At 43.7% G+C, this 72089-nt stretch overlaps 2 protein-coding genes and 1 pseudogene across 2 annotated transcripts; all 3 read left to right on the top strand.

The window, feature by feature from the left end:
- Positions 1-54553: 54553 nt before the first annotated feature.
- Positions 54554-59074, top strand: LOC125508630 (uncharacterized). The gene is made up of 2 exons (XM_048673386.2): positions 54554-54920; positions 58086-59074. The coding sequence occupies exons 1-2, from the start codon at positions 54839-54841 to the stop codon at positions 58901-58903; spliced, it is 900 nt and encodes a 299-aa protein (XP_048529343.1). The 5' UTR covers positions 54554-54838; the 3' UTR covers positions 58904-59074.
- A 155-nt stretch (positions 59075-59229) lies between these two features.
- On the top strand, positions 59230-60909 carry LOC147971142 (uncharacterized; annotated as a pseudogene).
- Positions 60910-63932: 3023 nt separating this feature from the next.
- TAP46 (2A phosphatase associated protein of 46 kD) lies at positions 63933-68737 on the top strand. The gene is made up of 9 exons (XM_048673384.2): positions 63933-64244; positions 64319-64441; positions 64549-64635; positions 64760-64864; positions 65040-65201; positions 66449-66484; positions 66581-66652; positions 67304-67581; positions 68350-68737. The coding sequence occupies exons 1-9, from the start codon at positions 64098-64100 to the stop codon at positions 68582-68584; spliced, it is 1245 nt and encodes a 414-aa protein (XP_048529341.1). The 5' UTR covers positions 63933-64097; the 3' UTR covers positions 68585-68737.
- The last annotated feature ends 3352 nt before the right edge of the window (positions 68738-72089 follow it).

Below are 72089 nucleotides of genomic sequence, written 5' to 3'. Positions count from 1 at the left end.
TCTAGGTTAATAGGTTAGTCCCCAGAATAACATAAAAGTGTTTAATAAAGCCCATAAACATCCAAAACAGATAATATAATAGCATGGAACAATCAAAAATTATAGATACGTTGGAGACGTATCAGCATCCCCAAGCTTAATTCCTGCTCGTCCTCGAGTAGGTATATGATAAAAACAGAATTTTTGATGTGGAATGCTACCTAACATATTTCTCTAAGTAATTCTCTTCATTTTGGCATGAATGTTCAGATCCATAAGATTCAAGACAAAAGTTTAATATTGACATGAAAATAATAATACTTCAAGCATACTAACTAAGCAACCATGTCTTCTCAAAATAACATGGCCAAAGAAAGTTCATCCCTACAGAATCATATAGTTTAGTCATGCTCCATTTTTGTCACACAAGAATGCTCTCATCATGCACAACCCCGATGACAAGCCAAGCAATTGTTTCATACTTTAGTAATCTTAAACCTATAAACTTTCACGCAATATATGAGCGCGAGCCATGGACATAGCACTATGGGTGGAATAGAATATGATGATGGGGGTCATGTGGAGAAGACAAAAAAGGAGAAACTCTCACATCAACGAGGCTAATCAATGGGCTATGGAGATGCCCATCGATTAATGTTAATGCAAGGAGTAGGGATTGCCATGCAACGGATGCGCTAGAGCTATAAATGTATGAAAGCTCAACAAAAGAAACTAAGTGGGTGTGCATCCAACTTGCTTGCTCACGAAGACCTAGGGCACTTGAGGAGGCCCATTGTTGGAATATACAAGCCAAGTTCTATAATGAAAAATTCCCACTAGTATATGAAAGTGACAAAACAAAAAACTCTCTATCATGAAGATTATGGTGCTACTTTGAAGCACAAGTGTGGCAAAGGATAGTAGCATTGTCCCTTCTCTCTTTTTCCCTCCTTTTTTTGGGCCTTCTCTTCTTCTTCTTTTTAATTCCTCACTTGGGACAATGCTCTAGAAAATGATGATCATCACACTTCTATTTATTTACAACTCAATGATTACAACTCGATGCTACAACAAAAGATGACTCTATATGAATGCCTCTGGCGGTGTACCGGGATATGCAATGAATCAAGAGCGACATGTATGAAAAATTATGAATGGTGGCTTTGCCACAAATACAATGTCAACTACATGATCATGCAAAGCAATATGACAATGATGATGCGTGTCATAATAAACGGAACGGTGGAAAGTTGCATGGCAATATATCTCGGAATGGCTATGGAAATGCCACAATAGGTAGGTATGGTGGCTGTTTTGAGGAAGATATAAGGAGGTTTATGTGTGACATAGCGTATCATATCATGGGGTTTGGATGCACCGGCGAAGTTTGCACCAACTCTCAATGTGAGAAAGGGCAATGCACGGTACCGAAGAGGCTAGCAATGAAGGAAGGTTAAGAGTGCATATAATCCCTGGACTCAACATTAGTCATAAAGAACTCACATACTTATTGCAAAAATCTACAAGTCATCAAAAACCAAGCATTACGCGCATGCTCCTAGGGGGGTAGATTGGTAGGAAAAGACCATCGCTCGTCCCCGACTGCCACTCATAAGGAAGACAATCAAATAACACCGCATGATTCAAATTTGTTACACAACGTTTACCATACGTGCATGCTATGGGACTTGCAAACTTCAACACAAGTATTCTTAAAATTCACAACTACCCAACTAGCACAACTTTGATATCACTATCTCCATATCTCAAAACAATCATCAAGTATGAAACTTCTCTTAGTATTCAATGCACTTATATGAAAGTTTTTATTATATCCCTCTTGGATGCCCATCATATTAGGACTAATTTCATAACCAAAGCAAATTACCATGCTGTTCTCAAGACTCTAAAAATAATATAATTGAAGCATGAGAGTTCACCTATTTCTACAAAATAAAACCACCACCGTGCTCTAAAAAGATATAAGTGAAGCACTAGAGCAAATGACAAACTACTCCGAAAGATATAAGTGAAGATCAATGAGTAGTCGAACAATTATGAAACTATATGAAGACTCTCTAACATTTAATAATTTCAGATCTTGGTATTTTATTCAAACAGCAAGCAAAACAAAAGAAAATAAAATGACGCTCCAAGCAAAACACATATCATGTGGCGAATAAAAATATAGCTCCAAGTAAAGTTACCGATGAGCGAAGACGAAAGAGGGGATGCCTTCCGGGGCATCCCCAAGCTTAGGCTCTTGGTTGTCCTTGAATATTACCTTGGGGTGCCTTGGGCATCCCCAAGCTTAGGCTCTTGCCACTCCTTATTCCATAATCCATCAAATCTTTACCCAAAACTTGAAAACTTCACAACACAAAACTTAAAGTAGAAAATCTTGTGAGCTCCGTTAGCGAAAGAAAACAAAACACCACTTCAAGGTACTGTAATGAACTCATTCTTTATTTATATTGGTGTTAAACCTACTGTATTCCAACTTCTCTATGGTTTATAAACTATTTTACTAGCCATAGATTCATCAAAATAAGCAAACAACACACGGAAAACAGAATCTGTCAAAAACAGAATAGTCTGTAGTAATCTGTAGCTAACGCAAGATCTGGAACCCCAAAAATTCTAAAATAAATTTATGGACGTGAGGAATTTATCTATTAATCATCTTCAAAAATAATTAACTAAATATCACTCTCCAATAAAAAATGTCAGCAATTCTCGTGAGCGCTAAAGTTTATGTTTTTTACAGCAAGATCAACAAGACTTTCCCCAAGTCTTCCCGAAGGTTCTACTTGGCACAAACACTAATTAAAAGCATAAAACCACATATAAACATAGGCTAGATGAATTATTTATTACTAAACAGAAACAAAAAGCAAGGAATAAAAATAAAGTTGGGTTTCCTCCCAACAAGCGCTATCGTTTAACACCCCTAGCTAGACATGATGATTTCAATGATGCTCACATAAAATATAAGAATTGAAACATAAATAGAGCATCATAAAGAATATGACTAGCACATTTAATCCTAACCCACTTCCTATGCATAGGCATTTTGTGAGCAAACAACTTGTGGGAACAATAATCAACTAGCATAGGAAGGTAAAACAAGCATAACTTCAAAACTTTAAGCACATAGAGAGGAAACTTGATATTATTGCAATTCCTAAAAGCATTTATTCCTCCCTCATAATAATTTTCAGTAGCATCATGAATGAATTCAACAATATAACCAGCACCTAAAGCGTTCTTTTCATGATCTACAAGCATAGAGATTTTATTACTCTCAACACAAGCAAAATTCTTCTCATGAATAATAGTGGGAGTATCATAAGCAACTCGAATACTATAAATTGTTTCAAGATCATAAGAAGTATCATTATCTTCCACAATTATATTTTCATGAGGCACAATAGTAATAGGAGCAGCATTATTTGGGGGAGATATCTTTTTACCTCTCTTCCTTTTTCTTTTCTTCTTCTTCACCACATCATGTGTGGGTTCAATCCTCTTTTTGGAGCTCCTTATTAATGAGATTGGTTGAATAGGAGGATCTTCCTCGTTACCTGATTCATCATAAGAAATAATAGGAGGGTATTGGGAAGTCTCTTCCCTTTCATTAGTATTCTCTTCATCATCTATTTGTTTTCTTTTCTTTATGTAGTTGGCAATATAAGGATTTTCAATACAATTCACCGCACAATACATATAAATTTCCTCTAGATCAAAGCCAAGAAGTTTATCATGGGCAAATACTGGAAGATAGTTAGTTATACGTTTCATTTTTTCGCAACCCATAAGCAAACTAAGTTCATTATGATGTGCAAGACAAATCAAGTCATCACAATTTTCATAAATGATTAGATCATGAAACAATCTGCATCGGATGGTTAAATGACCATGTTCATTGCAAAGCTCACAAGTATGGCCAAGAAAATTTAAATTTTCAGCACAAACATCTAGCCTTTTTGCAACAATTTAGTTTCTAAGTACTTATGCCTCTTGCACAACCTATCTTCCCTAATTGGTGTGTACTTGCAAACCCAATGCACTCCACAAAATTTGACATGTTTATAGGAGACATTTTCATCATAACTAGTGCAATCATCATTAGTACTATGGATATTCAAGGAGTTCGTACTAACAACATTGCAACCATGCTCATTATTCAAATATTTAGTGCCAAACATTCTAATGCATTCTTCTTCGAACACTTTGGCACAATTTTCCTTTCCATCATACTCACGAAAGATATTAAAAAGATGAAGCGTATGAGGCAAACTCAATTCCATATTTTTTTGTAGTTTTCTTTTATAAACTAAACTAGTGCTAAAACAAGAAACAAAAAGGTTCGATTGCAAGATCTAAAGATATACCTTCAAGCACTCACCTCTCCGGCAATGGCGCCAGAAAAGAGCTTGATGTCTACTACACAACCTTCTTCTTGTAGACGTTGTTGGGCCTCCAAGTACAGAGGTTTGTAGGACAGTAGCAAATTTCCCTCAAGTGGATGACCTAAGGTTTATCAATCCGTAGGAGGCATAGGATGAATATGGTCTCTCTCAAGCAACCCTGTAACCAAATAACAAAGAGTCTCTTGTGTCCCCAACACACCCAATACAATGGTAAATTGTATAGGTGCACTAGTTCGGCGAAGAGATGGTGATACAACTGGTATATGGATGGTAGATAAAGGTTTTTGTAATCTGAAAATATAAAAACAGCAAGGTAACTAATGATAAAAGTGAGCACAAACGGTATTGGAATGCATTGAAACAAGGCCTAGGATTCATACTTTCACTAGTGCAAGTTCTCTCAACAATAATAACATAATTGGATCATATAACTATCCCTCAACATGCAACAAAGAGTCACTCCAAAGTCACTAATAGCGGAGAACAAACGAAGAGATTATGGTAGGGTACGAAACCACCTCAAAGTTATTCTTTCCAATCAATCTGTTGGGCTATTCCAATAAGTGTCACAAACAGCCCTAGAGTTCGTACTAGAATAACACCTTAAGACACAAATCAACCAAAACCCTAATGTCACCTAGATACTCCAATGTCACCTCAAGTATCCGTGGGTATGATTATACGATATGCATCACACAATCTCAGATTCATCTATTCAAACCAACACAAAGTACTTCAAAGAGTGCCCCAAAGTTTCTACCAGAGAGTCAAGACGAAAACGTGTGCCAACCCCTATGCATAGATTCCCAAGGTCACGGAACCCGCAAGTTGATCACCAAAACATACATCAAGTGGATCAATAGAATACCCCATTGTCACCACGGATATCCCACGCAAGACATACATCAAGTGTTCTCAAATCCTTAAAGACTCAATCCGATAAGATAACTTCAAAGGGAAAACTCAATCCATTACAAGAGAGTAGAGGGGGAGAAACATCACAAGATCCAACTATAATAGCAAAGCTCGTGATACATCAAGATCGTACCACCTCAAGAACACGAGAGAGAGAGAGAGAGAGAGATCAAACACATAGCTACTGGTACATACCCTCAGCCCCGAGGGAGAACTACTCCCTCCTCGTCATGGAGAGCACCGGGATGATGAAGATGGCCACCGGAGAGGGATTCCGTCCCCCCCCCCCTCCGGCAGGGTGCCGGAACGTGTCTAGATTGGTTTTCGGTGGCTACGGAGGCTTTTGGCGGCGGAACTCCCGATCTATTTGTGCGCCTCGAAGTTTTTAGGGTATATGGGTATATATGGGAGGAAGAAGTACGTCGGTGGACCTGCGGGCTGTCCACGAGGCAGGGGGGGGCGCCCAGGGGGGTGGGCGCGCCCCCCACCCTCGTGGGCGGCCCGGGACTCTCCTGGTCCAACTCCGATACTCCATGGGCTTCTTCTGGTCCAAAAATAAGTTCCGTGAAGTTTCAGGTCAATTGGACTCCGTTTGATTTCCCTTTTCTGTGATACTCTAAAACAAGGAAAAAAACAAAAACTAGCACTGGGCTCTGGGTTAATAGGTTAGTCCCAAAAATAATATAAAAGTGTTTAATAAAGCCCATAAACATCCAAAACGGATAATATAATAGCATGGAACAATAAAAAATTATAGATACGTTGGATACGTATCAAGTAGTCATCAACTTTGCTCTGCCAGACGTTCATAACATCTGGCGTTGCTCATGCAGCGGGTTTGGCACCTAGCGGTGCTTCCAAGACGTAATTATTCTATGCAGCAATGAGGATAATCCTCAAGTTATGGACCCAGTCCGTGTAATTGCTACCATCATCTTTCAACTTTGCTTTCTCAATGAACGCATTAAAATTCAATGGAATAACAGCACGGGCCATCTATCTACAACAACATAGACAAGCAAAATACTATCAGGTACTAAGTTCATGATAAATTAAAGTTCAATTAATCATATTTAAGAACTCCCACTTAGATAGACATCCCTCTAATCATCTAAGTGATCACGTGATCCAAATCAACTAAACCATGACCGATCATCACGTGAAATGGAGTAGTTTTCAATGGTGAACATCACTATGTTGATCATATCTACTATATGATTCATGCTCGACCTTTCAGTCTTAGTGTTCCAAGGCCATATCTGCATATGCTAGGCTCGTCAAGTTTAACCCGAGTATTTCTGCGTGTGCAAAACTAGCTTGCACCCGTTGTATGTGAATGTAGAGCTTATCACACCCGATCATCACGTGGTGTCTCGACACGACGAACTTTGGCAACGGTGCATACTTAGGGAGAACACTTGTACCTTGAAATTTAGTGAGAGATCTGTTGGGGAACGTAGTAATTTCAAAAAAATTCCTACGCACACACAGGATCATGGTGATGCATAGCAACGAGAGGGAAGAGTATGCCCACATACCCTCATAGACCGAATGCGGAAGTGATGAGGAGCGTACCTCGAGGTGAGGGTCGATCCGTTGTTGGCCCGATCTTTCAGGGCACAAAACTCCATCGCAGCAAGAACTAGATGCGGGTTTATGAAGATGTTCACAAACCTCGCAAAAACAACACGCCAACCCCTCGATCCGAAAGAATAACGTGGATGAACCGTATAGGCTTAGCTTGTAATCTCCTACGCAATGCGTCGCAGAAACTCACACGCCAATAGAGATTTTGACAAGATTTCTCTAAACTCGGTAATGGCCGACAACCGAAACACGCGACGGTGTCTAATTCATCATAACATAACCTAACCCTCTACAAAGAACTCAACTGGCTTTATATAATAGCCCCACAACTTAACTAACTTGGAAAGCAAGCCTTGATATGTACTAGGTAACACGTATATGCTAAACCGACTTATATCTATCCAAGGAAGAAAATCTACTAGTTCTAGTGCATGCGTCCGCTCGATCTCTTCTTTTGCTGGTGGGCCCCATCCAACATCCTTCAAACTCGATATCTCCCAAATAATTGGAATCCTTAAACTGGTATTTTCCTTGTTGGGTAGGAAAAGAAATATAAATAATATTCTTGGTTTGACCTTGACGTAACAAATCGGCCATGTCTCCTCCTAAACGTGGCTTGCTAAAGTAATTAAAATATTCTTTTCCTTGGTGTCGTACTGATCCATGCACATATAGTCCAGGTCTAGGTATCTCAAGGACACATTTTTCTTCCTCGGCTATGCACATCATCTGCAACGTATCAACGCGCATGCACGTGACATTTACTACTAGCTGATCATCTTTGTAACTTAACATGATGTAGCATGGCACGTACACATCCATAGTCCTTAGTCTGTTGACCCCCGACAAAGTCTTTTGAACATCAACAACACTAACATTAGACATGGCAATATCAAGAGGGACCTTGGTCATATCATCCTCTCCCCCTTGAAACAATACCGTCCTCGGTTTCGAGTCGATCTCTTTAGCAACAACTTGTTCTGTCGGCTGTGCGTACACAGAAAAAAATTCTGTAGCTTTACCCACCTTATTTGCTTTTTCTTGCTCCTTCATCTTCTCCATTTTTTCTTTCCGCCAAGTCTAGAACTTCTTCTTTTCCATGGTCATCAGAACATATTTTGCATCCCGTTCGACGGTGTAGGTGTTGACGAGATAGTCATGTGTAGCATTGTTTTTCTTGTACCATGGCTCTCCCAGCAGCATATGGCACGAAATCATTGGTGTCGGAGTTACATCGCACAAAACCTCACTAGTAAATTGGCCAACTGAAAATGGCACCGTAGTTTGGTGCGTGATGTCGAGCTTGTCATAGCACCCCCTCAGTGAGTACGGTCGTGGATGTGGTTTCTACTAGTAGAAAAAGGGTCAAACGTGAAGCACATTAGTGACGGTTGTATTTGAGACGGCACTAATGTATACATTAGTGCCGGTTCCAACGGCTAGCCGGGCCGCTTTCATTAGTACCGGTTCATGGTGAACCTTTAGCACCGGTTCGTGCCACGAACCGGTACTAATGAGAGTGGTGGCAGGTGCTTTATATAGTTAGCAACTTGGTCCTTTCATCTCTCATTGCTAGATTAGCTCTTGCAATGCTTTATATAGTGATTAATTTGGGAGTTTAGTAATTTGGGAGGATATATATATGTGTGTGTGCTAGTATTTGATTTATATGCAATTTGAGGTCAAAAATAAGACTTAGTTTGCATATGTAGGTGTGGTTTACTTAGTGCCTTCTAAATCTCCGTCGTAACCACCGTCGATCGCCCGCACCGTCCCGTCGCCGGCACCACCTTGTGGTGAGCCTCTTGTTCATGAAATTTTATATAAAAATTGATGTTTGTGTGATTTGAATATATAGTTACTCGTATAATTATCTTACCCGTACATTGTTTGTTATACATATAGTGCCATGGTTTTGATATCCATCCCTGTCGGCCCTCGTCCTTGTTATGATTCGGATGTGGTATATATATTCTCTTTTAAAACTAGTTGCATTTCGTGTTTATGACAAATTATGCCCATCAAGTTGACATAGAAATTTTTTCTAGGAGGTATGTGAACCGGAAATTCCAACCGACCCTATTGTCGAGAGGTTAAATTTAGTTGAAAGAGAAAACGAGTACTTGAAAGAAAAATTGAAAAGAATTGAGGGGGAGAAGATGGAATTGGAGTTGCATGTTGCCGATGTCGTCGATGATCACAAGATCAAGATGGAGAAAATGCGCTTGAAGATTAGAAAGATTAGAAAATATGCCATCGATAGTGAGGCTTGGTATCATTATGCTGTTGGATCCATTGTTACCTTAGTTGCGATCTTGATCGTATTTGTTGTTGCATTTAAATGCTTTAGCTAGAGAGTTATTTGTTTGTTGCATTTAAGTGTTGTATGAACTTTATGTATGAACTTGTATTAATTTGGTCTATTCGGTGTTGTGTAATGAAGATGAGCCGGCAATGGATGTACGATGACCGATGCTCTCCCCAGTTCATTGAGGGCGTGCATACTTTTATGCTTGCGGCTGAGGCAAACAAGCGGGCGGATGGTTTTATGCCTTGTCCATGTGCTCGCTGTAAGAATGGTCACAATTACTCTACGTCAAGAACCATTCACGTCCACCTGTTTAAGTCTGGTTTCATGCCCCACTATAATGTTTGGACCAAGTACAGAGAAAGAGGGGTTATGATGGAAGACAATGAAGAAGAAGAGGACGACGGCAGCTATCCTGGTCATGGGTTCCCTGAATACGATGATACAACAATGGGGGAAGAAGCTGAGCCGGTAATGCGGGAAGAAGCTGAGCCGGCAATGCGGGAAGAAGCTGAAGAAGAGGCATCAGATGAGCCCGTTGATGATCTAGGTCGGGCCATTGCCGATGCAAAGAGAAACTGCGCAAGTGATTTGGAGAAGAAGAAGTTGCAGCGCATGTTAGAGGATCACAAAAAATTGTTGTACCCGAATTGCGTAGGTGACAAGAAAAAGCTGGGCACCACACTGGAATTGCTGCAATGGAAGGCAGAGAATGGTGTATCTGACAAGGGATTTGGAAAGTTGTTGGTAATGATAAAGGATATGCTTCCAAAGGACAACGAATTGCCCGAGAGTACGTACGAAGCAAAGAAGGCTGTCTGCCCTCTAGGGTTAGAGGTGCAGAAGATACATGCATGCCCTAATGATTGCATCCTCTACCGCGGTGAGTACGAGGATTTGAACGCTTGCCCGGTATGTGGTGCATTGCGCTATAAGATCAGCCGCGATGACCCTGGTGATGTCGAGGGCGAGCGCCCCAGGAAGAAGATTCCTGCCAAGGTGATGTGGTATGCTCCTATAATACCACGGTTGAAACGTTTGTTCCAAAAAAAAGAGCATGCCAAGGCGATGCGATGGCACAGAGAAGACCGTAAGAAAGACGGAAAGTTGAGAGTACCCGCTGACGGGTCGCAGTGGAGAAAAATCGAAAGAAAGTACGGGAAGGAGTTTGCAGATGACGCAAGGAGCGTATGGTTTGGTCTAAGCGCAGATGGCATTAATCCTTTTGGGGAGCAGAGCAGCAACCATAGCACCTGGCCTGTGACTCTATGTTTGTATAACCTTCCTCCTTGGTTGTGCATGAAGCGGAAGTTCATTATGATGACAGTGCTCATCCAAGGCCCTAAGCAACCCGGCAACGACATTGATGTGTACCTAAGGCCATTAGTTGAAGAACTCTTACAACTATGGAATGGAACAAGTGTACGTGCGTGGGATGAGCACATGGGGGAAGAATTTGACCTAAAGGCGTTGCTGTTCATGACCATCAATGATTGGCCTGCTCTCAGTAACCTTTCAGGACAGACAAACAAGGGATACCGCGCATGCACGCACTGTTTGGACGATACCGACAGTATATATTTGGCTAATTGTAAGAAGAATGTGTACCTGGGACATCGTCGATTTCTTCCGAGCAGGCATCCCGTAAGAAAGAAAGGCAAGCATTTCAAAGGTGAGGCGGATCACTGGATGAAGCCTCGCCACCATACTGCTGCTGATGTACATGATATGGTCAAGGATTTGAAGGTGGTCTTTGGAAAGGGTCCTGGTGGACAACCTGTTCCGAATGACGCTGACGGACGCGCACCCATGTGGAAGAACAAATCTATATTTTGGGACCTGCCCTATTGGAAAGACCTAGAGGTCCGCTCCGCAATCGACGTGATGCACGTGATGAAGAATCTTTGTGTGACCCTGCTTGGCTTCTTGGGCGTGTATGGGAAGACAAAAGATACACCTGAGGCACGAGAGGACCAGCAACGTATGCACGGAAAAGACGGCATACATCAGGGTCATGCAAGCTACGCTCTTACCAAAGAAGAGAAGGAAATCTTCTTTGAATGCCTGCTCAGTATTAAGGTACCGTCTGGCTTCTCGTCGAATATAAAGGGAATAATAAACATGGCAGAGAAAAAATTCCAGAACCTAAAGTCTCATGACTGCCACGTGATTATGACGCAACTGCTTCCGGTTGCATTGAGGGGGCTTCTACCGGAAAACGTTCGATTAGCCATTGTGAAGCTATGTGCATTTCTCAATGCAATCTCTCAGAAGGTAATCGATCCAGAAATCATACCAAGGTTAGAGAATGATTTGGTGCAATGTCTTGTCAGTTTCAAGTTGGTGTTCCCACCATCCTTCTTCAACATCATGACCCACGTCCTAGTTCACCTATGCGAAGAGATTAACGTTTTGGGTCCTGTATTTCTACACAATATGTTCCCCTTTGAGAGGTTCATGGGAGTCTTAAAGAAATATGTTCATAGCCGTGCTAGGCCAGAAGGAAGCATCTCCAAGGGCCATCAAAATGAGGAGGTCATTGAGTTTTGTATTGACTTTATTCCTGACCTTAAGCCGATTGGTGTTCCTGAATTGCGGCATAAGGGTAGACTGGATGGAAAAGGCACACTAGGAGAGGAACAAATAATATGTATGGACGGACATTCTCTCACTGAAGCACACTACACAGTTCTACAGAATTCCGCCTTGGTGGCTCCGTATATGGATGAACACAAGAATTTGCTACGCTCCAAACACCCGGAGCGGTCTGATGACTAGATTACACGTGAACAAACCAGGAGTTTCGCCAGCTGGTTGCAGACACGTACCATGCATGACACCTCTATTGAAGATGACCTGTACTTGCTGTCCCAGTTACCATCTTCTAATATAATGACTTTCAAAGGGTACGAGATAAATGGTAATACATTTTACACGATCGCCCAAGATAAGAAGAGCACCAACCAAAACAGCGGTGTCCGCTTTGATGCAGAAACCAAGACGGGAAAGGAAACATATTATGGTTATATACAGGACGTATGGGAACTTGACTATCGACGTGGTTTGAAGGTCCCTTTTTTCGGTGCAAATGGGTCAATATGACACGAGGCGGGGTAACGGAAGACCCGCGGTACGAAATGACAACAGTGGATCTCAACAATCTTGTGTATGCAGACGAACCATTCATCCTAGCCAATGATGTGGCACAGGTTTTCTATGCGAAGGACATGTCTACCAAGCCAAGAAAAAGAAAAGATAAGGAAGTAAATGCATCGTACGATGAGCCAAAGCGGCACATAGTTCTTTCTGGGAAGAGAAACATCGTGGGAGTGGATGACAAGACAGACAAGTCAGAAGATTATGAAAAGTTTGATGAAATTGCTCCATTCACAGTGAATATTGACCCGAGCATCCCGTTAAATGATGAAGATTTTCCATGGTTACGGCGCAAAGGGACACACGCGAAGAAAAAGTTTCACACCCAAAGATCTGGGATGTGATCGGCTTCATTATCATCACTTTCTTCTGTGTTTCACACCCAGAAGGGAATCTCTGTAATAGTTAGGGTAGTTAATTATGTGTTTTGGCATTTGAAACGCGAAGAAATTTTATGTGCAAACAAATTCTTTCATGCCTTTACTGATTTTTAAAGTTAAGTTATTCACAAACTAGTGATTCACACTAATTTCAAATAATTCAAAATTTAAACTATTCAAATTTTAAAACTACGGGCACTAACAGAAAGTTTGTAATTTTTTGTACCTAAAGCAAAAATATTCACAAAGAAACTCTAAATACACAAAAAAAACAACTCAAAAATAAATAAAGCAAAAAAAATAAAAACCCGCCTACTAGGCCAAAGCGGCCGGCATATGACTAAAAACCCAACCTGTTGTTGGGCCAGGATGCAGGCCCGCAAAGGCCCAGTAGGCCAACAGGGCAGCACAGAACATGTAGGCCCAGTAGGCCTACTTTGGAGAGGAGCTCGAGAGAGCTACCGCACGGGGGTTTATAAACCAGTGCGGTCGCCCCTCGGCTAGCGAGGTGGGACTAAACTTGCCGCACCGCACCTGCGCCAGCGCACGACCTTTAGTACCGGGTCGTGGCACCAACCGGTACTAAAGGGGGGCCTTTAGTACCGGTTGGAGCCACCACCCGGTACTAAAGGGGGTCACTTCCCGCCGCTTGGCCTGGCCAAAACAGGCCTTTAGTACCGGTTGGTGGCTCCAACCGGTACTAAAGGCCCCTCCTATATAAACAACACTTACGAAAATTTCAGTTTATCATCTGCTTCTTCTCCTCTGCACCGTCGGCCACCGCGCCCCCGTATGTCTCCATCCCTCGTCGCCGCCCCCGTCGCCGCCCCGTCCCCGTCATCGCCGCCCCGTCCCCGTCCCCGTCGTCCCCGTCGTCACCGCCGCCTCGTCCCGGCCCGTCCCGCGTCGTCCCCGTCCCCGTCGTCGCCGCCCCGTACGTCCCCGTCGTCGTCGCCGCCCCGGCCCGTACGTCCTCGTCCCCGTCATCGCCGCCCCGTCCCTGTCCCCGTCGTCGTCATCCCCGTCGTCGCCGCGCCCGTCGCCGTCCCCGTCGCCACCCCCCGTCGCCTCTCGCCTCGCCGGTGAGCGCGCGCACACACACACACATACATACATTTTTTGTTTTTTAGTTATACAAATAGTTAGAAATTTTTCTGTTTTTTAGAAATTGTTCGAAATTTTTCTGTTTTTTAGAAATAGTTAGAAATGTTAGAATTGTTAGAATAGTTAGAAATGTTAGAATTGTTAGAATAGTTAGAAATGTTAGAATTGTTAGAAATTTTTCTGTTTTTTAGTTATAGAAATAGTTATAAAAAAGTTAGAATTGTTAGAAATTTTTCTGTTTTTTAGAAATTGTTAGAAATTTTTCTGTTTTTTAGAAATTGTTAGAAATGTTAGAATTGTTAGAATAGTTAGAAATGTTAGAATTGTTAGAAATTTTTCTGTTTTTTAGTTATAGAAATAGTTATAAAAAAGTTAGAAATTTTTCTCTTTTTTTAGTTCTAGAAATATTAGAAATGTTAGTTATATTGAAATGTTAGAAATTTTAGTTATCAAAATCCAATCATTAAAAAATGTTACTTTTTGCAGGCATATAGCTAGTATTTGTTCTCGACGATGCCTGACCCGCATCCTCGCCGTCGACCCGTCCGCGACGACGTCCGACTGACCCATGTCCGGGACTAGGCTCCGCCGGGCTGGCACTGGGAGGTGCTGCCTGGAGGGGCGCGCCGCTTGATGAGGAACCCGGCCCCGGGTCCCGTCGTCGACCCTGATCTCATTTGGTGGCGTTCGCGTGGGCCAGTTTCGATGCGGAGGGAGCCGGCCCCACCGGAGGTGGTACGTCGCCGTGTCAGGGAGGAGGACGAGCACGTCCATCGCTACATGGTTGCGTTAGAGGGCGGCAGGTTCTCCAATACCTGGCAGTTTCTTCAGGGATCTCACTTCAGCTATGATCCTGTGAGGGTTCCTTCTCTTTGGGTGTCCACCGCCCGCGCCGCAGGAACCGCGAGTGTCCTAGATTCTTCTGTAGTATTCGATCTTTATTAGCTACCTAGCCAGTGATGTACTCGATATATAATATTCAAGACGATGTATTCGAGATTATATATTATTCGAGATGATGTATTCGAGATTATATCTATTATTCGAGACGATGTATTCGAGATTATATCTATTATTTGAGACAATGTATTCGAGATTATATCTATTATTCGAGACGATGTATTCGAGATTATATCTATTATTCGAGACGATGTAATTTGAATACTAAATTGTTTTATATTTCTTTTGGCATAGTTAAATAAAAGCTATGGCGGACAATACCAACAAAGAGGGAGAACAAACCATGTTCGATATAATACGCGGGCCAGATGATGATCAGAATGAAGAAGATTATGACGGCTCCGAATTTCTAAACAACACCGGAGAGGGTGATATGATATTCGATCGCGACGACCGAATTGATGAAGTCATGAACTATGATTATGACAACACCGGAGAGGTATATATATTTATATAAGCAGGCATCTGGTGATCATCACATGTTTTAAATGAGTTGAAGATATATTAACGAATTGATCTTTCTTCTTTCAGCCATCCGGATCGAGCAAATCTTCAGGCAACAGGACGAAACGAGGCCCGAACAAAAAGTTGAAGGAGGGCGTAAAGTATAATATCGAGGCAATCAAACCTAATGGCGAACCATTAGCGCCTAAGAAGATTGTGGACAAGTTCGTTCGTCAGTGCGCAGTTCTTGTGAAGGACCAACTCCCGATCTCCCTTCAAGAATGGAGAGAGCCAGCAAAGCCACGTCCAGATCTTACTTTTGTCGACGACAGACAAAAAAGTCTACTTTGGGATACTCTCATGGAACATTTCTCCCTACCAGATCATTTCACAGAAGCAGATGTGCAGAAAGTCAAGGACGCTGCTCTTAGGAAGATGGCGGTTGCATTCAAGAACCACAAGAATCGTGAATGGGACAAGTACATCAAGGGAGGAAGGAAGACTCCAGTATTCGAGGGAACACTAGAGAATCAAAGTGCTCATTGGGACGATTTCGTGAAATTCAAGGATTCAGAATTATCTAAGGAACGGTCAAGAATAAACAAGGCCAATGTCGTAAAAAGGATAAGTTCCATAAGCTGGGGCCAGGTGGCTATGCGGTGGGAATGCCTAAGTGGGATAAGTCTGAGAAAGAGATGCTGGATGCAAGTGTCACTCCAGAAACATTAAGCTGGCCCCTAGGTGCAGGACTTGGTTCTATGCGCATGGGGGGAGTTGGACTCGAAGACAGGCAAAGTTTCCAAGAAGGCATGTCTGCACGGAGCCGAAGATAAGCTACTTGTTGCAATAGAAGAGGCTCGATCCGGGTTGTTCGAGCCCAACAGAGAGAACGACGAGCTTACGCGTGCCCTGGGAAATCCTGAACACCCGGGAAGAACACGAGGCATGGGCGCTATTCTGTGGTATGAGGGGTTTTCGGACTAGAATGCCGACTACAGAACCCGTGCGAGAAAGAAGATTGCGGAGGAGAAGAAGAAGAAGATGGAGGAGGAGCAGAGGAAGCTCGACTATGAATGCCTTCAAGGCCTAGAATCAGCGCACGCGGACTTGGCAATCAAATTCCAGCGGCAGCAGGAGCAGATTGACTCACTTAGCTAGCAAAGGGGGTCTCAGCAGCTGCAGCAGCTAGCGGATGATCCAGCATTGGATACCACCGCCCCATCCATGCCGAGAAGCAGCATGGGTTCCGCCCCGTTTGACGCAATGCTGGATAGATACCCCGTGGATGATATCGCGGAGAACACTAACTGCGAGCTACACTTCAAAATTAAGAACATATCCTTGAAGGTGGCGGATGGCGTTGCTTATACAAATTCCCCCGATGCAACCTTCCATTGCAACCCGATTCCAGTAGGCTATGCTCGTGTCGTGGTTGATGAGGTGGTGGACCAATATTCGGGGCTAGAGCTTGACATTCCCGGAGGTGACGAGGAGCACACACTCGGAGATGCCAAACATCGTATCATCCTATGGAGAAAGGATTGCATCATCTTTCGAAGGCCACCCACACTGCGTCACCCGACTCCTCGTCGAAGTCCGCCACCGAGTCAGTAGACTCCCGCTCCTCCAAGTCCACCAACGTGTGAGGCCACTCCTCCTCCTCCAAGTCCGGCAAAGTGTCAGGCCACTCCTCCTCCAAGTCCGACACAGCGTCAGACGTCCACTCCTCCTCCAAGTCCGGCACAACCTCAGGCCACTGCAAGTCCGGCACAGCTTCAGGCCACTCCTCCTCGTCCAACTCAGCCCCGTCAGCCGTCTCCACCGCCTCAGCAATCGCAGAAGAGACACCCCGCAGCTATGGTGCGTGGCGATATGAGTCGAGGTCATAGTACAGGAAGTACAGGCGGAGGCAAGCGATATAAATATGGTCCAAACCTCACTACTCCTCTTCCTGAGAGGGCTTACGACAGGACCGAGGAGCAAACCAATGCCATAGTGCGGGCAGAAGTCGACGCCCATTTTGGACCGAAACCGCCACCGCCGCCAAGGGAGAAAGTGCCTGTGGAAGTAGTTGACCACTTCATTCATATGGCTCAACCACCAGCTCCTAAGCCTGTTGACACAGACTATGAGCGCCACATCAGGAAGTTACATCGACAACGTCTACAGAAGAAGGCGAGCTCGAGCTCGAGCAAACAACAAGCAGCTGTCAAAAAATGCGGGAAAACCGTTGCCTAGCTGGGAGAACAGGCGGCGCAATCGATCCCCCCGCTTGTTGTGCCGCGAACAACACGTGACAGTACGCGTGCCCAATATTATTGTGGGCAAACAGTTTACGTTCCCGAGGTGGGCGATGTGGTAATAACCCAGGAGCATATAATGCAAGCTGAAACTCTCAACATCACTGTTGGACAACTCCTCGAGATCGAGGACATGCCTGTGCTTACAGAGGAGGAAATAAAACGGAAATATGCCCGGGGCCAACCTTTGGTCAAGCCAGAAGAGGTCAAGAAGCTCCCAACGAGAATGTATGAATTGCATCAATGGTACATGGACATTACCAAGAGATCTGATCGAGAGTCACTCATGGTGCAAGTCACACATGGAAAATAAACAAGCATTATGAAAAGCAGGTAGAGGACAGCATGCTAGAGTTCTTGAAGCGCCTCAAATACAATGAAGATATACTACTTCCTTACAACTTCCAGTGAGTCACACTTTCTTGTACTACAAATTCTCTGTTTTTGCCTACTAGCTAGCTACATGTTTTTGCTTACATATGCCCGCTTAATTAAGACTTGCAAACGTGTGTGCATGCAGATTTCACTGGATCTTGTGTATCATTAAAGTTGACACCGGAACAGTTCAAATACTGGACTCACTACTCAAAGCAAATAGTGACTATAACATCTTGTTTGGGATAGTCAACAGGTAATTTCAATCATTATTAACTATATATCTCGGCCTATTTAGTTCGTCATTTCATGATATGAACTATTTAATAACCCCTTTATTCATTTTCTTTGTCGGCGGGCAGGGCTTGGGCAAGGTTCCTCAGCGTCACGGAAGGCGAATGGAAACGACAGCTGAAATGGTTTCGACCCAAGGTAAGTAATTAAGTAGTACTAGCTAGCTAGTTGTCATCTCTTTAATTATCATGCTTGATTAATTATTATCTGATCAAATTAAACTCCATTCTCGTAATAAAGGCCCTGAAGCAGGCGCAGGGGACTGATCTGTGTGCATTCTGCGTTTGCGAGAACATTCGCATGATGGCGTCCGAAAGGAGCAAATCTCAAAGACAGGAATGGGTACGCTTGTCAGAACACTATTCACAATTTTTACACCATTATCGATATCTAGTCACACAACTAATACACATGCATATTGATCTCCTTCTTAACAGTTCAAAGAGGTGCGAGACAAGCTCCTAGTAATGGAGCGCGTAGAAGCACTTCAAGAGGAAATAGCGGGATTTTTGCTCGACCAGGTCATAAATCCGAAGGGAGAATACTATTACCCGCTACCGCCCCCATCGACCAGGTCATGAACCACTTCCAATTGTCATCGTGCTCCGAAGGCACCAATTAGGCTAATGCCACTGGCTCCGAAGGCAACATGCATATGTAGGAGAAATTGTATATAGCTATACATGTGTGTATGTGTGAATTAATATGGTGGTTTGTGAGACATTGATGATATATATATGATTGGTTCTACTAGAAATTCTATTTATATATATATGCATAACGTGTACAATGTGTAGTATCGTAAAATACCAGCAAACGAAAAAGAATTAAAATGGAAAACACAAAATTAAATGAAAAAGAAATCATAAAACCAAAAAACCCCCAAACATTTTAGTACTGGTTGGTGTTACCAACCGGTACTAAAGGGCTCCCGGCCCCCGGAGCTGGCTCGTGCCACGTGGTTGCCCTTTAGCACCGGTTCGTGCTGAACCGGTACTAAAGGGGGGGCCTTTAGTGACCACACTTTAGTGCTAGTTATGGAACCGGCACTAAAGGGCCTTACAAACCGGTGCTATTGCCCGGTTCTGCACTAGTGTTCATCAATAGCTCCAACTTCTCCACCATGTCGATACCGACTGCGTTGATCAAACTGTCGTCGTCGATCGTCATGGTGCAAACTTTCTCCCCCACTTTACAATAGGTGTGAAAAAGTTCAGAACCATATCCTTTCTCCTCTAGCAAAAAGTCGCCAGATAACCTCCAGTAGCTCCTTGGTGACGACGCACCGGCCGTCTCCTCCAAAGTCTCGTGAGAAACGCTGGTCTCTGATACCAGTTGATGAGGAGCGTACCCTCGAGGCGAGGGTCGATCCATTGTTGGCCCGATCTTTCATGGCACAAAACTCCATCGCAGCAAGAACTAGATGCGGGTTTATGAAGATGTTCACAAACCTCGCAAAAACAACACGCCAACCCCTCGATCCGAAAGAATAACATGGACGAACCGTATAGGCTCAGCTTGTAATCTCCTACGCAACGCGTCGCAGAAACTCACACGCCAATAGAGATTTTGACAAGATTTCTCTAAACTCGGTAATGGCCGACGGCCGAAACACGCGACGGTGTCTAATTCATCATAACATAACCTAACCCTCTACAAAGGACTCAACTGGCTTTATATAATAGCCCCACAACTTAACTAACTTGGAAAGCAAGCCTTGGTACGTACTAGGTAACACGTATATGCTAAACCGACTTATATCTATCCAAGGAATAAAATCTACTAGTTCTAGTGCATGCGCCCGCTCGATCTCTTCTTTTGCTGGTGGGCCCCATCCAACATCCTTCAAACTCGATATCTCCCAAATAATTGGAATCCTTAAACTAGTATTTTCCTTGTTGGGTAGGAAAAGAAATATAAATAATATTCTTGGTTTGACCTTGACGTAACAAATCGGCCATGTCTCCTCCTAAACGTGGCTTGCTAAAGTAATTAAAATATTCTTTTCCTTGGTGTCGTACTGATCCATGCACATATAGTCCAGGTCCAGGTATCTCAAGGACATATTTTTATTCCTTGGCTATGCACATCATCTGCAACGCATCAACGCGCATGCACGTGACATTTACTACTAGCTGATCATCTTTGTAACTTAACTTGATGTAGCGTGGCACGTACACATCCATAGTCTTTATTCTGTTGACCCCCGACAAAGTCTTGTGAACATCAACAACACTAACATCATACATGGCAATATCAAGAGGGACCTTGGTCATATCAAGAAGCGTTAGCACAACGCGGTTGATGTAGTCATACGTCTTCACGATCCGACCGATCCAAGTACCGAACGCACGGCACCTCCGAGTTCTGCACACGTTCAACTCGATGACGTCCTGCGAGCTCCGATCCAGCAAAGCTTCATAGGAGAGTTTTGTCAGCACGACAGCGTGGTGATGGTGATGATGATGCTACCGACGCAGGGCTTCGCCTAAGCACCGCTACAATATAACCAAGGTGGAATATGGTGGGGGGCATCGCACACGACTGGAATAGATCAACTGATCAACTTGTGTGTCTAGAGGTGCCCCTGCCCTCGTATTTAAAGGAGAAAGGGGGAGGCCGACCGGCCCTCTATGACGCTCCAGGAGGAGGAGGAGGAGTCCTAGTAGGAGTAGGACTCCCCTCTTTCCTACTCCTACTAGGAGGGAAGGGGGAGAGGGAGAAGGAAAGGGGGGCGCCGCCCCCCCCCCCTCTCCTAGTCCAATTCGGACCAGAGGGGGAGGGGCACATGGCCTGCCCTAGGCTAGACCTCTCTCTCTACACTAAGGCCCATAAGGCCCATTATTTCTCCCGGGGGGTTCCGATAACCCTCCGGCACTCCGGTTTTCTCCGAAATCACCCGGAACACTTCCGGTGTCCGAATATAGTCGTCCAATATATCGATATTTGCGTCTCGACCATTTCGAGACTCCTAGTCATGTCCGTGATCATATTCGGGACTCCGAACTACCTTCGGTACATCAAAACACAAAAACTCATAATACCGATCGTCACCGAACTTTAAGCATGCGGACCCTACGGGTTCGAGAACTATGTAGACATGACTGAGACATGTCTCTGGTCAATAACCAATAGCGGAACCTGGATGCTCATATTGGCTCCTACATATTCTATGAAGATCTTTATCGGTCAAACCGCATAACAACATACATTGTTCCCTTTGTCATTGGTATGTTACTTGCCCGAGATTCGATCGTCGGTATCTCAATACCTAGCTCAATCTCGTTACTGGCAAGTCTCTTCAATCGTTCCATAATACATCATCATGCAACTAACTCATTAGTTACAATGCTTCCAAGACTAATAGTGATGTGCATTACCAAGTGGGCCCAGAGATACCTCTCCGACAATCAGAGTGACAAATCCTAATCTCGAAATACGCTAACTCAACAAGTACCTTTGGAGACACCTATAAATCACCTTTATAATCACCAAGTTACGTTGTGACGTTTGGTACCACACAAAGTGTTCCTCCGGTAAACGGGAGTTTCATAATCTCATAGTCATAGGAACATGTATAAGTCATGAAGAAAGCAATAGTAACATGCTAAACGATCAGGTGCTAAGCTAACGGAATGGGTCAAGTCAATCACATCATTCTCCTAATGATGTGATCCCGTTAATCAAATGACAACTCATGTCTATGTCTAGGAAACATAACCATCTTTTATCAACGAGCTAGTCAAGTAGAGGCATACTAGTGACACTCTATTTGTCTATGTATTCACACATGTATCATGTTTCCGGTTAATACAATTCTAGCATGAATAATAAACATTTATCATGATATAAGGAAATAAATAATAACTTTATTATTGCCTCATATTTCCATCAAGATCATCTTATAATGCTACCGTCAATCAAGCAGAATAAGATGCATAAAGGATAACATCACATGCAATCAATATAAGTGATATGATATGGCCATCATCATCTTGTGCCTTTGATCTCCATCTCCAAAGCACCGTCATGATCACCATCGTCACCGGTGCGACACCTTGATCTCCATCATAGCATCGTTGTCGTCTCACCAAATATTGCTTGTACGACTATTGCTACCGTTTAGTGATAAAGTAAAGCAATTATAGGGTGACTGCATTGCATACAACAAAGCGACAACCATATGGCTCCTACCAGTTGCCGATAACTCCGTTACAAAACATGATCATCTCATACAATAAAATATAGCATCATGCCTTGACCATATCACATCACAACATGCCCTGCAAAAACAAGTTAGACGTCCTCTACTTTGTTGTTGCAAGTTTTACGTGGCTGCTACGGGCTGAGCAAGAACCGTTCTTACCTACGCATCAAAACCACAAAGACATTTCGTCAAGTTAGTGATGTTTTAACCTTCAACAAGGACCGGGCGTAGTCACACTCGGTTCAACTAAAGTTGGAGAAACTAACACCCGCCAACCACCTGTGTGCAAAGCACATCGGTAGAACCACTCTCGCGTAAGCGTACGCGTAATGTCGGTCCGGGCCGCTTCATCCAACAATACCACTGAACCAAAGTATGACATGCTGGTAAGCAGTATGACTTATATCGCCCACAACTCACTTGTGTTCTACTCGTGCATATAACATCTACGCATAAACCTGGCTCTGATACCACTATTGGGGAATGTAGTAATTTCAAAATTTTCCTACGCGCACACAAGATCACACGTAAGCAGAAGCGTTATGAGAACGCGGTTGATGTAGTCGTACGTCTTCATGATCCGACTGATCCAAGTAGCGAACGTACGACACCTTCGAGTTCAGCACACGTTCAGCTCGATGACGTCCCATGAACTCCGATCCAGCAGAGCTTCACAAGAGAGTTCCGTCAACACGACGGTGTGATGACGGTGATGATATTGCTACCGACGCAGGGCTTCGCCTAAGCACCGCTACGATATGATTGAGGTGGATTATGGTGGAGGGGGCACCGCACACGGCTTGGAACAATCAACTTGTGTGTCCTAGGGTGCCCCCTGCCCCCGTATATAAAGGAGAAAGGGGGAGGCCGGCCGGCCCTTGCAGGGCACGCCAGGAGGAGGAGTCCTCCTCCTAGTAGGAGTAGGACTCCCCTTTCCTACTCCTACTAGGAGGGGGAAAGGAAGGAGGAGAGGGAGAAGGAAAGGGGGGCGCCGCCCCCCTTCCATAGTCCAATTCGGACCAGAGGGGGAGGGGCACGTGGCCTGCCCTGGCCGGCCCTCTCTCTCTCCCCACTAAGGCCCATGTGGCCCATTACTTCTCCCGGGGGGTTCCGGTAACCCTCCGGCACTCCGGTTTTCTCCAAAATCACCCGGAACACTTCCGGTATCCGAATATAGTCGTCCAATATATTAATCTTTATGTCTCGACCATTTAGAGACTCCTCGTCATGTCTGTGATCACATCCGGGACTCCGAACTACCTTCGGTACATCACATCACATAAACTCATAATACCGATCGTCACCGAATGTTAAGCGTGCGGACCCTACGGGTTCAAGAACTATGTAGACATGACCGAGACATGTCTCTGGTCAATAACCAATAGCGAAACCTGGATGCTCATATTGGCTCCTACATATTCTACGAAGATCTTTATCGGTCAAACCGCATAACAACATACGTTGTTCCCTTTGTCATTAGTATGTTACTTGCCCGAGATTCGATCGTCGGTATCTCAATACCTAGCTCAATCTCGTTACCGGCAAGTCTCTTTACTCGTTCTGTAATGCATCATCCCGCAACTAACTCATTAGTTGTATTGCTTGCAAGGCTTATAGTGATGTGCATTACCGAGAGGGCCCAGAGATACCTCTCTGACAATCGGAGTGACAAATCCTAATCTCGATCTATGCCAACTCAACAAGTACCACCAGAGACACCTGTAGAGCACCTTTATAATCACCCAGTTACGTTGTGACGTTTGGTAGCACACAAAGTGTTCCTCCGGTAATCGGGAGTTGCATAATCTCATAGTCATAGGAACATGTATAAGTCATGAAGAAAGCAATAGTAACATGCTAAACGATCAGGTGCTAAGCTAACGGAATGGGTCAAGTCAATCACATCATTCTCCTAATGACGTGATCCCGTTTATCAAATGATAACTCATGTCTATGGTTAGGAAACATAACCATCTTTGACCAACGAGCTAGTCAAGTAGAGGCATACTAGTGACACTCTGTTTGTCTATGTATTCACACATGTATTATGTTTCCGGTTCATACAATTCTAGCATGAATAATAAACATTTATCATGAAATAAGGAAATAAATAATAACTTTATTATTGCCACTAGGGCATATTTCCTTCAACTATCGCTACGGCTTAGTGATAAGGTAAAGCAATTACATGGCGATTGCATTTCATACAATAAAGCGACAACCATATGGCTCCTGCCTGTTGTCGATAACTGTGTTAACAAACATGATCATCTCATACAACAATTTATATAATCACTTCTTTACCATATCACATCACAACATGCCCTGCAAAAACAAGTTAGACGTCCTCTACTTTGTTGTTGCAAGTTTTACGGGGCTGATAACCCACAAGTATAGGGGATCGCAAAAATTTTCGAGGGTAGAGTATTCAACCCAAATTTATTGATTCGACACAAGGGGAGCCAAAGAATATTCTCAAGTATTAGCAGCTGAGTTGTCAATTCAACCACACCTGGATAACTTAATATCTGCAGCAAAGTATTTAGTAGCAAAGTAATATGATAGTAGTGGTAACGATAGCAGAAGTAACAGTAGCAAAAGTAATATTTTTGGTGTTTTGTAGTGATGATAACAATAGCAACGGAAAAGTAAATAAGCGAAGAACAATATATGGAAAGCTCGTAGGCAATGGATCGGTGATAGAGAATTATGCCGGATGTGGTTCATCATGTAACCATCATAACCTAGGGTGACACAGAACTAGCTCCAATTCATCAATGTAATGTAGGCATGTATTCCGAATATAGTCATATGTGCTTACGGAAAAGAACTTGCATGACATCTTTTGCCCTACCCTCCCGTGGCAGCGGGGTCCTAGTGGAAACTAAGGGATATTAAGGCCTCCTTTTAATAGAGTACCGGACCAAAGCATTAACACATAGTGAATACATAAACTCCTCAAACTACAGTCATCACCGGGAGTAGTCCCGATTATTGTCACTCCGGGGTTGCCGGATCATAACACATAGTAGGTGAGTATAGACTTGCAAGATAGGATCAATAACTCACATATATTCATGAAAACATAATAGGTTTAGATCTGAAATCATGGCACTCGGGCCCTAGTGACAAGCATTAAGCATAGCAAAGTCATAGCAACATCAATCTCAGAACATAGTGGATACTAGGGATCAAACCCTAACAAAACTAACTCGATTACATGATAAATCTCATCCAACCATCACCGTCCAGCAAGCCTACGATGGAATTACTCATGCACGGCCGTGAGCATCATGAAATTGGTGATGGAGGAAGGTTGATGATGACGATGGCGACGGATTCCCCTCTCCGGAGCCCCGAACGGACTCCAGATCAGCCCTCCCGAGAGAGTTTAGGGCTTAGCGGTGGCTCCGGATCGTAAAACGTGATGAATCCTTCTCCTTTATTTTTTTCTCCCTGAACATGAATATATGGAGTTGGAGTTGAGGTCGATGGAGCTCCAGGGGGCCCATGAGGCAGGGGGCGCGCCCAGGGGGGCTGGCGCGCCCCCACCCTCGTGGCTAGGGTGTGGCCCCCTGGCCTTGATTCTTTGCCAATATTTTTTATTATTTCCAAAAATAATCTCAGTGGAGTTTTAGGTCATTCCGAGAAATTTTGTTTTTGCACATAAATAACACCATGGCAATTCTGATGAAAACAGCGTCAGTCCGGGTTAATTCTATTCAAATCATGCAAGTTAGAGTCCAAAACAAGGGCAAAGGTGTTTGGAAAAGTAGATATGACGGAGACGTATCAACTCCCCCAAGCTTAAACCTTTGCTTGTCCTTAAGAAATTCAGTTGACAAACTGAAAGTGATAAAGAAAAACTTTTACAAACTCCGTTTGCTCTTGATGTTGTAAATATGTAAAGCCAGCATTCAAGTTTTCAGCAAAGATTATGAACTAACCATATTCACAATAAATCTTAGGTCTCATGTTTACTCATATCAATGACATAATCAACTAGCGAGCAATAATAATAATTCTCGGATGACAACACTTTCTCAAGACAATCATAATATGATATAACAAGATGGTATCTCGCTAGGCCTTTCTGAGTTCGCAAAACATAAATGCAGAGAACCTTTAAAGATCAAGGATTGACTAGATATTGTAATTCATGGTAAAAGAGATCCAATCAAGTCATACTCAATGTAAACTAACATTAATGAATGCAAATGACAGCGGTGCTCTCCAACTGGTGCTTTTTAATAAGAGGATGATGACTCAACATAAAAGTAAATAGATAGGCCCTTCGTAGAGGGAAGCAGGGATTTGTAGAGGTGCCAGAACTCAATTTTGAAATAGAGGTGAATAATATTTTGAGCGGTATACTTTCATTGTCAACATAACAACCAAGAGATGGCGATATCTTCCATGCTACACACATTATAGGCGGTTCCCAAAGAGAATAGTAAAGTTTATACTCCCCCTCCACCAACAAGCATCAATCCATGGCTTGCTCGAAACAACGAGTGCCTCCAACTAACAACAGTCCCGGGGGAGTTTTGTTTGCAATTATTTTGATTTGATTTGCATAAAGCATGGGACTGGGCATCCCGGTGACCAGCCATTTTATCGTGAGTGAGGAGGGGAGTCCACTCCTCTTGAGAATAACCCGCCTAACATGGAAGATACGGACATCCCTGGTTGATACATGAGCTATTCGAGCATACAAAACAAAATGTTTATTTGAAGGTTTAGAGTTTGGCACATACAAATTTACTTGGAACGGCAGGTAGATACCGTAAATAGGTAGGTATGGTGGACTCATATGGAACAACTTTGGGGTTTATGGGATTGGATGCACAAGCAGTATTCCCGCTTAGTACAGGTGAAGGCTAGAAAAAGACTGGGAAGCGACCAGCTAGAGAGCGACAACAGTCATGAACATGCATTAAAATTAATCAACACCGAATGCAAGCATGAGTAGGATATAATGCACCATGAAGATAAATATCGTAGAGGCTATGTTGATTTTGTTTCAACTACATGCGTGAACATGTGCCAAGTCAAGCCACTCGAATCGTTCAAAAGAGGATACCACCCTATCATACCACATCACAATCATTTTAATAGCATGTTGGCACGCAAGGTAAACCATTATAAGCTCCTAGCTAATTAAGCATGGCATAAGCAACTATAATCTCTAATTGTCATTGCAAACACGTTTATTCATAATAGGCTGAATCAGGAACGATGAACTAATCATATTTACACAAAAGGAGGTCGAGTTCATATCAGCTTCTCCCATCTCAATCAGTCCATCATATATCGTCATAATTGCCTTTCCCTTGCACGACCGAATGATGTGAATAATAATAACAGTGCACGTGCATTGGACTAAGCTAGAATCTGCAAGTATTCAATAAACAGGAGAAGACAAGGCAATATGGGCTCTTTTGTCAGATCAACAATAATGCATATAAGAGCCACTTTAACAGTTTAATTAAGGTCTTCTCCTATCGACCCCCAAAGAAAAGAAAATAAATAAAACTATTTACACGGGAAAACACCCAACAAGCAAAAGAAGAACAAGAAATCTTTTTGGGTTTTCTTTTTAATTACTACTACAAGCATAGAAATTAAAACTAGCTAAAAGCTACAACTAATTTTTTTGGTTTTTCTTAATGTTTATCAAACACATAAGAAGAAAACATAAAAAGGAAATAAACTAGCATGGATATTACAATGAAAAAGTATGAGCACCGACAACTAGCAATGAGTGTGTGAACATGAATGTAATGTCGGTGGGAAATACGTACTCCCCCAAGTTTAGGCTTTTGGCCTAAGTTGGTCTAATGCCACGGATGGCCTGACGGACATCCAAAGTTGTAGTTGGGGTCGTACTGAGATGCAGCAGTCATTGCATCCTGGGCTGCAACTTGGAGGCGAGCTATCTCAGCCCTCCTCTTATACTCTTTCGCCTCCTCTCTGGTTATAAAATATCTCCCTTTTGCCTGAAAGTCAAAGAAAGTAGAAGCAGGGAGAGCGACATGATAGGTGCGTCGTCTGTCAAAGATTAGTCGGTACTAGAGGAATTGATCGTTCCTCTCAACAAAATGATGACGAACCATAGCCTCATAATCCAAATAAGCAAGAGGCAACTCAATGTCATCCTCACGTATGGTTATACCAAGAAAATTAGCTATACGGGTTGCATAAATTCCACCAAAGAAATCTCCATTAAATCTATTATGATGCAACCTACGTGCAATAATGGCTCCCAAATTATAAGATTTATCTCCTAACACAGCACTCCTAAGAATACTGAGGTCAGGGTCACACATATGACATGCTTCATCTTTACCATTTATGCACCTACCTATGAATAGAACAAAATAATGTATAGCAGGAAAATGAATGCTCCCTATGGTAGCTTGTGCTATATCTCTAGATTCCCCCACAGTTATACTAGCAAGAAAATCTCTAAATTCAGATTTGCGAGGTTCACTAGCACTACCCCATTGTGGAAGTTTGCAAGCAGTGGTAAAGTCCTCTAAGTCCATAGTATAAGAATTTTCATAAAGATCAAACAGGACAGTTTGAGAATTATGTGAAGATGAAAATTCAAACCTCCTCACAAAGGAACTAGTGAGATAGTGGTACTAATGGCACTTTTCTGCCTCGAAACTCCAAGATCAGCGTTACGCAAATATGCATTAAGTTCTTCCTTAATTCCTACTCAATCCATGAAGTCCTCTGAAGGCCATTCACAAGGCAGCACTGGAGCGTCCCTTGGTGGCTCATCATCAGCATCACGCATTGCAAGCCTAGGTCCTTGTTTCCTTGAAGAACCACCTTGGTACATTTTCCTAAGCATATTTTTTTCTCTGATTTTTTTTCAAAATTTTTAGTAACTTCAAATAAAAGTAAACCAAACTCAACAAAATTGATAGCAACTACTCCTACAAGTGCCTAGAGCATATATCATGCATTAGAACTACTTGGAACCATATAAATTTGACATGCAAGCTCAAGAACATGGTCACCTATGCAGCAAAAATTTGCAATGAATAAAGCACTAGAACAAAAACTAATTGGGCCAATGGAGGAGTCACATACCAAGGAACAATCCCCCAAAGCAGTTTTGTGAGAGGTGCTTTGAGCAAGGAGATCGAAAATAGCAGCAAAATGAGCTAGAACTCGTGCTTGAGCTGGATGGTGATTTTTTGGGAGGAAGAAGAAGTGTGTGGGTGCAGGAATAAGTGGAGGGGAGCCACCGTGGGCCCACGAGGTAGGGGGCGCGCCCAGGGGTGGGTGCGCCGTGGACCCTCGTGGCCAGGTGCTTGCTCCCCCTGCTGTGTTCTCAGTGCCAGATATTCTCAAATATTCCAGAAAAATCATATTTAAATTTCAGGGCATTTGGAGAACTTTTATTTTCGGGGTATTTTTATATTGCATGAATAATTCAGAAAACAGACAGAAATTACTATTTTTGCTTTATTTAGTATAAATAACAGAAAGTAAAAAGAGGGTACAGGGAGTTGTGTTTTCTAAATTCATCCATCTCATGCTCATCAAAAGGAATCCACTAACAAGGTTGATCAAGTCTAGTTAACAAACTCATTCCGAGTAACATGGAACATGAGAATTTTCGAATGACACTAGGTTACGTCAACGGGGATATGCACATCCCCAACAATAAGAATATCATATTTCTTCTTGACAGTAGGAAGAGGAAATTCAAAACCTCCAAAGATAATCGATGGAATTTTTCCAATAGAATTGATACTGTGGACTTGAGGTTGTTTCCTCAGAAAGTGTACCGTATGCTCATTACCATTAACATGAAAAGTGACATTGCCTTTGGTGCAATCAATAACAGCCCCTGCAGTATTCAAAAAGGTCTTCCAAGAATAATAGACATACTATCGTCCTCGGGAATATCAAGAATAACAAAGTCTGTTAAAATAGTAACGTTTGCAACCACAATAGGCACATCCTCACAAATACCGACAGGCATAGCAGTTGATTTATCAGCCATTTGCAAATATATTTCAGTAGGTGTCAACTTATTCAAATCAAGTCTACGATATAAAGAGAGAGGCATAACACTAACACCGGCTCCAAGATCACATAAAGCAGTTTTAACATAGTTTCTTTTAATGGAGCATGGTATAGTTGGTACTCCTGGATCTCCTAGCTTCTTAGGTATTCCACCCTTAAAAGTATAATTAGCAAGCATGGTGGAAATTTCAGCTTCCGGTATCTTTCTTTTATTAGTAACAATATCTTTCGTGTACTTAGCATAAGGATTCATTTTAAGCATATCAGTCAAACGCATACGCAAAAAGATAGGTCTAATCATTTCAGCAAAGCGCTCAAAATCCTCATCCTTTTTCTTGGATGGCTTAGGAGGAAAAGGCATGGGTTTCTGAACCCAAGGCCCTCTTTCCTTACCGTGTTTCCTAGCAACAAAGTCTCTTTTATCATATCATTGATTCTTTGATTGTGGGTTATCAAGATCAATAGCAGGTTCAATCTCTACTTCATTGTCATTACTAGGTTGAGCATCAATATGAACATCATCATTAACATTATTACTAGGTTCATGTTCATTACCAGATTGTGTTTCAGCATCAGAAATAGAAATATCATTGGGATTCTCAGGTGTGTCAATAACAGGTTCACTAGAAGCATGCAAAGTCCTATCATTTTTCTTTTTCTTCCTTTTAGGGTGGCCTTCACGACACAAAGGTTCCTGAGTCATTTTACCAGTTCTAGTAGCCACTCTAACAGCATAGTCATTATTCTTACTATTCAATTCATTGAGCAAATCATTTTGAGCTTTAAGTACTTGTTCTACTTGAGTGGTAACCACAGAAGCATGTTTACTAATGAGTTTAAGTTCACCTTTAACTCTAGACATATAATCACCCAAGTGTCCAATCATATAAGCATTTTGTTTCAATTGTCTACCAAAATAAGCATTGAAGTCTTCTTGCTTAACCATAAAGTTATCAAACTCATCCAAACATTGGCTAGAAAACTTAGTAGGAGGGATTTCGGCTTTATCATATCTATAGAGAGAATTTACCTTTACTACCTGTGTCGGGTTATCAAGACCATGTGTTTCTTTAATAGGTGATGGATTAAAACCATATATTTCTTCAACAGGCGGTAAATTAAGACCATGTATTTCTTAAATAAGAGGTAAATTCTTAACATCTTCAGCTTTAATACCCTTTTCTTTCATAGATTTCTTTGCCTCTTGCATATCTTCGGGACTAAGAAATAGAACACCTCTTTTCTTTGGAGTTGGTTTAGGAATAGGCTCAGGAGTTGGCTCAGGAGCTGGCTCAAGAAGTGTCCAATTATTTTCATTTGTCAACATATTATTCAATAGAATTTCAGCTTCATCCGGTGTTCTTTCCCTGAAAACAGAACCAGCCCAACTATCCAGGTAATCTCTGGAAGCATCGGTTAGTCCATTATAAAAGATATCAAGTATTTCATTTTTCTTAAGAGGGTGATCAGGCAAAGCATTAAGTAATTGGAGAAGCCTCCCCCAAGCTTGTGGGAGACTCTATACTTCAATTTGCATAAAATTATATATATATCCCTTAAGGCAGCTTGTTTCTTATGAGCAGGGAAATATTTAGCAGAGAAGTAATAAATCATATCCTGGGGACTACGCACACAACCAGGATCAAGAGAATTAAACCATATCTTACCATCACCCTTTAATGAGAACAGAAATATTTTAAGGATATACAAGTAGCGAGTTCTCTCATCATTAGTGAACAGGGTGGCTATATCATTTAATTTAGTAAGATGTGCCACAACAGTTTCAGATTCATAACCATAAAAAGGATCAGATTCAACCAAAGTAATTATATCAGGATCAATAGAGAATTCATAATCCTTATCAGTAACAAAGATAGGTGAAGTAGCATGTAGCGACCAGACCTCAAACGGTCCAATCTCTCTGCTCAGGTGTCATCCCTGGATCAGTAATGCAGACACCACACAGTACTTGAAGGATTTATAACAGAGTAGCAATCACACACTTATTACATCGAGTGTCTCAAAAGAGAACTTATTACAATAAATATGGCTTAAGGCCATCTGATAACGATAACAGCGGAAGGCTTGGAAGATAAGTGAGTCCATCAAATCCAACGGCATCATTGAGTATAGAACCACGACCTAAAAACACCTTAATCGTCGTCTGAAAAGTCTGCAACATTAACGTTGCAGCCCGAAACGGGTCAGCACATGGAATATGCTGGCAAAATAACACATAGAGAGTAATGGAATGAAATAGGCTATTCTATATGCATATTTGGCTGGTGGAAAGCTCTATGGTTACAGTTTTGCGTAAAGCCAATTTTTCCCTACTGCAAAGGAATAAATTTTACTTAACTATCATGGTAGTTGTTAAACATTGAGAATGGTTGACAGCATTCTCAATCCCAATTAAGCATCATAAATAAACAAAACCCAACAAAATTAATTTTAGAGTAACATGTTGAGATTCACATGATAATCTAGGTACTAGATACTCAAGATATCCATAACCGGGGACACGGCTAATCATGATTAGTTTATACACTCTACAGAGGTTTGCGCACTTTTCCCCACAAGACTCGATCTCCTTCATTTGGTTTCTCACACTACTTGGTGTTTGAGAAGACGGATGACCGATACATAGTCTTTCAGAAGCGCTAGCACCTTACTATCGGGTAGACCGTTACACCTACTTTCCCCTACATCTGCTAGTCTACCACTGTAAGAGTTCGCACAACTTAAACAACTATGCTAGAGCCCATAATAGCTTGTAGCTGCACACGGAAGTTTCTAGCATGAATAATCTCATGATCCCTTTGAGCCTGGGTGGCGGTCCAAAAGAAAAACAGGCAATCGCTGGAATACCCAGGTGCCTCAATCCACCCAGATGTGTGTTTAAGTTGCCACCTTAAATAAACCATTAATTAACAATCTCACATCTGTCATGTATACACTCACCCAATCCACGTCTACTAGCATAGCTTGGCATAATAAGCAAACGTAGAAGTAACTCCCAAAGGTTTGATAATAACAGGTAATAGGTACTACCTCAACTACTTCCCAACCCCACAATTTAATTAGATCCTAATCATGCAATGTGTGAGGATTGATCTAATGCAATAAAACTAGGTAGAGGGAAAAGCATGATCAAAGTGTTACTTGCCTTGCTGATGATCCGGGAAACCTAGCGATTCGAAGTAGCAAGCGGCGCACTCCGGGTACTCTATCGCAAACAAACAAGCATACAATAAGTACTCAACTAATGCACACGTAAAACTCAAATAAGAGATCTAACCAGAAAGTTCAACTTAAGAACTCCGGTTGGGAAAAAAATATCAAATCGGACGAAGCAACGAAAGACAAATGGCAAAAGAAACAGGCTTCGTTTACTATTCTGGATCTAAGGCAATTTTTACAGTGGCAAAAACTTATTTGAGTTGGTTAAACGGAAAGAGGGTTTTGAGACAAAACTCCAGGCACTTGAATCACCTGATTCCGATAAACGAGCGAAAGTTAGACTAAAACGAAAATCGGATCAGAAATCGTGATCAGAAAAACCGTGGATTTAATCCGAGAAAAAGAAAAACGACGAACGTTCATTAAAACGAACGAACGGACGAACGCTCGCTAATTAAATAAACCGGAAAAACCGATCTATTTAAAAAAACCAAAACTAAAAAACCAACAAAACCGATGGAAAACCGATCGGTTTTCTAAAAAAACCAGCGGCGCGAGGTCTACCTCCGGCGACTCCGGCGAACGGCGGTGGCGGCGGTGCGGGCGGCGCGGCCTAGGGTTTCAGGGCGGGGCGGCTTGGGGCTGGCCTCGGGCCTCGGGGCGCTATAAAAAGGCCCGGCCAGGCGGAGTCCTGGCCGGTTACGGCCCAAGGTCGGTTCGGACTCTTTTTTTAATAAATAATTACGCGCGGAAAAAAACAAAAGGAATACTAAACGGACTCCAAAAATCCCGAAATAAATTTTCTCCGGCTTCTAAAATCAAGCCACACAGGATGAACATTTATTTGGGGGCTAAATGCAATTTTGAAAAACGCGCATTTTTCCTAAATTCAAATAAAATAGCAAATAAAACCAAATAAAATCTTATTTGATTTTTTTATTAAATCCCCAATATTTCTTTATTTTGGGAAAGTCATTTTATTCCCTCTCTCATAATTTTTATAATAGAAATAATTGAAGATAAAATAAATAAAATCAAATGATCCTATTTTCAAAATTTGAGACAACTCAATATGAAAATAACGAAATCCCCAACTCTCTCCGAGTGTCCTTGAGTTGCGTGAAATTTTTAGGATCAACCAAAATGCAATAAATATGACATGCAATGATGATCTAGTGTATAACATTCCAAATTGAAAATTTGGGATGTTACAAACCTACCCCCCCCCTTAAGATGAATCTCGCCCTCGAGATTCGGGTTGGCTAGAAAATAGGTGAGGGTGGTCCTTCAGCAAATCTTCCTCTCGTTCCCAGGTGGCTTCATCCTCCGTGTGGTGGCTCCACTGAACCTTGCAAAACTTGATAACCTTACTGCGGGTGACTCGACTGGCATACTCTAGAATCTTAACTGGTTTCTCCTCATAGGTCAAATCACTGTCCAACTGAATTGCTTCCAGTGGTACCGTATCTCTCAGCGGTATGTCAGCCATCTCTGTGTGGCACTTCTTCAACTGGGATACATGGAACACGTCGTGAACTCCTGACAATCCTTCGGGCAATTCCAACTTATAGGCTACTTCTCCCATACACTCCAAAACTTTATATGGGCCTACAAAACGTGGCGCTAACTTTCCCTTAACTCCAAAGCGCTTAACTCCTCAAAGTGGTGATACTCGAAGATAAACTCGGTCTCCGACTTCGTAAACTGTCTCCTTGCGTTTAGAATCTGCATAACTCTTCTGCCTGGATTGAGCTACCTTGCGCCTATCGTGAATCAATTTCACTTTCTATTCAGACTCCTTTATCAGATCCGGTCTAAACAACTGGCGGTCTCCAACTTCATCCCAAGACAATGGGGTCCTGCACCTCCTTCCGTACAAGGCTTCGAAAGGGGCCATCTTCAAACTGGATTGATAGCTGTTGTTGTAAGAGAACTCTGCATACGGAAAATTCTCGTCCCAGCTAGATCCGTAATCTAGCGCACAAGCTCTTAGCATATCCTCCAAAATCTGATTGACTCTCTCAGTCTATCCATCTGTCTGCGGGTGGAAAGCTGTGCTAAACTCCAGTTATTCGTGATGAACTATAATATATCAGGGACATATATGATGATCCTTGAGATATTCGCGATGTTTGACACCACAAAAGTAGAGATCAAGAAGGAGCATCAATTGTTGATGGTTGGTGAAACCACTAGTTTCAAGAAGGGCAAGGGCAAAAAGGGATGCTTCATGAAACGGCAAATCAGCTGCTGCTCTAGTGAAGAAACCCAAGGTTGAACCCAAACCCGAGACTAAGTGCTTCTGTAATAAAGGGAACAGCCACTGGAGCAGAATTACCCTAGATACTTGGTAGATAAGAAGGCTGGCAAGGTCGATAGAAGTATATTGGATGTATTATGTTAATGTGTACTTTACTAGTACTCCTAGTAGCACCAGGGTATTAGATACTGGTTCGGTTGCTAAGTGTTAGTAACTCGAAATAAAAGCTACGGAATAAACAGAGACTAGCTAAAGGTGAGATGACGATATGTGTTGGAAGTATTTCCAAGGTTGATCAAATATCGTACGCTCCCTCTACCATCGAGATTGGTGTTTGCGTTGAGCATAGACATGATTGGATTATGTCTATCGCAATACGGTTATTCATTTAAAGAGAATAATGGTTACTATATTTATTTGAATAATACCTTCAATGGTCTTACACCTGAAATGAATGGTTTATTGAATCTCGATCGTAGTGATACACATGTTCATGCCAAAAGATAGTAATGATAGTACCACCTACTTGTGGCACTGCCACGTAAGTCATATTGGTATAAAACGCATGAAGAAGCTCCATGTTGATGGATCTTTGGGCTCACTTGTTTTGAAAGGTTTGAGACATGCGAACCATGTCTATTGGTGTATATGCATGAAGAAACTCCATGCAAATGGACCGTTTGGACTCACTTGATTTTGAATCACTTGAGACATGCAAATCATACCACATGGGCAAGATGACTGAAAGCCTCGTTTTCAGTAAAATGGAACTAGAATGCAACTTGTTGGAAGTAATACATTTTGATGTGTGCAATCCAATGAGTGCTGAGGCATGTAGTGGATATCATTATGTTCTTACTTCACAGATGATTTGAGTAGATGTTGAGTATATTTACTTGATGAATCACGAGTCTGAATTATTGAAAGGTTCAAGTAATTTCAGGGTGAAGTTGAAAGATCGTCGTGACAAGAGGATAAAATATCTATGATATGATCATAGAGATGAATATCTGAATTACGAGTTTGGCACAGAATTAAGACATTGTGGAAATTGTTTCACAACTAATACAGCCTGGAACACCATAGTGTGATGGTGTGTCCGAACATCATAACTGCACCCTATTGGATATGATGCATACCATGATGTCTCTTATCGAATTACCACGATAGTTTATGGGTTAGGCATTAAAGACAACCACATTCACTTTAAATAGGGCACCACGTAATTCTGATGAGATGACACCATATGAACTATGGTTTAGAGAAACCTAAGCTGTCATTTCTTAGAAGTTTGGGGCTGCGACGCTTATGTGAAAAAGTTTCAGGCTGATAAGCTCGAACCCAAAGCGGATAAATGCATCTTCATAGGACACCCAAAACAGTTGGGTATACCTCCTGTCTCAGATCCGAAAGCAATAAGGGATTGTTTCTAGAATCGGGTCCTTTCTCGAGGAAAATTTTCTCTCGAAAGAATTGAGTGGGAGGATGATGGAGACTTGATGAGGTTATTGAACCGTCTCTTCAACTAGTGTGTGGCAGGGCACAGGAGTTGTTCCTATGGCACCTACACCAATTGAAGTGGAAGCTTATGATAGTGATCATGAAACTTCAGATCAAGTCACTACCAAACCTCGTGGGATGACAAGGATGCGTACTACTTCAGAGTGGTACGTAATCCTGTCTTGGAAGTCATGTTGCTAGACAACAATGAACCTACGAGCTATGGAGAAGCGATGGTGGGCCTGGATTCCAAAATGGCTCGAGGCCATATAATCCGAGAGAGGATCCATATATGAAAACAAAGTGTAGACTTTGGGAGAACTAATTGATGGTCGTAAGGCTGTTAGGTACATATGGATTTTAAAAGGAAGACGGACAATGATGGTAGGTTTCACCATTAAGAAAGCTCGACTTGTCGTTAAGATGTTTTCCGACAAGTTCAAGGAGTTGACTGCGATGAGACTTTCTCACTCGTAGCGATGCTAAGAGTCTGTTGGAATTATATTAGCAATTATTGCATTATTTGTGAAATCTTGCAGATAGGATGCCAAAAACCATTGTTTCCTCGACGATTTTTGAGGAAAGGTTGTATGTGATACAACCGGAAGGTTTTGTTAATCCTGAAAGATGCTAATAAGTATGCAAAGCTCCAGCAATCCTTCTAAGGACTGGAGTAAGCATCTCGGAGTTGGAATGTATGCTTTGATAATATGATCAAAGTTTTGGGTGTATACAAAGTTTATGAGAAACTTGTATTTCCAAAGAAGTGAGTGGGAGCACTATAGAATTTCTGATAAATATATGTTGACATATTGTTGATCAGAAATGAGTAGAATTTCTGGAAAGCATATAGGGTTATTTGGAAAGTATTTTTCAATGGAAAGCCTGGATTAAGCTACTTGAACATTGAGCATCAAGATCTATAAGGATAGATCAAAATTCTTAATGGTACTTTCAAATGAGCACATACCTTGACATGATCTTGAAGGTGTTCAAGATGGACTAGTCAAAGAAGGAGTTCTTGCCTGAGTTGTAAGGTATGAAGTTAAGACTTAAAGCTCGACCACGGCAGAAGAAAGAGGAAGGACGAAGGTCATCCCCTATGCTTTTGTCATAGGCTCTATACGGTATGCCATGCTGAGTACCGCACCTGATGTGTGCCTTGCCACATATCTGGCAAGAGGGTACAAAGGTAATCTAGGAGTAGATCACTAGATAGCGGTCTAAATTATCCTTAGAGGAATAAGGATATGTTTCTCGGTTATGGAGGTGATAGAGAGTTCGACGTAAAGAGTTACGTCGATGCAAGCTTAACACCTATCCGGATAGCTCTGAGTAGAGATACCGGATACGTATAATGGAGCAACAATTTAGAATAGCTCCAAGTAGAACAGTTATTTGAAATGGCTCCAAATATAGCGTAGTAGCTGCATCTACAAGATGACATAGAGATTTGCGAAGTGCATACGGATCTGAAAGATTCAGACCCGTTGACTATAACATCTCTCACAAGCATAACATGTTCAAACCCAGAACTCGCCGAGTGTTAATCACATGGTAATGTGAACTAGATTATTGAATCTAGTAAACTCTTTGGGTGTTAGTCACATGGGGATGTGACCTTGAGTGTTAATCACATATTGATGTGAACTGGATTATTGACTCTAGTGCAAGTGGGAGACTATTGGAAATATGCCCTAGAGGCAATAATAAATTAGTTATTATTATATTTCCTTGTTCATGATAATCATTTATTATCCATGCTGGAATTGTATTGATAGGAAACTCAGATACATGTGTGGATACATAGACAACACCATGTCCCTAGTAAGCCTCTAGTTGACTAGCTCATTGATCAATAGATGGTTACGGTTTCCTGACCATGGACATTGGATGTCATTGATAACGGGATCACATCATTAGGAGAATGATGTGATGGACAAAGACCCAATCCTAAGCCTAGCACAAGATCATGTAGTTCGTATGCTAAAGCTTTTCTAATGTCAAGTATCATTTCCTTAGACCATGAGATTGTGCAACTCCCGGATACCGTAGGAGTGCTTTGGGTGTGCCAAACGTCACAACGTAACTGGGTGGCTATAAAGGTACACTACAGGTATCTCCGAAAGTGTCTGTTGGGTTGGCACGAATCGAGACTGGGATTTGTCACTCCGTGTAAACGGAGAGGTATCTCTGGGCCCACTCGGTAGGACATCATCATAATGTGCACAATGTGATCAAGGAGTTGATCACGGGATGATGTGTTACGAAACGAGTAAAGAGACTTGCCGGTAACGAGATTGAACAAGGTATCGGGATACCGACGATCGAATCTCGGGCAAGTATCGTACCGCTAGACAAAGGGAATTGCATACGGGATTGATTAAGTCCTTGACATCGTGGTTCATCCGATGAGATCATCGTGGAACATGTGGGAGCCAACATGGGTATCCAGATCCCGATGTTGGTTATTGACCGGAGAGTCATCTCGGTCATGTCTGCATGTCTCCTGAACCCGTAGGGTCTACACACTTAAGGTTCGGTGACGCTAGGGTTATAGAGATATTAGTATGCGGTAACCCGAAAGTTGTTCGGAGTCCCGGATGAGATCCCGGACGTCACGAGGAGTTCCGGAATGGTCCGGAGGTAAATATTTATATATGGGAAGTCTTGTTTTGGTCGCCGGAAAAGTTTCGCGCATTATCGGTATTGTACCGGGAGTGCCGAAAGGGGTCCGGGGGTTCACCTGCCCCGGGGGGCCACATGGGCTGTAGGGGTGTGCGCCTTGGCCTATATGGGCCAAGGGCACCAGCCCCAAGAGGCCCATGCGCCAAGAGATAAGGGAAAGAAAGAGTCCTAAAGGGGGAAGGCACCTCCTAGGTGCCTTGGGGAGGATGGACTCCTCCCTGGCCGCACCCTTCCTTGGAGGAAGGGCCAAGGCTGCCCCCCCCTCTCCCTTGGCCCTATATATAGTGGGGAGAAGGGAGGGTAGCCGGACCTAAGCCCTGGCGCCTCCCTCTCCCTCCCATGACACATCTCCCTCCTCCCGCAGCGCTTGGCGAAGCCCTGTTGGAATCCCGCTACTTCCACCACCACGCCGTTGTGCTGCTGGATCTCCATCAACCTCTCCTCCCCCCTTGCTGGATCAAGAAGGAGGAGACGTTGCTGCTCCGTACGTGTGTTGAACACGGAGGTGCCGTCCGTTCGGCGCTAGGATCATCGGTGATTTGGATCACGACGAGTACGACTCCATCAACCCCGTTCTCTTGAACGCTTCCGCGCGCGATCTATAAGGGTATGTAGATCCACTCCTCCCTCGTTGCTAGATGACTCCATAGATAGATCTTGGTGACACGTAGGAAAATTTTGAATTTATGCTACGTTCCCCAACACCTCTTCATTCTTTGAGTAAACCAGGATATCATCAATGAACACTACGACAAACTTATCCAAGAGCTCCATAAACACTTTGTTCATCATGTTCATAAAATATGCAGGTGCGTTAGTCAGACCAAATGACATAACGGTATACTCGTACAGCCCATACCTGGTGGTAAAAGCCGTATTAGGTATATCCTGTTCTCGAATCTTCAACTGGTGGTATCCTGATCGCAGATCGATCTTGGAAAATACCTTAGCTCCTTGCAATCGATCAAACAGATCATTGATCATCGGTAGTGGGTACTTGTTCTTGATGGTTACTTCATTCAATCCTCGATAATCAACAACCATCCTTAACGATCCATCCTTCTTCTCCACTAGAAGTACTGGCGATCCCCAAGGCGGTGAACTTGGGCGAATATATCCTTTATCCAGTAACTCCTTAATCTGCTTCTTAATCTCCACCAAATCCTTTGCGGGCATCCTATATGGTCTCTTTGATATTGGCCATGTGCCTGGCAAAAGCTCAATCAAAAGCTCAATATCTCTATCCGGTGGCATGCCTGGCAATTCTTCTGGAAATACATCGGGGAAATCCTTCACTACTGGTACTTCCTCCTGCACAACTCCTGTTAAACAATTTACTTGAGTCCTCTTTGGCACATGCCGGGATACATACTTGATCCTTCTCCCTTCTGGGGTGGTAAGCAAGATCGACTTACTGGCGCAATCGATGTTTCCTCCATACATCAACAACCAATCCATACCCAGAATTACATCCAAACCTTGTGATTCCAATATTATCAAATCCGATGGGAACACATGCCTACCTATACTTAATGGCACTTGAAAACATCCTTGGCTAGCCATATACTCCACTCCTGGTGATCTTACTAACATAGGTGTTCTAAGAACTTTGGTGGGCAGGTTATACTTATCCACAAATCCCCTTGATATGTATGAATGCGATGCACCAGTATCGAAAAGAACGAGTGCAGTAAATGACTTAACCAAAAACTTACTGATTACTGCATCCGACTGCTCTTCAACCTCCTCCACGTTAACGTGGTTCACCTGTCCCCTATTGAAAGGGTTCGGCTTCTTCCCAGAGCTTCCATTGCCATTACCATTCTGTGATTCAGGACATTCATTGGCATAATGTCCGCTCTTCTGGCACTTAAAACAAGTGACTTGGCTCAGGTCTCTCTTGGCTGGGGTCGATGGGTTGGTGCGGTTCTGGCCGTTGCTTCCTCCATTCCCATTACCATTCTTGGTGCCATTGTGATTGTGCGAGCTACCTCCTCCATGGGTATGCTGAAAATGTCCTCCCGGTCTAGGGGTAAAACGTGGCTTCTGCTGAGCTCCTGAATTGTGCTTCCCTTGTCCATACTTCCTCTTGCGATTCTCAATCTGCTGCTGCTTCCCTTCAATCATGAGAGCACGATCTACCAACTCCTGGTAGTTGTGGAAGGTTGCTACCATCAACTGCATGCTCAACTCATCATTCAGTCCTTCCAGAAACTTCTCCTGCTTAGCTGCATCCGTAGCAACGTCATCTGGGGCATAACGTGCTAGTTTACTAAAATCCTCCACATACTGGCCAACTGTCCATCCTCCTTGGCGCAAGTTGCGAAACTCTCGCTTCTTCATGGCCATAGCTCCTCCTGAAACATGGGCAGTTCGAAAAACCTGCTGAAACTGGTCCCACGTGACAGTGTCGACAGGGAAAGTGGCTGTGAAATTCTCCCACCATGATGCTGCGGGTCCTTCAAGCTGATGTGCGGCAAACTTCGCCTTTTCCGCATTCGTGCATCCTGCTGTGGTCAACTCTCTAGCTGTCTTGTGGGTTGTTGTTGTTGTTCCCCTGATTCTGATTCTAGACTAGCAACTGCATCAATGTGTTCTGTTGCTGGATCAACTGGGTGAGCTCCGGTGGAAAGGTAAATCCGGGGTCACGTCTCGGAGGCATCTGAGGGTTTAGAAAAGATGAGATTTAAGAATAGAGGGGGTCTAAAGGGAAAACACTACCCATATGCACATGAGGCAAAAGCAAACAATTCACTTCATTCAATCAATCAAACAAGGGCATACAATCGATCTAACTATCGCAAAAGTGATTGGACTACTATATTTACATGGTGGACTACTACTACTGATGAGGTGGTCTACTAGAAGTATTCTTCGGTTGCAGACTCCATTATATCTGCTCCAGCTTCATCAACATAGTCATCATCGCTATCGTCTGGATCCGAGTCAGTGTCGTTGATGATGATGTAGTCTTCCGGGCGAATCTCCTTCGGTTCTTCGTCTTCTTCTACTGGTGTAGGGCCTCCCATAAATATTCTGATCCTCTTGATCAGATCGTCATTCTTCTCCACTAATACTTCAATTTCCTCTTCATAATCTTCACGTGTAGCCTTGAGTTCTTCCTCCAGTTCCTTGATTCTTGTCCTCGCCTTGTTCAGATCTATCATGTCGGTGCACATCTGGTTCTCCTGACGTCGAATGTGCTGGTTTAACTCCTGGATAAAAGCTGCAACTGATCTATCCTTTCTGGTGCTGATCATCTCTCAGTGCTCATCTCGGTGCCCACAAATCTGGTAGAGAGTATCCTTGAGATCATTGCGGTAGACTTCTCCAATGCGTCCCATGGCGATGTGAGCTGCCATACTCTTTCCTAGACTCCAAGTTGGTGCATCAAAAGAAAACTCTATGGGCTCAGTGAATGGCATGAACGTCCTTCCTGGAACTTGAACTTGAATCATCCAGCGCTCTTCTTCAGGTAAAGTGGCATTGTAGGTTCCGGTGAAGCTTGGTACTCCTATGTTCAGGTATCTAGTGACTTCCTTCAAGTGACGTCCAAAGGGTGTATCTTCATCCGGTTGCGTGAACTTGTTCCTTGCATCCGCCATCCTAAAAGAGTAGAAAAGATGAGAAGTCAGAAGGAGAAGAGAGTGAGTAGTGATCTAGGTCTTTAGCTTAGTGGTCGTGTCCTACAGTCAGCGTGTGCTCTGATACCATCTTGTAGCGACCAGACCTCAAACGGTCAAATCTCTGTGCTCAGGTGTCATCCCTGGATCAGTAATGCTGACACCACACAGTACTTAGGATTTATAACAAAGTAGCAATCACACACTTATTACATCGAGTGTCTCAAAAGAGAACTTATTACAATAAATATGGCTTAAGGCCATCTAATAATGATAACAGCGGAAGGCTTGGAAGATAAGTGAGTCCATCAACTCCAATGGCATCACTGAGTATAGAACCACACCTAAAAACACCTTAATCGTCATCTGAAAATTCTGCAACATTAACGTTGCAGCCCGAAACGGGTCAGCACATGGAATATGCTGGCAAAATAACACATAGAGAGTAATGGAAGGAAATAGGCTATTCTATATGCATATTTGGCTGGTGGAAAGCTCTATGGTTACAATTTTGCGTAAAGCCAATTTTTCCCTACTGCAAAGGAATAAATTTTATTTAACTATCATGGTAGTTGTTAAACATTGAGAATGGTTGACAGCATTCTCAATCCCAATTAAGCATCATCATTAAACAAAACCCAACAAAATTAATTTTAGAGTAACATGTTGAGATTCACATGATAATCCAGGTACTAGATACTCAAGATGTCCATAACCGGGGACAGGGCTAATCATGATTAGTTTATACACTCTGCAGAGGTTTGCGCACTTTTCCCCACAAGACTCAATCTCCTCCGTTTGGTTTCTCGCACTACTTGGTGTTTGAGAAGACGGATGACCGAGACAGTCTTTCAGAAGCGCTATCACCTTACTATCGGGTAGACCATTACACCTACTTTCCCCTACATCTGCTAGTCTACCACTGTAAGAGTTCGCACAACTTAAACAACTATGCTAGAGGCCATACTAGCTTGTGGCTGCACACGGAAGTTTCTAGCATGAATAATCTCATGATCCCTTTGAGCCTGGGTGGTGGTCCAAAAGAAAAACAGGCAATCGCTGGAATACCCAGGTGCCTTAATCCACCCAGATGTGTGTTTAAGTTGCCACCTTAAATAAACCATTAATTAACAATCTCACATCTGTCATGGATACACTCACCCAATCCATGTTTGCTAGCATAGCTTGGCATAATAAGCAAACGTAGAAGTAACTCCCAAAGGTTTGATAATAATAGGTAATAGGTACTACCTCAACTACTTCCCAGCCCCATAATTTAATTAGATCCTAATCTTGCAATGTGTGAGGATTGATCTAATGCAATAAAACTGGATAGAGGGAAAAGCATGATCAAAGTGTTACTTGCCTTGCTGATGATCCGGGAAACCTAGCGATTCGAAGTAGCAAGCGGCGCACTCCGGGTAATCTATCGCAAACAAACAAGCATACAATAAGTACTCAACTAATGCACACGTAAAACTCAAATAAGAGATCTAACCAGAAAGTTCAACTTAAGAACTCCGGTTGGGAAAAAAATCAAATCGAACGAAGCAACGAAAGACAAACGGCAAAAGAAACAAGCTTCGTTTACTATTCTGGATCTAAGGCACAACAGGCAAAAGAAAGTCTCTTTTAGTTTCTTCATCCATAACATAGCCCTTAGGCACAACAGGCAATTCATATTTATTAGGAGAGCCTTCATCATCACTTTCATCAATATTATCAGTTTCAATAATTTCATTCTCTCTAGCCCTAGCAAGTTGTTCATCAAGAAATCCACCAAGTGGCACAGTAGTATCTAGCATAGAAGTAGTTTCATCATAAGTATCATGCATAGCAGAAGTGGCATCATCAATAATATGCGACATATCAGAATTAATAGCAGAAGCAGGTTTAGGTGTTGCAAGCTTACTCAAAACAGAAGGTGAATCAAGTGCAGAACTAGATGGCAGTTCCTTACCTCCCCTCGTAGTTGAGGGATAAATTTTTGTTTTTGCGTCTTTCAAGTTCTTCATAGTGACCAGCAGATATAAATCCCAAGTGACTCAAAGAATAGAGCTATGCTCCCCGACAACGGCGCCAGAAAATAGTCTTGATAACCCACAAGTATAGGGGATCGCAACAGTTTTCGAGGGTAGTGTATTCAACCCAAATTTATTGATTCGACACAAGGGGAGCCAAAGAATATTCTCAAGTATTAGCAGCCGAGTTGTCAATTCAACCACACCTGAATAACTTAATATCTACAGCAAAGTATTTAGTAGCAAAGTAATATGATAGTAGTGGTAACGATAGCAGAAGTAACAGTAGCAGAAGTAATATTTTTGGTGTTTTGTAGTGATGATAACAATAGCAACGGAAAAGTAAATAAGCGAAGAACAATATATGGAAAGCTCGTAGGCAATGGATCGGTGATAGAGAATTATGCCGGATGTGGTTCATCATGTAACCGTCATAACCTAGGGTGACACAGAACTAGCTCCAATTCATCAATGTAATGTAGGCATGTATTCCGAATATAGTCATACGTGCTTATGGAAAAGAACTTGCATGCCATCTTTTGTCCTACCCTCCCGTGGCAGCGGGGTCCTAGTGGAAACTAAGGGATATTAAGGCCTCCTTTTAATAGAGTACCGGACCAAATCATTAACACATAGTGAATACATGAACTCCTCAAACTACGGTCATCACCGGGAGTAGTCCCGATTATTGTCACTTCGGGGTTGCCGGATCATAACACATAGTAGGTGACTATAGACTTGCAAGATAGGATCAAGAACTCACATATATTCATGAAAACATAATAGGTTCAGATCTGAAATCATGGCACTCTGGCCCTAGTGACAAGCATTAAGCATAGCAAAGTCATAGCAACATCAATCTCAGAACATAGTGGATACTAGGGATCAAACCCTAACAAAACTAACTCGATTACATGATAAATCTCATCCAACCCATCACCGTCCAGCAAGCCTATGATGGAATTACTCACGCATGGCGGTGAGCATCATGAAATTGGTGATGGAGGAAGGTTGATGATGACGATGGTGACGGATTCCCCTCTCCGGAGCCCCGAACGGACTCCAGATCAGCCCTCCCGAGAGAGTTTAGGGCTTGGCGGCGGCTCCGTATCGTAAAATGCGATGAATCCTTCTCCTTTATTTTTTTCTCCCCGAACACGAATATATGGAGTTGGAGTTGAGGTCGGTGGAGCTCCAGGGGGCCCACGAGGCAGGGGGCACGCCTAGGGGGCAGGCGCGCCCCCACCCTCGTGGCTAGGGTGTGGGCCCCTGGCCTTGATTCTTTGCCAGTATTTTTTATTATTTCCAAAATTAATCTCCATGGAGTTTTAGGTCATTCCGAGAACTTTTGTTTCTGCACATAAATAACACCATGGCAATTCTGCTGAAAACAGCGTGAGTCTGGGTTAGTTCCATTCAGATCATGCAAGTTAGAGTCCAAAACAAGGGCAAAAGTGTTTTGAAAAGTAGATACGACAGAGACGTATCAGTGGCTGCTACGGGCTTAGCAAGAACCATTCTTACCAACACATCAAAAACCACAACGCGGTATAGTGATTGCTTTCTGATCTTCAGAAAGAACCCTGTTCATTGAATCCGATTCAACTAAAGTTGGAGAAACAGACACCCGCCAGCCACCTGTGTGCAAAGCACGTCGGTAGAACCAGTCTCATGAACGCGGTCATGTAATGTCGGTCCGGGCCGCTTCATCCAACAATACCGCCGAATCAAGAAACAACTATTGACGGCAAGCAATATGTATATACCCACGCTCACAACTCCTTTGTGTTCTACTCGTGCATATAACATCTACCCATAGACCTGGCTCGGATGCCACTGTTGGGGAATGCATCATTTCAAAAATATTCCTACGATCACGCAAGATATATCTAGGAGATGCATACCAACGAGCGGGAAGAGTGTGTCCACGTACCCTTGTAGACCAAAAGCGGAAGCGTTAAGTAACGCGGTTGATGTAGTCGAATGTCTTCGCGATCCACCGATCAAGCACCGAACGCACGACACCTCCGCGATCTGCACACGTACAGCTCGATGACGTTCCTCGTACTCTTGATCCAACTGAGTCTGAGGGAGAGTTTCGTCAGCACGACGGTGTGGTGACGGTGATGATGAAGTTACCGGCGCAGGGCTTCGCCTAAGCACTGCAACAATATGACCGAGGTGTGTTTCTGTGGAGGAGGGCACCGCACACGGCTAAGAGAAACTTTTGTGTGCCTTTGGGCTGCCCCCCTCCCACGTATATAAAGGGGGGAGGGAGGAGGAGGCCGACCAAGGGGAGGAGGCGCGCCAAGGGGGGCAATCCTACTCCAAGTAGGATTTGCCCCCCCCCCTTTCCTATTCCAACTAGGAGAAGGGGGAAGGAGAGGGAGGAGAGAAGGAAAGGGGGGCGGCCCCCCTAGTCCAATTCGGTTTGGGCTAGGGGGCACGAATCACCTCTTGGCCTTCCTCCTTTCTTCCACTACTAGGCCCGTGAGGCCCAATAACCCCCGGGGGGGTTCCGGTAAACCCCGGTACTTCGGTAAATACTCGATACACTTTGGAACCATTCCAGTGTCCGAATATAGTCATCCAATATATCAATCTTTATGTCTCGACCATTTCGAGACTCCTCGTCATGTCCATGATCTCATCTGGGACTCCGAACTATCTTCGGTACATCAAAACACACAAACTCATAATACCGATCATCATCGAACGTTAAGCGTGCAGACCCTACGGGTTCGAGAACTATGTAGACATGACCGAGACTCATCTCTGGTCAATAACCAATAGCGGAACCTGGATGTTCATATTGGCTCCTACATATTCTACAAAGATCTTTATTGGTCAAACCGCATAACAACATACGTTGTTCCCTTTGTCATCGGTATGTTACTTGCCCGAGATTCGATCATCGGTATCAACATACCTAGTTCAATCTCGTTACTCGCAAGTCTCTTTACTCGTTCCGTAATGCATCATCCCGTAACTAACTCATTAGTCACACTGCTTGCAAGGCTTATAGTGATGGGCATTACCGAGAGGGCCCAGAGATACCTCTCCGACAATCGGAGTGACAAATCCTAATCTCGATCTATGCCAACTCAACAAACACCATCGGAGACACCTGTAGAGCATCTTTATAATCACCCAGTTACGTTGTGATGTTTGATATCATACTAAGTGTTCCTCCAGTGTTTGGGAGTTCCATAATCTCATAGTCATAGGAACATGTATAAGTTATGGAGAAAGCAATAGCAATAAACTAAACGATCATAGTGCTAAGCTAACGGATGGGTCATGCCAACACCATTCTCTAATGGTGTGATTCCGTTTATCAAATAACAACTCATGTCTATGGTTAGGAAAATTAACCATCTTTGATTAACGAGCTAGTCAAGTAGAGGCATACTAGTGACACTCTGTTTGTCTATGTATTCACACATGTACTAAGTTTCCGGTTAATACAATTCTAGCATGAATAACAAACATTTATCATGATATAAGGAAATATAAATAACAACTTTATTATTGCCTCTAGGGCATATTTCCTTCAAGTCCTTTGTGGACGTAAGCCATGATGTAATAGACAAGGTTGTGTAGTCATTATCCTCCGTGGACTCGCGCAGTCGTTACCCTCCATGGGTTGAAGTCCCCATCAACGTGAATGTACGATAGCACCACCTATCGGAACCATACCAAAAATCATTGTTTCTTCATTGCGTTTGATTTATCAGATCCCTCATTTACGTTCATATGAAAAATCTTTAATTTTTGCTTCTCAACTCTTAGACTTGCATGTGTAGCATGTTCTTGATTTGATAGACTTGCTAAAACTTGCCTACAACTAAAATTGGAAAAATGATAAGTTTTTGTTCGGTCAAGTAGTCTAATCACCCCCCCTAGACATACTTTTGATCCTACAACTTCTTACCTATGAAGTTAACAAACGCATTTGACTAGGCGCAAGTGCTTGATGACCGTGTATACAAAGAAGCTTTGTATTGAAGAGTGAAGATGCATATCAATGTGGCTATAAACCTTTCATAAACACCTATGTAGAAGAACATTCTTCTAAACATACATTTCATTTTGCACTCCATATCATGACATATTTAATACTCCCTCCGTTCCATATTATACTAAGTTAGCGACACTTAATATGGAATGAAGCAAGTAGTGAATAGTTTGTGGTTGAGAGAAATAGTTGTTCCTAACTTCACACAAATAACTCTAAAAAGGAGATAAAACATTGAGATCCCTGAGATCTTCTCCAATGATAAAATTGCATGCTCTTTTGACGACATCCTTATGAAGACTGGAATTTTACTTGCAAATTCTAACATGGACTCTCCAGTAAAAAATCAGAAACAAATGTTATGCACATGATGAGGCCACTAGAATAACTCACTCAACATCAACAAAAGTACTGGCACCATCAATCAAAGGGAATCCATGTGTCATTAAAGTTGATAGTGAGCCATGAGTGCATTCCACCAAAGCCAAGAATGGAGTAAGCCATACCATTATTGTAAAGACCACCCATCTCCAGACTACTTTGAGAAGAAGTCCAAAACCTATTCACCGAGGCGGGGCATCAATGATTTTGCCAATAGGATTCCAATTTTCTGATACCAACATTAGCGACAAAAATGGTCACGCATACTTGAGAACCACTTACCACGAGTGGGCGCCATGGACGAGAAAATAGCTAAAACCTAACTCAAATAAAGGAAAACTACTCTTTTTTGGGAAATCACAGGAATATATTAATCACATACGCGGCGGGGGGGGGGGAGGGGGTACTACTACTATTCAGATGTTCAATCCTGCCCCACATGAATGATGGAATGAAGTTTATCCAGAGACATGGCCTCCTTGCCTCGTTGGTTTGTTTCACGTGTCGATAGGCTACCTCGTTAGCTTCTTGCCTCACAAAGGAGATTATAAGAATGTTTACTCCCCTACGAAGCTCACTGATCTCGAGCAAGATTTTTGAGATGGTCAATCGTTCACCATTATTTGCGTTGCACATCTCCACCACATCTTGATTATTGCTCTCCGCCATCACGTGATGAAGCCCTAAGTCTTGCACCAAGTGAATGCATCACGTATAACATTAGCTTTCATTGCCTGAGAATAAGCGACAAGCTCGTACCAATTTGTCCAAGCTCAGATCAATTATCATTCATGATCACAAATTGCCACTCGTGCTACCCCGCCCTAAATCCTTTAGAAGCTCATGCCTATATTGACTTCCAGTATCCCCTCATATGGCGGTCTCCAACTTTCTTCGACGCACACCCTGTCGGCGAAGGTCCTTGCCTGAGGCTGCTAGGTCCATGTAGGCGTCAATTGCCCATTTAACCGAAGCTTGGACTATTCGACAACTCTCGCCATAACAACACACGTTCTATTCTTACCAAACATGCCAACAATACCACATAAAATCATGCATGCCTCATTCGCTGAGATGACGACGCCCTCCACCACATCTATTGACCATGAATCAAAATGTAAGTTAGTGATTTTCATGGTGTGAGGATCTTCTACTATTCCCCAAAAAAACTTCACGTAGGTACACTCAAATAAAGCATGGGCCATCCTTTCTCTATACACACACCTCACATTAGGCAATTCTTTCAAGGTGTCGATCTGAAAGCACAACACAACATGGAATAAAGTTGTGTATCACTCCACTATAAATTCCTAACCTTTGGCATAACTGGAAGTTTGCAAAGCTTCTTGCAACACTTTTGTACCCTGTCTGTCTCCTCGCGATGAAGGCCAACGGTTGTCCAAGCTTCTGGCCGTTAGTGCTTGATAAATTGATCTTACCGTGAAGTTGCCAAGCTATTTTTAGGTTCCGGCACAACTACCATCACTGTAATTGCCTATAGGTATGCTGCATATAGTTTTCACATCATAGTTGTACTTGTCAGTGGGTATGCTGCATACAACTTCCACAAGGAAACTACTCTAACTTACAAACCCTAGCCGGTAGATCAGATTCTCCATCCCACTTGACGCCAACGAGGTCTATGGGAGAAGGAGAAACCATAAATGATTGGTGTGGAGAACGGCAACTTTCGACGGCTAGGGTTTGGACCTTCACTTTGTTGGGGGTTATGATGCTCTTTTTAAAATTTTGCTTACATAGAAGAATTTTGCATTGTACAGTGATTTATTTTGGAGAACTAGCAATGTACACTGATCTCAAATCGTGCAAGAAGGCGAGAACAAATGACACTCTTCCCCCTTCTTAAGAAAAAAAAGTCACTCTTCTCTACTCTCTTTTTTCGAGAGTACGCCAAAAGCGTACCATATTTTTATAGAAGGCAGAAAGTTATTTACAAGAAGCCAACCTTGAATGCGAACATTTGGGCTGGAACACGCACAAACACCATGAGGACACTAGCCTACTCTCTCACAAAAGGATCTAAACCTCCAGCTCCTAATCCAGCAAGCTTCCACTCCTTGATCTCTACCAACACCATCGCTGCTAGCTCAATTGGGGTTCTCTGTTGATGTATCCTGTTGAAAACCCTTGCATTCCTTTGCTTCCACAACGCCCATGCAGTTGCTATAATGAAGGAGTCGAATCCGCGTCTAACTTTCCCCGAGAATCTCCCTCTTTGCACTAGCCACCAATCCGGGAACTTCTCATCCGTGATCGGCACTTGCGCATTGGTCTGTAGCGCCTCAAAACAACTATGCCACACCTCTTTTGCATAGGTGCAATGTGCAAGAATGTGGTCAACACAGTCGACTTCCTGTAAGCAAGTGAAGCAAGAGGAAGGTTCATCCTGAAGGCCATGACGCGCACGCCGATCGCTAGTCCACAGCCAATACTGTACCATGAGCCAAGCGAAAATTTTGCAGCGTAGGGGGGCCCAGCTTTTCCAGATACACCTCGCATAGGGGGAGATGAGGAGTCCCATGCATAGCCTGTTATACACTGATTTAGCAGTGTAACGTCCTGACGCATCGGCAGGCCAAATAAACTGGTCCACCGCGTCCGTGATGATCGGTACAGTGGCCATCGCTTGGCACAGGTTGGCTACCTGGATGTGAGCCATGAAGGAGAGCTCACCTTGCACATCAAGAGTCCACGCATTGTTCACCATCGCCTGCATCACGGTTCTCCTGTTTTTGTCGCGAGTCCCAACCAAAGCAGCGATCAGCGGGGCGATCTCGCCGACCGTAAATCCATGTATCCACCTGTCCTTCCAAAAGTAGACCCTTTCTCCATTGCCCACGACGATCTTGATCATGCTATTGAACACCATGGTGGCCTCGTCATCCTTGGCCATCCTAATACCTTGCCATGGCCTCTCGCGATCAATGCGGTTCAACCATTCCCATCTCACTCTCAAGGCCAGCGCTTGCTTCCTAATATTCTTTATCCCGAGGCCACCATATCTCGTTGGGCAACAAACGGTGTCCCATGCCACTAGGCACTGGCCTCCGTTCGATTTTTCCTTGCCTGCCCAAAAAAACGATCTCAAACACTTTTCGATCTCCTCAAGCACCCATTCTGGTGCCTTGAGGACCATAAGTTGATGGATCGGTCTCGCCGCTAGCACCGACTTCACTAAGACGAGACGCCCAGATTTCTGCATGAGGCCTCGCTGCCAGGCCGAGAGTAGCTTCTTGGTTTGGTCAAGCAAAGGTTGCCAATCAGCACGTGTCAGCTTCCGAATTGCCAGTTGAATTCCTAAGTACTTGCACGGGAAGTTTCCCATCTCACATTGCAGCAGGTCAGTCACTCGAAGTCTGTCCTCCTCTGCGCAGCGAGGCCTCATGCAGAAATCTGGGCGTCTCGTCTTAGTGAAGTCGGTGCTAGCGGCGAGACCGATCCATCAACTTATGGTCCTCAAGGCACCAGAATGGGTGTTTGAGGAGATCGAAAAGTGTTTGAGATCGTTTTTATGGGCAGGCAAGGAAAAATCAAACGGAGGCCAGTGCCTAGTGGCATGGGACACCGTTTGTCGCCCAACGAGATATGGTGGCCTCGGGATAAAGAATATTAGGAAGCAAGCGCTGGCCCTGAGAGTGAGATGGGAATGGTTGAACCGCGTTGATCGCGAGAGGCCATGGCAAGGTATTAGGATGGCCAAGGATGACGAGGCCACCATGGTGTTCAATAGCATGATCAAGATCGTCGTGGGCAATGGAGAAAGGGTCTACTTTTGGAAGGACAGGTGGATACATGGATTTACGGTCGGTAAGATCGCCCCGCTGATCGCTGCTTTGGTTGGGACTCGCGACAAAAACAGGAGAACCGTGATGCAGGCGATGGTGAACAAACTCAGGCCTTCTTTGGTTCATAGGATAGGAATTTTATAGGAATAGGAAAATCATAGGAAGTGTGATGACATGCATGTCAATTTCTATAGAGAAAGATATGCCATTTGATGCATAGGATAGGATTTTTTCATTGAGTCTAGGTTAATGTTTTTCCCCTCCAAAACGTGAAGGATGGATTCATATCCTACATAGGAATAGGAATCCATTCCTATAAAATAAAGGGCTTCAAAGGAATTTTTCCTTTGCAAATCCTATCCTATAGAATTTCTATAAAAATCCTACAAACCAAAGGAGGCCTAATGTTTTTTCCCCTTTAAAACGTAAAAGATTAATTTCTATCCTACATAGGAATAGAAATCCATTCCTACAAACCAAAGGGTTTTAAAGGCCTTTGCAAATCCTATCTATAGAATTCTTACAAAAATCCTAGGCATGAAGTACCCGAGCCGGCCCATTTCCATGCTCGGTGGTGCTTCTATTTCCTTCCTCTCCCACCCACCTGCCATTTACGGTCGGTCCCTGCCTCGCTCCCTCCCTCCCTCGTGCTCCTCCCCTTCCCCTCCTCCCGCCTCCACGCCAGTCTTTATAACCCCCGCCGGGCAGGCGCCCCCCCTCCCCAATCAGACGGCGCGGCGATTGTCCTCACGGCGAGCTATCTAGGTCACGAGGAATCCACTCCCGACTGCCGTTAGGCTGCCCGGCTGGCTTGCTGCCGCCGACAGCCTTGGCGAATCGCGGTCCTGATAGGCGCCCCTCCTCCCGGCGATGGGGGGTCGCAGTCGGCGATGGCCGACGAAGCGCCACCAGGACGCCTCTTGGAACCCTCGCCCCCCGCCCCCGTATTCCGGTACGAACGGCAACCGGTTGTTTGCTCTCCACCCGTCCGTCCCCCCTCCCACTCTCTCTGTTTCTCATCTTTGTTTGTGCGGCCCGATTAAGATTACATTGCAATCTGTTAGGGTTCTATTATATCGGGCCAGAACCTCGCCGATCTAGACATCTTGTTCTTGATTCAGACTTATAGTGTGCTTGAAAAAGATTCAATTCGCACCATCCTTGCGGACGACACACATAACTCATGTAGATGCTGAAGTGTTCTCCAGCCGGTTCAGGCTTTAAACTAGAGTTCCTGGTGCATTATCCCATTATCTATGTATAAGGCTAGGCTTTACATTAGTTTAAATTGTTCTTAGTTCTTACCATTGGAAAAAGGTTGTGCCGGAATGCCAGAAAAATGCTAGCTTTGTTTGACTAACCCATCTATTGGGAACAGCCCTTCCTAGTTTCATTGGGAAGGTATTGCAGTTGCAAGGTGTAGATTATGTATCTACAACAATACAGTTGGGTAATGTTTTAGCTGCAGCTTGCTCCCTGAAAAATAGGTTTCGAGTCTTGCTGAGGTAGTGTCAATATGACAAAATGCTGTCTTTCCGGGAGCAATGTTCAAAAAAGCGGAAAGTGTAAGCGAAGCGGAAGGCCACAGCTTAGAGCAATGAGCGCTTAAGCGCAGCTTAATCGCACTAAAGCGTTTTTTGAAATTGGCTAGAATTTGACAGATTTTGAATAATATATACATGTAAATAGGAAGCATGTCACATGGGTAGTTGAAATAGCATCTGAAATATAGTTCACACAATAGCAAATACATATCAGGTTCGCATAGCAAGCAAAATACCAACGAAAATGCAGTTCAGTGCAAATAGACATAACCTAACAGAGATCATGTGGACAAAATTTTGGCAAAATATGAAGTAAATAGTTCTTAAACTGAGCCTAATAATAAGATAAATGGCATATTGCCATTATTGCGCAAGCAGACCAGCAGAAGTAGTACAAAATAGCCAAATTTGGTCAAATTAAAAAAAAAACGCTTAATCTACATCTTAGGGCAAAAGCGAAGCGCTTTGCCATCGCTCAGTGCTTAAGCGTCGCTTAAAAACGCTTTCTTGAACGCTGTCCGGGAGACACGTGCATTGAAGTGATAACTATTATAGTTTGCATGGTCTTTCGCTAATATAGAAAATTTAAAACGCCGCCACCCCCCCCCCCCCCAGTACACGGGAAGAAAATAAATGGTGAAGCAAAATTAAAATGCCATCTTTCATATCTCAGTTTTGTATTTGTTGCTTGGCCTCTCCAACTCACCCAAACACAGATGAAAATGGCTTGGATATAGAGGGAAGGGACAAAGATATAATGTTCATACAAACAAAATTATAAAACTAGATTAATTATAAGACCTCAAAGTGTTCTAAAAAGCACTGTTCAAGTAGTTGGACAGCGTGTTGCGCCTACCAACTAGTCATGCTAGGCAAGCAACGCGGGAGGATGGTGCCTAGCACCTAGGCAGGTGTCCTTTAGAACATTGCCCTCAAATTGGCACCTAGGAGGGAGTATTATTCAGTATTCACAACATTGCGGAAAATGAAGAAGTCAATGGTATTGAGTATTGACGCTAAACGGCTAAAGACAGGCTTCGACTTGCTCCTCCAAGGAGCATGGAAGAAGGAATGTCTTTTGCAAACCATATTGTAGAGAGTGTTACTCGCCTGCTCAGACGTGGATATGGGTGTTGGAATCCAACTCAGATTTGGGTGTACGATTCAGCAAGGTTTTTTTAGGACATAACTAATAAAACTTGGAATCCGACTTGCATTCGGAGTGTCTTATCTGGCAAAATAGTTGCTTCCCTGCTCAGACATGGACATGGGTGTTGGAATCCAACTCAGAATTGGGTGTACGATTCAGCAAGGTTTTTTTAGGACATACTAATAAAACTTGGAATCTGACTTGCATTCGGAGTGTCTTATCCGGCAAAATAGTTGCTTCCCTGCTCAGACATGGACACGGGTGTTGGAATCCAACTCAGAATTGGGTGTACGATTCAGCAAGTGTTTTTTAGGACATAACTAATTAAACTTGGAGTCCGACTTGCATTCGGAGTGTCTTATCCGGCAAAATAGTTTCAGGCGACGATGTTTGTTTAACAGTATTTGTAGTCAGCCAACACTAACAGTAGTCATCTGGCTGACAATATGCTAACAAAAAGAAAACAAAGAGGTATAGGGTCTTTGTCAGATGTGGGACCATTGAATTTTAACTTGCTCCTTGCAATTGTAGGATATGCAAGGAACCCACTACTTATGTAACTGCAGTATGCATGTTTTCTTCAGGCACTAGGACCTAAAAACCATTTATCTTTTTGACGGTGCACAATCACTTTTTTTTCTCACTCTACTAATTATCTTTTTACGGAGGGAGTACTAATAAATGACATAGCCATTAAATATGTTCTCATGTGGCTACATAGGAGCAGACCCGTAGAAGGAATGTTGTTGTTTTAGGATGAAACCCTTTAAGTTGTGTTTTGAGTGACTCATTTGTTTAGTTTGTTTTGAATTGTTCAGTTCCTTTTCTGTGATCTCTAAAAGGACCGCTTCATTGCCGCCATTCTCGACAAATTTAAAGTACTGGTTTGTGGCGTAACTTGGCCTTACCTTACTATACAACTCTGTTGCACTGGTTCATTTCTCTTGACAGTTGTCTATACTTGGTGTAAATTAGAATGACAGACTATAAAACCCACTTACGCTTGATCAGAGTGTTCCACAAATACTTAAATTCACACTTTATGTATTGAACTTGCTACTCTGCCACAGTTGTAGTTGTGTGGTTGAAAGATGTATCTTTGGTTTGACTCATCGTTCACCCGTATAAAGCAACAACAAGTACTTTCATATCCTACTTGAGTCTAAGTTAGGAATGCACTGCTGCTCGGCAATTCATTTTTTTCTCCCCCAGGATATGTACTCAAACAATGTAAAATTCTAAAGCAGCCTGTGGCTTTGAAATTTATAGATTAGATTGTCAGGCAGTCCAGGCTAAAGAATGCCCTCAGTACATTCCATTTCCTGTTTATTTCTGTTCCCATAATGCAGTAGGCCAGGAATCTTTTATTTCCCTGTGTTAATGTGCTCGCACCATGAATCTAATATCGTTTTAATACACACAGGATACAGTCACGTGGATAATCAATGCCAAGTCCCATTATGGGAAAGGGAATTTTGCAGTCTTGTTGGCGGCATTTCGTGGCAGAGGTTCTGCGAGAACAAGCACTTTGCCTATATGTACAAGGATATAGAGCAGTGGGATGATTCGGGAGCTTTTGAGAATTTCCAGAACGCAAAATCAAGGTTCTGGTCTCATTACCATGGCCAACCTTCTGATATACCTTACCCCGACCCTGATCTGTACATTGATGAGGTTGACCATCGTTGCGAGGTCGACCCCGAGTTGGTAGCTGACCTGGACAAGGTGGGGGTACCCTTTGAGGCGGACAACAAGCCCGCCGTAGCTGCCAATAACAGGTGTGCCCAGAACCAGTCGGGGAACTGGGACATCTATCTAGAAAAGCCGACCCCTGAGGTGAACAAGTGGGAGGCGGACAACTCGGTATCCAACGCAGGTTGGGGAGCGAGTCAGGAGCCTCTGAGCAGCTGGAACAAAATCAGCACCGGCTGGGGCGATGCCCTGGCGCAGCCCGGTTGGGGCAGCTCAGGAAACAACCATTGCTCAGGGAACAACTGGAACAGCCCCCATGGAGCATCCAGCAACAATAACGCATACTACCAGGATACAGGCGGTGCGTATGGCAGGAAAAGGAACAGCGGTGGCGGGTACTCCCAGCAGAGGAACAGCAAGCAGAGGAACCAAGCTGAGAGCCACCACCAGAGGGGCAGATGGCAGGATCACAGGGACAGGGGGAGGCATGGCGAGCGGTTCCCGTTTGACAATAGGCCAAACGGGCAGCGAGCAGAGCGCGGCTTCTGAGTTGGTGGCGGTGAGTGTGTGAGAAACCGTGGAAAGGTTTTGGTTGTATGATAAATGATGCGCGTTTTCTAGAGTCTTTTGTGCGGAGCTGCAGCTTGTAATGGCTGGATGTTGCAACAACGCTTTACCTGTAAGGAGATGTGTCAGGTTTTGTTGCTGCTTTTTGTGATATGTTCTGTTTCTCTGTTCCTGTTTTCTTTGCTGGTGTTGCTGCCGTTTCGTGGGAAGATGGTTTGCCACCTGGATCCGGATGGACCTCCCTTTCGTGCAATGTTTCGGTTTTGGAAGTTCCCTAGGTTGTCTAGTTTGTTGGTGCCAATCTTAAGAATTGCCATTGTTGACATGAGTTTCGTTGGGACCATCTCGTCTATGACGAGGCCTTGTGGTTGTGAACGGCGCATGAAACAGGTCAGTTCTTCTTTAGTAAGAAAAAAGGCCCCCGTCAGCATCTGAGATACATGAGGCCCCGTCCAACATGAAGACTCTTCATCGTGATTCCTGGCCTTACTCGTCGGTTGCTTCGGCTTCTGTCCCGATAGATGCGATGCTCCAGTCTGCTCCTGGGGTGCACACGAAGCTGCTAGGTTCTGATCTTCATTGCATGACTTCCTCGCAAATGGAGGAGACCATTAAGCCGCTTCGCGAGGCCGCTGACTCCTTGCAGGGCTGGCTGGTGAGTATTGGAAGCTTTCTGGAGCGCGCGGAGGTTGTTCTGCAAAGGCTCCCTTTTGCATAGGCTCCCGTGGTTGAGTCTTCTGTTGGCTTTGATGACACGGGTGCGGAGCTCTTTGGTAGCTTCTCGCTCCGTGTTGGGTCTAATTCGACGCCCCTTGTGTTGCCAGACTCCGAGGGCGAGGCCTCCGCTGAGTTTGTGTCTCTAGTGTTGCAGAGCATGCTCAAGCTGCAGGTGTGTGGGTAACCCGTTTTGCCTGTGTTGATGGAGCAACTCAAGTTGGGCTCTCTCCAAGCTTCAGAGGTGGACCGGGTGTCCTCACCACCCTCGTGGAGCCTTGTCAGGCTTTGGAGGTGGACTTGGTGCCCTCACCACCGCCCGTAGAGCCTCGTCAGGGTCAGACAACCTACCTCCTGGCGTCGTCGTGGAGTTTTAGATGTTGTTGTCCTTCGCTCGTCTGCGACCGTCTGGCAGGTGATGCCTGTGAGTGGCATGACCATTGAGCCACTTGTGTGGCGCCTACTCCAAATCCAAATGCTTTTTTTGCGAAGAAACTTTGTGATTTGCTAGCCAGCGTGGAGGTTGCTAGACTTGGTTTGGGCAGGTCAATTGCTTGCCTCCTGACGAGGAAGCCAATAAGGGGCAAACAAAAGAAGGTGGGCAAAGGCAAAAGTGATGCCAAGGACAAGGTGTCTCTGGTTGCTTGATGGATGATCTCCCGTCTCTCGGCTTGTCCTCTTGGATTGGGCTAATGTTGTGGGTCGGGAGGTGCCCGATGTCTTTTGCCGAGGTGTTCTTGTGGGGAGTCACTTTTTTTTGAGTTAAAAACGAAACTTTATTCATTAGAAATAATCAGTACATCGTTTGTGAGGATCATTACAATTTCATTTAGAGGCTCCTCAAACCAATCCGAAGTTGAACAAAATTTGGCTAATCTAGCAAGTTCATGTGCTACTTTATTTGCCTCTCTATTACAGTGTTCGAATTTAGTCATGATAAAATCACATGCATAGTGAAAGCAGTCATCGAAAATTGCCGCCGCCGCACCCGTTGATTGTCCTTCGTCCTACATGGTCTCAATTACATCCAGATTATCTGAGTTGATGATTAATCGGTTGCACCCTGCCCTTTGCGCTAATGTTAGTCCAAATTTGAGAGCTAATGCTTCTGCCATCATAACATCCGCGCAATGGTCGATCTTTCCATTTCTTCCTGCAATAAGCCTACCTTTGTCGTCTCGCAAGACGGCCCCCATCGTACCCTTCAGCATGTCATGGTCAAAAGAGGCGTCAACATTGAGTTCCACGAAACCCCTAGGAGGACAAAGCCAACCCTCCTTTTTTATGGACGCCTTTGAAGATGATGCATTTACAAAATTGTATGTAAGGGCCGTGATCCCCATTGATATTTGAGTTGCATTCTGAGTTACTTCCTTGTACACTAATTTCCGTCTCCCCCACCATAGATACCAAGCTGAAATAGCCATCATTTCTCGTACATTTTGGTACCCCATAATACGCAAATCTTTCTCTGGAAGAAGTAAAAGGTATCCCAATATCGCCTCTCCAGCATGATCAACTTCACAAGCTCTATCAATAATGTCCTCCATCCCTAGTCTCTTCCAGACCTCCTTTGCTTTAGTACATAGAAAAAGCATGTGTTTCGTGTCTTCTACACCCTGAGAGCAAGTAGGACACAAGGGCGAAACCTTCATGTGTCTATTAGCGAGTGTTGTCCGACATGGGAGAGTGCCATGTAACGTACGCCAAATAAATTTTTTGACTTTTGCCGAACATAATAACTTCCATATCTGACACCATATAAGGTTAGGTGTGGTTCGCCCCATCCCATTAGAGTGTTTTAGTTGACTCCAATACTGATAGTTCCACTCCATAGAGTAAGCAGACCGTACATACCATTTTTTGTATAACTCCAAGCAATGAAATCTATCATATTATGTTGCGAAATTGGGATTGAAAGAAACCGTTCTGCGTCAATGGGCCACATAGTTTGTCTAATCAGGTCCTCATCCCAATTATTGGAGATGGGGTCAATCAAATCCACCAATTTTGACAACAATTGTCCCCCCTTAGGAGTCACAATCTTCCTAGTGGCACAATTTGGGATCCAGGCATCTTCCCAGATATTGATATTATGTCCATTCCCCACTCGCCAAATATAGCCACGTTTCAGGATAGTTATGCCTGCCATGATGCTTTGCCAGGTGAAGGAAGCACCATGCTTTGGCTTGGAATTCAACAAGTCGCCATCAGGATAGTACTTGGCCCTTAGAACGGTGGCACACAAGGATTCAGGGTTATCAAGGAGACGCCATGCCTGTTTGGCAAGCAGAGCCAGGTTGAAACAGTGGATATCACGGAAACCCATTCCTCCTTGGACTTTGGGGAGTCACTTGGCATAGTAGAAGTGTCGGGATTTGTGGATGTTGTGTATTCGAAGAGTTTTGGTTGTGAGGTTTCATGTTGTGGGAGTAGTTTGTTTGTGCTTCGTTTGTATTGGTTGTCGCCCGGTTTTTCGTAAAATAACTGGGCAATTCTCTTCTTCTTAATTAATCGATGTGGCAAAATTTTTGCCTACGTTTCGAAAAGAAGAAGAAGGTTGACTGTCGTAAAAATAGAGAAACTTGGAAAGTTCCAAGAATAGAAATAGCTAGCAAGAAACTTAGACCTCCTTTAGTTCATATGACAGAAAAATTATAAAAATAGAAAATCGTAGAAAATAAGATGGCATATCTCAACTCCTATAGGGAAAAGAGATGTCATTATAAGAATTTTTTATTGAGTCTATTCTAATATGTTTTACCTTCAATATGAATGTGAATCTATCTATACAAACCAAAGGGCTTTAAAAGAATTTCTAGATATCCTACAAACCACAGGAGGCATTACACATTCCCAAGGATGAAAGTGACATACATACTATATATTTCCAAGATTAAATACTATATGACCTCCTTTGGTTCATAGGAGTTTTGTAGGAATTCTAAAGGATAAGATTTTAATATATATTTTTTTCTTTGGAGACTGTTGGTTTGTAGAAATGGATCTCTATTCCTATGTACGATAGGAATCAATCATTTCCATTTTAAAGGAAAAAATGTTAGCCGACTCAATAAAAATATTCCTGTCCTATGCATCAATTAACGTCTTTTTTGTGTGTAGAAATTGATATGTGTATTATCTAACTTATTATGATTTTCCAGTTGCTACACTATTTTTATTCTATGAACCAAAGGAGGCTTATAGTTTTAACAATCCATGGTAGATTGCCAGGGCATTTTGCAAAATAGATAGATTTTCAATCTCAGTCTCAATCGTTGGTATCAAATCAGACCATTGGTGGCAGACGAATCGGCATCACCACACCGACTGAGTCGTTCAAAACGGCATCTTTGGTTTGCTACCTAAAAAGGGTGCCTTTTTTAGACCTTATTTGTTGGGCCGTGCTACGTGTCGGCCGACGGATCTATTTAAAAGATCCCCCGGTCTACGAGTCATCCAATCTAACGCAATCGTCCGGTCAAGCGCCATCGTCACTTTTGCAATATAAGTCGTGTTGCGAGAACCTTTCTGCAACACTGGTTTCATTGCAACAATATTTGTAACGAAGATTGTGTTACAGGTTTTTTTTGCAACCGCCCCCTTGTTGCAAATATTGTTTGTTTGCAACAAATGCCTTATTGTGGAAAGTCACCGCATCGCATTGCTTGCGGTCATGGCCTCGAGCAGGAGCTCAGTCTGGTTGGGGAAGGGAAGGTGATGGTGTTGAAGGTGATGCAGCATGGGTCAGAGTATTATAGTTGGACGGCGACGATCCGATGTGCGCGCTCGAGCGGCCATGGCCACTGGTCGCGAGCGGATCCCGGGAGACGGGAAGACGCGATCTTGTCGGCGTGGTGCCGGCGGCGATCAGCGGTGGCGGCGTCGGAGCAACACATGAAGGCGTCGGCTTCACGGGGAGCTCGAAAGAGCACGGGAGGCAACTGCCCACGAGAGGATTTGGATCCAGATTTAACAAAACATCACTCGTTACGGTTGGGGATTGCAACAACGGCTCAGTTGCAAAGTCTATTCAAGGTAATACGTTACTCTCGAACGATCTGATTAAAATTCGATTTGATTCGACGGCCATGGAGCCGGGGAAGCGCGCATCGTTATCAGTCAGATGATTTGAATCATTTTGCTTGTTTGAATAAAAAAAGGGGTTTATAATTCTTAAAAGGATACGAAAAAAAGAAAGATTTGCTTCCCTCGAACATAATTCTCTCGAACATTCATCACCGGTTCTACTCGCCAGATTGGCCAACCCGAGCCACATGTCTTCCCCTGGCCGGCCAGGCCAGACCAGACCAAACCCGACACTTCCATTCCACCATCGTCTTCTTCCGTCCCTCTCCCTCCCGGCGACTCTGCCCTCCCCCTCCCTCTCTAGGGTTTTACCCGGCGATCTCCCCCACCCCCTCTGCTCTCGCCCTTGCCGTGGCGAGGCGCCCGCTCCAAAATGGCGGAGGTGGAAGACGTCAGCAACAGGATGGAAGCGCAGCTGCGCGTCCACGCGGCGGAGGACGACGCCGATCTCCCGCTCCCCGCCCTCTTTGACAGAGCGTCCCACCTCCACTCGCTCGCCTCCAGCTCCTCCCTCGACCAGGTCCCCTTCGCTCCTTCCCCGGCCCTTGGTTGGTTTCGCGACCCCTCCTCACACGATCGGTTTTGCTTGGGCAGGAAGGGATCCGGAAGGGGGTCGACCTGCTGCGGCGCTGCGACGACATGGTCAGCAAGCTCGGCCTCTTCTCCTCCAACGAGACCAAGGAAGACGTCTCCACCGCCAATCTCAAGTACCTGCTCGTATGGCCTCCGCCCCACTCCCCTCTCTCTCTTACGCCACATCTGACGAGTTTCCTCTCCGTTTTATGGCTGGTCCGACCTGTGATTACCGTGTTTGGTTTCTTCAGGTGCCGTACTACCTTGGGGAAATGACTGAGCAAGTGGAGCAGGAGGACCGGATTCCGGTCCTCAAGGCATCGCAGGACCATTTGAAGGTTCGGTCGTCACGTTACCTGTGCTTGATTTGTCGAGCACTTATCATGCGTGCCTTCTTGTGTGGTGTCAGATCGTTAGATCACCCATTTATCATGTGCTAATCATCCTTGCTGGTGTCTACAGGAGTTCATTTCTGTATGTGAAGCATTGGAGCTTATTCCAGAGGACGAGCTTCAATTATATAGGCAGGGGCAGTCTGAAACAGGGGCAAACCGAAGAGCACAAAAGGTTTACCTCTGCACCCGAAAATCTTTAGGACACTGAATAATTTCCATTTTACAAGAGAATCATGATAATCTGGGATGCGACCATCATGGCCTTCAAACTGTGGGATACTTATATCTCTTATCTAAATTCATTAATTTCCTGTAAGTTACTCTGTTGCCTTAATTCTCGAGCTTAGGTTGCCAGGTTCAAGCGGCAAAAGGCTGCAGAAACGAAGCTCCAAGAGATCAAAGAGAGAAAGGAAAGGCGCGGGCGTTCATTGAGAGCAATGGCTTTATCAGCACCTATTGAAGCCGGGGAAGAAGATGATTTGGAGGCCGATGGAGAGGAAGAAAGGGAGGTTAGCATCAGACATCTACTCCCTCTGTTTCTAAATATAAGCCTTTTTAGAGATTCCAATACGGACTACATACGGCTGTATATAGACTTACTTTAGAGTGTAGATTCACTCATTTTGCTCCGTATGTAGTCCTATTGGAATCTCTAAAAAGGCTTACATTTAGGAATAGAGCGAGTAGCTAGCATTTTTGCATGGCCTGTTAATAATTTCCGAATCAGACACTGTTTGCCAAACTGGAATGCCAGCATATATGCTAAAGCTGTAAGATATCCTTAAAAGTATTCCAAAATCTGGAAGTATCTTTCATGTACTAGTTTATAAGGCTCTGTTCGGTTCGACTGGAAATAATTTGATTTACCAAGTTATAATGATTGTCTGGAGTTTGATGTGTCCAGCTAGGTTCTTGAAAACCTTCTAGGGGGCGATCAGAATTTTGTAAATTGACCCTTTTAGCACATAACAAGACCATACTAATTTTGTTCTTTAGTGCCTGACCTAAAATTTCGCACACTATCAGGTCTCCTAATTTTAATCCTCTCTGTTGTTTATATGCTATTTAGTTTCTCTCATTTTCACATAAGTGCATTAATCTTTGAATAGATTGCAGACTGCACATACTAGATTTGTTTGGCACAAAATACTAGGTTTAGCTAATCTTCGTAGATAATGTCAGTTTATTTTGCAATTTTGTTCTGATTCACACCACCATCATGATCTGGCTGGGTGAATCCTGCTTGTAGACACCGGATGACTGGCAGAGGAAGTCCCTCTGAAGTTCACCTGTTCCCCATAGTAGTCCTTTTATACGAGTCATTGAGCGATCTCATGCAAGGTGAATAGACAAAGTCTAGATAACCGTTCAAAGAAGCATATCTCGTCGGTACTCTGGTTACATATTTATATATCGTTGTGCGCTCGCTGGTTGAGCCCCCTAAGCCCTTACATCGAATTCTAGCGTGTTACTGTGTATACATTCCTGAGTTTCATCACTCAATCCTTGTACTGATCCAAAACGAAATACATTTGCAGCCTGGTTGATGTTATGTGAAAATGTTCTGTTTAGCTGATTTTTGTGCCAAAGATTCCAATTATCTGGTGCTGCAGTTTCCTTTTTGTGCATGTCGATGCGAGCCTTTTTGTGATTTGTCTATGTTTGTTCCAAAGCTTATACTGTTAGTATGTAATCTGATACCTTTGTTCTGTAATCTGTCAAAACTTACGGTATCAATTATTTTTCTTTGATTCAGGCTTGGCTTGCTACTATCTCCTTGGCTCTCTGCAAGGTCAGTTTGTGCTCTTTTCTATTTTCTAGGTTGACATGCTGTCTTTCAGAATATTATTTTATTTTTGAATGTATATAATTATATTTCCCTTTGTAGGCTTTTGATCTCGTTGACATGTTAAAGAAGGAAGAAGAGATGCTTCTGGCTGTAAAAGAAAGAAAAGAAAAGGTAAAACTTGTTGAAACAACTGGCAAGTTTGATGAGGATCTTTGACTGATTCTTTCAGTGGATTTTATAAAACAATGTTTTATTCCTTTACATATTGGATAGCATCTACAAAAATTGTGGTTGACATTCTTCTACATACCATTTCTTGAATATGCTGCCCAAAGTTAATTTATATGTACAATTGGAAATATTTTTGTTTCTGAATTTGTATTTATCATGTGTTAAACAAGTAATCCCTCCCTTTCTTTTTTACTTAACATATAAGATTTGTCTTAAGTCAAACTTCATAAAGTTTGACCAAATTTATATACAAAATTATCAACATCTACAATACTAGAGATATACAACATGAAAGTTAATTCAATAATGCATCTAATTATATCGATTTTATATTGTGAATATTGATATCTTTTCCTACAACCGCAGTCAAACTTTACTACGTTTAACTTAAGACAAATCTTATATGCGAACTAAAAAGAAACGGAGGCAGTACATGGAGGTTTTCTCTGTTAAGTACAGTCGTGTCTTTTGTGATGTCTAGGATGGGCGGTGAGTTAAAAAAAAATATGTTTGTGGGTCCCTTGAGTAATCTCTTCATGTACATGGAGTTTTCCTTCATTAACTGCAAAGTTGTGTGTTTGCGGTGTTTAGGATGGAAATGCATTTGCTCGAGAAATGCTAGATGAGCGCAGGCAAAAGGCTGAAGCATGGCACCAGAATGCTGCCAGCCGTGCACCATATTCCAAACCAGCTGCTCCAATCACTTGTGCAACTTTTGCTCAAGACGTCATTGAAGGCAGAGCAAGTGTTTCACAAGCTCATGACCACAAACACCAACCCCTGATATTTGGACCTGCAAGTCTTGTTGGTGGGGGACTCACCAGTGAGAGGGAAAGAATGGCAGCACAAGTTTTTCAGCCTAGTTTCAGGTATGCTTCAGTATATTGTTACATGCCTCGACACTTCATTGCTTTTGTTTATGTTTTATGCTGTCTGGTGACCATGGCAGAACGTGAGATGATTGCTACTTGTCGCAACTGGTAGTGCATGAACTGCAAAAACGTCTTATAATTGGTTACAGAGGTAGTAATTAATTAGTACTCCTAGATACATCCATTTGAGGGACAAGAACCCTCCGTCCGAAAAAGCTTGCCCCTCAAATGGATGTACCTTAGCAATTTGAGGGACAAGCTTTTTCGGACAGAGGGAGTAGTTTGTTATTCTGTCATGCTTGCTTGTCCACTTCACTGTTTTGGTAAAGTACAAACAAATTGAGAGGAATTAGCAAAATCTCCTTTGGTGAAGGACACACTAATTAATTGAGATAATGGGTTGAAGGGGTGCCTTAGATGAGGCTGTAGTTTATGCAAAAAGGGTCCAAATAAAGAGACATGGCTATTTTGTACTCCTTCTGTCTGGAAATACTTGTCGGAGAAATGGATTTATCTAGAACTAAAATACGTCTAGATACATCCATTTCTCCGACAAATATTTTCGGGTGAAGGGAGTACTTGTTAGGTATAAACCACTAGACAGTTTCCCTGGAACGCTAGGCCAATTGTGTATCTTGTCCCTTGAAGCCGTCTTGCATTGTGTGGTCATGACAGTATGCAGAATCATTTGCAAATTATACTATGAGATTATTCTCAGGTTGAAATTTTATTTTATGTTGCCTCTTTGCCTGTATGAAACCACAGGATGCCGACAATGAGCATCGAACAAGCTGGCTTAGCGGAAATGAAAATGATGGAGCAATGGCAAGAAAGGACTGCCAAGATGATTCAAGAGGCAAGCTCCTCTTGGCACAAGGATGACAATAGTTTGGCGCAGGACGACGAGGACGAAGAAGAGGAGAAAGCAAGGGCATTTGATGACTGGAAGGATGAAAACCCACGCGGTGCAGGCAACAAGAAGCTCACTCCCTGCGGCTAAATTGAAAGCTATTGACACTGTGCTGAAGATACCACATGTAGCTGATGTTCATGTACTATTATAACGTTTCTGTTATTTGCCCTCACGTTTGCAAGAGTGATCACCAGAGTACATTATTTGCAGAAATGTTGTGCGAGTGCATTATTTCATCCATACCCCCCCCCCCCCCCCCCCTCCTCCTTTTTTTTTGAGGTGTTATCCCCCCCTTTTTAGGTGCCATCCATATCTCTATTGATATAGCATCTGCCATCATGAATCAACTAATTCTGATCTGTCGATGTTCACCAATCTATATCCTCTGAAGTTGTTCTCAGGGATCTTATCGCTCCTCCTTGCCATCAACACTGACGTTTTGGTCATGTCGGTCTTCCTAAATCGGTTTCACCTCTAGTCCTGCCAGGCTCCGGCGGTGAGCTCCTCGTAGTCCAGGAGGAGAACCTGCCCTGGCCTCGACATGCCAGGTGCTGCCGGGCTTGGGGAAGGTGGCAAGCAGGACATCGATGCCAGCCATCCGGGTGGAGGGTGGGCGCGGTCGGGTAGGTGGACAATCTATGATGGAAGTGTTGCTAAAAAAAAAATCTATGATGGAAGTTATCAATCATAGGGGAGCGAATGAAAGATTTTGACATTTTCTTCAACACAGAACAATTATTCAAAGAAAAACAGAGTAAACAGAATAACTTCAGAGTAGAGCATCTCCAGCTACGCCCCCAACAGGCCTTCCAAGGCGACTTTTTTCACGCCGGCGCCGAAAACCCTCCCAGTCGCGCCCTCAAGATGCTGAAATCCGCCGGCTCGGCCTGTTTTTGGGCCCGGCGGTCCTAGGCCGAACCCATCACACTGGGGGCGTTCGGGAGCTCCAGCGGAAGGAAAACCACGTTTCGGCCACACTGTCAGGCGAAAAGTCAAGATAAACGTCCTCCTGCGCGCGCCCTTTCGCCACCTTGTCGATCCCGGCTCCGCCCTCCCCCCACCACCGTTAGATATGCTATTCCCCGCCGAAAAAGAGAAAGAGTTTCGCCGGGCAACCTATTCACCACCTTCCTGGGCGAGTTTTCCGGCGCTCCGGCCGCACAGGGTAGGATACCGGCGGCTGTGCGCCCACCACGCCCGTCAGGTGTTCGGCGATTTGTCTGCTCGATGACGAGGAGGCGCTCGCGGCGCTGCTGGAGGAGGAACCCGATGCCGACGTCCAAGACGAAGAGCATCTCATGGTCCTCGCCGCCCTGGCCGGCCTGCTTGCGAGCAATGCAAAGCCGCGACGAGGTGGCTCGGCGGCGTTATCGGATGAGCCGAAAGCTTTTTCTCAGGATTGTGAATTTCATGCGGGAGTTCGACATCTACTTCAAGTGCAAGAAGGATTGCACTGGCACACTTGGATTCACCTCAATCCAGAAGTGCACAATAGCTATGAGGTTGCTTGCATATGGAGCTCCCGGTGATTCACTCGACGACTATGGGCGCTTGGCCGTATCCACGACCATTGAGTGTTTCTACAAGTTCTGCAGGGCAGTGGTGGCAGTGTTTGGACCACAATACTTGTGATCACCCAATGCTAAAGACACCACTCGGATCCCAGGACAGAATGCAACAAGAGAATTTTCTGGGATGCTCGTCGGTGTCAAAACCCGCCGATCTCGGGTAGGGAGTCCTGAACTATGCGTCTGAGGATGAAGGTAACATGAGACAAAGAGGACACGATGTTTACCCAGGTTCGGGCCCTCTTAATGGAGGTAAAACCCTACTTCCTGCTTGATTGACTTTGGTGAATATAGGGGTTACAAGAGTTGATATACCTCGAGATCGTAATGGCTAAACCCTAGATGCCTAGCCTATATGAATTCTGATAGCCTCTACGGACAAACCCCTCCGGTTTATATGGACACCGGAAGGGCCTAGGGTTATACATAGTCGGTTTACAGAAGAAGGAAACTATACATCCGGATGCCAATCTTGCCATCCACGCAAAGGAGAGTCCTATTCGGACACGGGGGAAGGCCTTCTACCTTGTATCTTCACGGCCCATCAGTCCGACCCATATCACACAGCCCGGACACCCGAGGACCCCTTAATCCAGGACTCCCTCAGTATCCCCTGAACCAGTCTTCAACAACGATATGTTCGGCGCGCAGATTGTCTTCGGCATTGCTGTTGGAAATATGCCCTAGAGGCAATAATAAAATGGTTATTATTATATTTCTTTGTTCATGATAATTGTCTATTGTTCATGCTATAATTGTGTTATCCGGAAATCGTAATACATGTGTGAATACATAGACCACAACACGTCCCTAGTGAGCCTCTAGTTGACTAGCTCGTTGATCAAAAGATAGTCATGGTTTCCTGACTATGGACATTGGATGTCATTGATAACGGGATCACATCATTAGGAGAATGATGTGATGGACAAGGCCCAATCCTAAGCATAGCTCAACGATCGTGTAGTTCGTTTGCTATAGCTTTTCCGAATGTCAAGTATCATTTCCTTAGACCATGAGATTGTGCAACTCCCGGATACCGTAGGAGTGCTTTGGGTGTGCAAAACGTCACAACGTAACTGGGTGACTATAAAGGTACACTACAGGTATCTCCGAAAGTATCTGTTGGGTTGGCACGAATCGAGACTGGGATTTGTCACTCCGTATGACGGAGAGGTATCTCTGGGCCCACTCGGTAATGCATCATCATAATGAGCTCAATGTGACCAAGTGGTTGATCACGAGATCATGTATTACGGTACGAGTAAAGTGACTTGCCGGTAACGAGATTGAACGAGGTATTGGGATACCGACGATCGAGTCTCGGGCAAGTAACGTACCGATTGACAAAGGGAATTGTATACGGATTGATTGAATCCTCGACATCGTGGTTCATCCGATGAGATCATCGAGGAGCATGTGGGAGCCAACATGGGTATCTAGATCCCGCTGTTGGTTATTGACCGGAGAGTTGTCTCGGTCATGTCTGTGTGTCTCCCGAACCCGTAGGGTCTACACACTCAAGGTTCGGTGACGCTAGGGTTGTTGAGATATTAGTATACGGTAACCCGAAAGTTGTTCGGAGTACCGGATGAGATCCCGGACGTCACAAGGAGTTCCGGAATGGTCCGTAGGTGAAGATTTATATATAGGAAGTCAAGTTTCAGCCATCGGGAAAGTTTCGGGGGTAATCGGTATTGTACCGGGACCACCGGAAGGGTCCCGGGGGTCCACCGGGTGGGGCCACCTATCCCGGAGGGCCCCATGGGCTGAAGTGGGAGGGGAAACAGCCCCTAGTGGGCTGGTGCACCCCCCTTGGGCCCCCCTGCGCCTAGGGTTGGAAACCCTAGGGGTGGGGGGCGCCCCACTTGGCTTGGGGGGCAAGCCACCCCCTTGGCCGCCGCCCCCCTTGGAGATTGGATCTCCTAGGCCCCCCCCTAGGGACCCTATATATAGTGGGGAGGAGGGAGGGCAGCCGCACCCTAGCCCCTGGCACCTCCCTCTCCCTCCCGTGACACTCCTCCCTC

This window comes from Triticum urartu, chromosome 5A (genome assembly GCF_056163025.1).
Source record: "Triticum urartu cultivar PI428250 chromosome 5A, HENAU_Tu73, whole genome shotgun sequence".
NCBI classification, from domain to species: Eukaryota; Viridiplantae; Streptophyta; class Magnoliopsida; order Poales; family Poaceae; genus Triticum; species Triticum urartu.
Note: the sequence above shows the minus strand (reverse complement) of the source record. Positions and strands in the feature narration are given on the sequence as shown.

Coding starts and splice junctions, on each gene's coding strand:
- LOC125508630 (XM_048673386.2), top strand. CDS start 54,839: ATGGGGGGTCGCAGTCGGCGATGGCCGACGAAGCGCCACCAGGACGCC. Junction 54,921..58,085: donor CCCCCCGCCCCCGTATTCCG/GTACGAACGGCA, acceptor TAATACACACAG/GATACAGTCACGTGGATAAT.
- TAP46 (XM_048673384.2), top strand. CDS start 64,098: ATGGCGGAGGTGGAAGACGTCAGCAACAGGATGGAAGCGCAGCTGCGC. Junction 64,245..64,318: donor CCAGCTCCTCCCTCGACCAG/GTCCCCTTCGCT, acceptor TTGCTTGGGCAG/GAAGGGATCCGGAAGGGGGT. Junction 67,582..68,349: donor GTTTTTCAGCCTAGTTTCAG/GTATGCTTCAGT, acceptor ATGAAACCACAG/GATGCCGACAATGAGCATCG.